The sequence below is a fragment of the Bidens hawaiensis genome, unplaced genomic scaffold (assembly GCF_021521415.1).
Source record: "Bidens hawaiensis isolate Kalapana, Puna unplaced genomic scaffold, B.hawaiensis_p1.1 tig00002477_1, whole genome shotgun sequence".
Classification (NCBI taxonomy): domain Eukaryota; kingdom Viridiplantae; phylum Streptophyta; class Magnoliopsida; order Asterales; family Asteraceae; genus Bidens; species Bidens hawaiensis.
In genome coordinates, this window is record NW_027491136.1 from 161,370 (window position 1) to 233,458 (window position 72,089).

Sequence of the window (72,089 nt, forward strand, 5' to 3'; positions counted from 1 at the left end):
TGACAAAGCTGATGCGGGATGACGGATTCTGGTCTGTTTTCCCGACGTCATAACCTTTTTTCGACAGGTCCAAATTGGTTGGTTTCACTTCTGGAAGTTAGTATTTTGAGTTAGGAACCAAACCCAATTGGAATCGTTTAATTTGGTTCGGAAATGAATTTTATAAAAATAAAACCATTTTGTTGCGCACTGAAACAGCTGCACGTACCTTGCTGTGTTGGAGGAATTTTTATAATTTTTGTGTCCAATAGAAAAATATAATAAAAATATTTTTATAAACCTAAGACATTTATTAAAGTCTGGTAAAAATTTCATAATTTATTTCAAAGGTTATCCTATGTAATTAAATGCATCTTCGCATGCTAAAATCTACACGTTTTACTCGTTATTGATCGATAAGTTCGTTTTAGGCTTAACCGGGGGATGTTCAATTGTGTTCTTGTCGGGGCTGTTTGAAGTGACTTTTTGCACCACAATCTTCCTAGGTATGTCCCGTATATCATACTCAAAGATCATGTTCTTAGGTGTTCGTTAAGTTGATCAACTAGTTGTAGTTTGATTGTTATGTTCGGTTGTCTAGAATTGTTGAGTTTGATGCGTTAATCGGTTGGATGACCAACCGAATCAGTTTGCATGGCCCTAGGGGAGTCCAAGGGCTATGGAAAAATTATTTTTTGGTGCTCGGGGCTGTCGGGGTTAGTGCTTCGTCAATCGAGTCGGCGGTGCGCGAATTTTCGTTTAAATGTTAAAGTAAGTGTTGTAAAAGGGAACCGTCAACCCTATCAACTCGGGTGACATAATTATGATGAATGAAAAGGTTTAAGACGGAATTTGGTCCATTCGGGGCTGATTCAGTTAACAAATGGTTTTAAGGATTATTTCACGCGCATTCGACCCGATTTGACTATCTTTGGGCCTTGGGCCAAGTTGTTGGGCCTTGGACCAAGTGTTGGGCCTTGGGCCAAGTTGTATTGGGCCTTGGGCCAAGTTGTTGGGCTTGTACGGCCCATTAGGCTAGAGTGTTCCTACAGTCTAGTTTAGTAACGCGTTATGTATAATTTACAGGCCCTTGCTTGTGATTTTGCCCTTAGGAACTTCCTAGCTCGTTGCAAGTATTCGATCGATCTCAGGTGAGTTCATGATGCCCTTTTTACTCATTTTACTTTTGGGCTAGCATGCGCACCTAACTGTTTTCTTACTTGATGAAATGTTTTTAAAAAGATTTTATATAGGCTTGCTAGTATATGGTAAGCCTTGGGATGTTAAATATATATACGTGTATATACATTATTTCTTGGCCTCTATTTGGCGATGTTGTAGTCGTTTCGACTACTGATGTTGTGTATGCCTGCTTTGTGTTTGCATACACTGATGTTACGTGTTTGGGTTGTACGTTTGCTCGACCCTGATGTTATACGTGGATGATATATATATACTGTTATAGGGATGTTATTGAATGGATGTTTACATATACATTTTGTATATATATGGATGAGGATGTTTAAGTTCGGTAATGATGATTAGATGGATATACCCTTTTACTTTTAGAAAACCTTTGGTATGACTATCATGATTTTACTACTGATATCTTTTACTTAAAACTTGAACTCACTCAGCTCAAGCTGACTTTGTGTGCATGTTAGTGTAAGTTTCAGGATTTGGAAGAGGATGCCTTATCGCTTGGACGTGCACGGAGCTACTTGGATGGTGATGGGCATACTGGAAGGAAAAATTGTTTATGAATATTTTATTTCAAGGAAACTTATAAAAGTTATACTGATTTTGGTTCTTGGGCAAAATTCCCGGGTTTCGGGAACTTATTACATTTTTCATGTTTTCCGCAAAATTTATACTCTGATACGTTTGTTTTAATGGAAGAAATGGTTTTTAAGTTTATTAAATTTTACGAGTGTTTGGATGATTACCAACTGTGGGGTTCCCGGGGTTCGGGGCCTTACATGCCACTACACTAATAGCCTCCGTCAGCTCGCTTAACCTTTAATCGGTTTGAATACGTTGATTATTTTTAGTTAAATGTTCACAGGGGGCATTTCGGTAATTTCAGTTTTGTGTGACACCAACCCGTTAACAAAATCTAATTACGTGATGGATGTTGACTCATAAAATAAAAACGAACGTTTTGACCCGTTAACTAATATCGACGAATTTATTTTATATTTATTTACCTATTAGTCGGTATGAATACGTTAAATATTTGAAAATTTAATTGTTGCCAGGGGCTTTTTGGGTAATCTCATTTGTTTTTGAAATCGACGTGTTAAAAAAAACCACTTACATAATAGATGTTGCCCCGTAAACTAAAACAAACGTTTTGGCCCGTTAACTATCGTCAGCCATCTGTTTTCATGTTCATTTACCTATTAATATGTTTGGATTAATTATTTGTAAATCTAGTTGTTACCAAGGGGCGTTTCAGTAATTTGTGTGAAATCAACCCGTTAACTCAAATCTACTTACATGATGGACGTTGACTCATAAACTGAAAGCGAACGTTTCGACCCGTTAACTAATATCGACCCATTTATTTTGTATTGATTTACCTATTAGTCGGTTTGAATACGTTAATTATTTGAAAATTTAATTGTTACCAGGGACTTTTTTGGGTAATCTCATTTGTTTTTGAAATCAACTTGTTAAAGAAAATCCACTTACATAATAGATGTTGCCCCGTAAACTAAAACAGACGTTTTGGCCTGTTAATTATCATCAACCATCTGTTTTCATGTTAATTTACCTATTAATAGGTTTGGATTAATTATTTGCAAATCTAACTGTTACCGGGGGCGTTTCGGTAATTTCATTTTTGTTTGAAATCTACCCGTTAAATAGCATCCACTTACATAATTGAATTTTACCCCTAAACTAAAAACAACCATTTTGGCCGGTTAACTAATACCGACCCATTTATATTTTTAGGTTACTTATGTAGAAGATTTTTTTTTGTTTAATGCATTTAGTCATGTTAACGATTGTGTAATGTTGTTTTGTTAGGAAACTTTTTAACCACGACAATGATTTTTAGGCGCTTTGTTAAGAAAGGTTGTATAAGTATGTTTTCTTTGATATTGTTGTGAACCAATGTTTACGTCGTGATCCTCATTATCGGGGTGTTACACCTTGATAGATAATCATTAACCCTAAAACAACAGTTAATGACCCTTATGGATCCAAAAAAACAAAAGGTAACTCTAGTTGCCCATTGATACCAGGAGTGTGTAATAAACTGAAAAAACCGATTCGAAACCTAAAAAACCGAACCGAAACAAAAACTGAAAGTTTGGTTTTATGTTTTTGTAAAAACCGAACTGTTGATTTGGTTTTGGTTTTGGTTTTGGTTTTGCATGTAATAGAAACCGAACCGAATTTCTATATTTTAATTTTTACTTTTTCATTTTAAATAAGTTACAAGAATTTAATAAATATGTAACTCAAATATTTTTGACAAAATGTATAATAGTCACTTTAGTTAAAATCAACAAAATTATTTATACTTAAATTTATTGTTTTCGGTCTAGCTTTTTTTTTCGGCCAAAAATTTTCAAGTTGAAATTGCAAAAACTGTAACCGAACTGAAACGAAAACCGGAAAACCGAAACCGAAATAACCGAATTCGAACGGTTTCAAATTTTCAAAAACCGAAGTTTTGGTTTTTGGTTTTAGCCCAATACTGCACCGAATTGCACCATGCACATCCCTAGATATCATATTAACCCTAAACGATCATCAATCACCCTAATGTCTGTCATGGTGAAAGTTAGCGTACAAATTACATTGATTCTAAGTGACCAACTTAAGTCTAGTGGTCCATTGATGCCCATATTAACCTTAAGCAACCGTTAATCAGCATAATTGCCCACATTAACCCTAAACGACCATCAATCCACCTAACTGAATGTTAGTCATTAACCTAGAATGTCTGACATTAATCCTAAAACAACAGTTAATGACCGTTATTGATTGTAAGTGACCAAAGTTGAGACTAGTTGTCCATAAATGCCCATATTAACCTTAAACGACCATTAATCACCCGAATTGCCCATATTACGCTAAACTATCATCAATCACCCTAATGGACTGTCAGAACCTTAAATGTCTGTTATTAACCATCAATCACTTTGATTATGTTTTTAGTATATATTTTTCTTTATAAAGCATAGTTCTAAAAAAAGTTTTTAACACATAACTAAACTGAATATATTATAAGGGTCAAGTTATTATACAAAAGGGGAAAAATAAGAAGGATGAGATGGATTTGTGACAAAAAAAAAAAACCCTCTAAAATTTTTTTAAAAATCATAACTTAAAATATAAATCAAAAACAAAAAAAAATAAAAAAACTAAAATTGTTTCCCCCGTATTTCTCTTTTAAAAAAAAGACACAATGTTATGGCTAAAAGATCATTGTGTCCTTTATTTCTCATTTTTTTTATTATTTTCGTCATTGATTGTGTTTTTTTTTCTTTGGCATTGTGTTTGCTTTCCTTGATATTGTGTTATATTACTCAACATTTTGTTATATTTTTCTCAGCATTATGTTATATTTTGCGATCTATTGTGTCTTTTTTTATTTACCATTGTGGTTTTTTGTTTATTTTTTGTCATTGTGTCTTTTTTTCCTCGACATTGTGTCTTTTGTGTGTGTGTGTGTGCGCATGCTTTTGAACGAGAAACACGGGTGAAATATTTTACTTTTTTTATTTTTTAATTATATTTTTAGTTATAATTTTTTTATTATATTTCATGAATTTTTTGAGGTTTTTGTTTGCCACAAATCTCTCACACTTCTCATTTTTGTCTCCCTTTGTATTTTAACTAGGGTTATTCTCAAATCAAGCCTGAGTCGAGCCAAAGTAGGTTTGAGCTCGAGCTCAGCTAGGCTCGAGTTCGATTTTGAAGTTAGACGAGCCTAAGTTCAAGCCAATGAGCCAAGCCATGACCCCGACCCGAGCTTGGTTCTAGTTTGGCTCGGTTACAAAAATAAGCCAACTCAGCTCAGGTTGTTTGAAATAAAGTTATTTTAGCTATTTTTATTCGAGTTTTTATCAAGTCAGTCACGAGCCCAAATTTTAAGCCGTAGGCTTTTTGAACCGCCTTAATTTTAACTTCTTCCTCTGTTATAATATACACTTTGATTTATTATTTATTTCTTGATTTTATAATATATACCAATCCATGAGCTGTTTTTAGGTAAAATAATTCTCTCGTAATTTCATAGAAATCCAGCTCCTCCAAAAAGGTAGTTTAGTATATTCCCGCTTCCCCAAGATCATGATGTCAAAAACGAAAAAGTTACATCCCTCTCAATTTTAGAAATTTGAAACTGAAGTTCAATTCTACGCCTCTTTGAACACACACGAGAGCAAAATTGTCTAACTTGAAATTGATTCATGTTAGAGCTAAATTAATTCTTAAAGGTATACATGCTATGCGTTTAATTTGATGTTTCTGAGCATTGTATGCTTGAAATTGTTAATTCTTGTATGACGAATTGGGTTTTATGAAATTTCCATTAATTATATTCCAAATGTGTTTATGGTTTTTCTGGATCGAATTCTGCATTTGTTTATGGACTTACACTAATTTGAAATGGGTTATGTTTAAGTTATCGAATTGTGAAATGGATGTGTTGTTTCACCAAGTTTTATGAAATCATGAGTTACTTTTGTGTGTAATATGATATTTATTGTTCTTTGCTGCTAATACTTATGCTATGTCATAATCATCATCATTCTTAGACACACATACGTAGGGATGAGCTTGGTACCGTACCGGTACTGAAAATACTGGTCTCGAAAATCATGAATTCTTGGTACCGGTACCGAAATATTCGGTTCGGTACTGAAGGTAAAAATTCGGGAAATACCGGTACCGATCCGAAACTCAAAACTTTGATACCGATTCGGTACCGACGGTACCCAATCGGTACCTATTTCGGTACCGGTACCGCTACCGAATTTGCTCATCCCTACACATACGTCTTGTCACTTTGCGCCAAGGTGAAGATAAATGTGATAAACGCATTTTGACCTAATCGCCCTTGGGTGTGACCATTTTAGGCACTGCAGATGCATGCTGAACCTTTTTATATATGATGATGGGCGTTAGGATATTAACATTTTAGGTTTCTTAATAAACTTTAGTTCATCATTAAGAGTTTGTAATAACAAATAAGATTTAATAGAAAGACATGATCCTCTAGGTTTCAAATCAGGTATAAAAAATACACCAAACCAACTAAAAATCCATTCTCAATTAATATCTCTAATCTATCAAAAGTAACACAAGTGCTAAAGCATTGACATAGCAACCACATTCTCAACCAAAGACAAAAGGAAAACTAAAATTAAAAGGTAACTTCAAAACATTAATTACAGATGTTAATTGATTTGTAATAAATCGAACAATAGAGCAAAAATCCATAATTCATTCACCAAATATTGTTTCTTATAGTTTTGTCTTTTCACAAAGGAATAGCAAACGCACAACATAAAGTTCATCAATTGTTTAGTGTACGCTGAATATTCGCAAATAATTAAACACATGAAATTACACAGTTGACGAGGAGAAAGTCAAAGCGTCTCAGATGCCACAATGGAAGAGACAGACGACACACAAGGGAACCAATAACGCCTTTTGCTATCTCTGTGGCCAACATCAATCATTGCAAGACCCTCCTGTACATATAAACAAACCATTAGTTAGACCCGGAAATAAATAAAATAAATGAACATATCTCATAAACCATTAGTTAGACCACGATAGACGTCTTTCTACTTCTTCAGCTGTTACAAAACCTTGAGCCTAAAAAACAAGATGTTGCATACTTTGTCAGAAAAGATTATTCTTACTAAAACATATGATAATTGTCAAAGACTAAAATAAAACTAAAAATAATGATGGAACATTGATCAATGAATAAAGTTAACCTGGGCAAGCTCTAAAATCTCATTGTGATCTTTCTTCAATTCAGCCTACACAGAACTCACAATTGCTGTTAATTTTTCTTTCCATTGTGAACAATCAGTTACTTGTATTTAGGCCTGCAAACGAACCGAACAAACATGAACAGGGGCATGTTCGTGATCGTTCATTTAACTTTAACCGAACATGAACATGAACTTATAATCAAGAAATTTCTTTTGTTCATGTCGTTCATTAAGAAAACTGGTTTGTTATTGTTCACTCATGTTCATTCTTTATAACCTAAGCGAATAGTTCATTAACATAAACATACATACAAACAAACAAACAAACTTAATGAAACATAAACGAACATAATTGACCGAAATGAACAAACAAATTTTTAATTTGATGGATCATATTCCTTGACGAATACAAACTCTAGTGGATGATCATGATGATTTGTTTTCAACAAACATAACTACTTATGTATTAATTAAAACTTAAACAAACATAATGAACGAACACAAACGACCCGTCATTTTTGCGCGTTTCTAGCTTTTTAAAACCAAGTTATTATTAAATAAAACGAGCATAAACAACCTTCTCAAACGTTCGTTTCGTTTAACCAAGCAAAATTAAACTAAACTGTAACCTAACTAAGGTCAATGTTCCACAGCTGAATCATTAAAAAAACATATTATAGCTCATCATGTTGATGAAATCAATAGAATTAATAATAATAATAATAATACCTTGTGTTTGCGGGCAAAGTCTTCTAGTTGAGACCGAAAGGTGGAGAGTTGTTCTTTCATAAGATCGGTTCATAAAGGATTTCATTCAGGCCCTTTTCAAACACCCCCTTAGACATCAATACATATAGTTTTTTTTAACACATCAGCAACATCTTTTAAACAACAATGAAAAAATCAAATTCAAGATTTACAGGTCTAATGGTGAAAAATAGCAAGCAAAATCATTCTATACAAAGACCAGTCAATGATTATGAGAGAAGTAGGCTATTAAGGGTTGAAGAAAACCAAAAGATAATGCAAGATTTGGGATTGAAAAGAATGGCAAATTCGATGACAAGTTTGGTAGATTCCCAAAATGTGAAGAAAAAAAAAGTCAGACCAACACACAAAAATGTGAAAGACGTAGACTATACTCCCTATAATGGTGATAATAGTGAAGAAGATGACCAAGTAATTGATACAACGGTTAAAGTATCCAAAAAGGTAATTCAATATTAAATATATATTTTTTTTAATTTTGTAAATACCTGTTTTCTAATGAACATGATATTTGTTGTAGCAATGACGTTCCCAATATATTCTGCCACTATCCATGAATAGGGTTGCTAGTTTAGCGAAGAACAATAGAGTGACTGCTCCAAAGGCCTCTCAAAAGTTTTCATTGGATTCAAATGCAGCGAAAGAGAATCAATGTAGATCAGCAATTACCATGGGTGAACTAATCTCAAAAAATCAAAGGAAGGTGTTGAATAAAAAAGCGACGAAGCCTAATTGTATTAAAGGGGGGGTCAAAAGAACAATTTCTTCTTGTTGATGAGAATTATGATGAGGATGATGGGCTATTTCAAGGTATTATTTTGTTGATGCTAAATTGTTAAAACTATTTTTTATATTAATTTTCTCATCATGCTTTACATATTGACGGATTAGATGCTGAACTAGATGATTTGGAAAATGATGAGAATGAATGGGATATAATGAGATCTCAAGGTACGTATTGTTAGTGATTTAAGCATATCATTACTTAATGTTTCAATATATTTGTTGTTATTTATTAACGGTATTTTATTTCAAATAACAAGACGAGGCTGATAAGGATGAAGAGTATGAAGACATGGAAGATATGACAATTGCAAATAACGACAATGATATACATATGGATGATCACAGTGAGGAATTAGAAAACGAGGATGATGTGCATCGCCTCGAATTTTACCTACAATGCCCCGAATTAGAAAAAGCAAAAGGTTTGAGTTAACTAGTAATGCCACTTTTGGCGTGTTATTGATTAACGATATATATGTACTAATCTATATCGGAGTACAGGAGTTGCTAAAACCAAAAAAAGAGGACCAATGATGTTGCATAATGTGCACACACGAAAAGTTGACGAGCGTGAGGCTATTATATGTAATGAATTTGGACAACCCGTTGGACCAACATCAGAGGAGAAGGATGTAGTAGGAAAATTCACTCGATTTTTGGGTACTATAGGTCGTAATTATAGTTATGCACCGTTGATCTATCGTTCATGGCACAAGGTGCCACATAAAGAAAAAATGTGGGAGTATGTCCTGGTAAAGTTTATGGTTGTTTTTTTCCCTTTATTTATTTGTTAGATTTTCATTTTAAACTAAATACTAACTTTTTAAAGGAAAAATACGATGTGCCTGAGGCTGCTAAGAAATGGGTTTTAAAGAGTATTGGACATGCATATAAGATACACAAATCTCGGTTTAAGAATAAACACTTCTCACAATTTAAGGATAACAAAACAAGGTGGAAGAATCGACCTAACATTATTCCAGAAGATGATTTCTTACAACTGTTGCGTTTATGGAATGATAAAGATGAAGCGGTATTTTTCTTTACAATTTTTCCATTAATAGTATTTAGTTTTTATAGTTATCTATTAGCTGAGTTATATATTATATATTAATGTGTGTATAGAAACGTTGTGTACGAGCCAAGGAATCACGCATGTCTCAAAAAAATATGCACACAGCCGGCCCAAAAAGTTTTGCTAAGATTCGTGAGGAGATGGTACAATTACTTTTTTTTCTCTCGTTATTTGTATCATTTTGTTGTTCAATATGCTAATGTTTTTTATTGATGTTTATTTATTATGATTATAGAAAAATAATGATCCAAACCAAGAATTACCTACTTTAGCCCAGATGTTTGAATGTACACGTCAAAGGACAGAAGGACGTGTATATGCTGACTCATATGATGACAAGGCAAGCAAAATTGTAAGTTCTTTCTACTTTAACCTTATGTAAATATCCATGTTTCATGTGTGCTAGTATGCATAGGATTAATAAAGTTTTGATGAAAGCCCCGAATCCCCCACTAACCTATAGTCTATAATTGTGTTTTTTTTCTAAGCACTTCTATATACTACTAGTTCAATGAAATGTACAGGAAAACTAATGAAGTTCCATTAGTTTTCGGCGCTTATTCGTGTACACATCTAGTTGTAGTATGTTAAGTGTCTCGAATTTGGACCGAAAACAGAGACAATGAAACTTACTTGATTCCAAAACTGCCTCTAAAAACAAATCTGACCCAAAAAGACCAATTAACAGAAATTTAATTGGAACAGTAATAAAGTTGGCCGAAAACGATCACTTTTGATCCAATGCTCACATGTAACAGGAACCAAGATTTTGAACTTGAAACCCGTAATAAACTATGCACACTTTTGACCGGTAACAACGATGTTAACCAATTTGCAAACTTGAACCAAAACTTACTTGATTCCTAAACTACCTCTAAATACAAACCTGACCCGTTCACAACTTAAGTCTCTCGTTGAGTTTAACAAACCTGACCCGAAAGGACCTGTTATCAGAAATTTGATCTGAATCTGTAGCAAAATTTACCCAAAATAAAAACGCAGCCCTTTTGACCCGTAAACTGACCGGTAACAGCAAACAAACTGAAATTTGTGATATCTTCAGTTTAGTTTGTGTATTCCAGATTTTTTTTGGAAACTTTAGCAACTTTCAAAACTGTGTAATTATCTAATGATGTGGCCAAAATACCCTTGACGATTTTCATGTAATGTCTCGAAACTAATTGTTGATACTATGACCCGTTTCAAGTGTTAACCCCCTGCACCCCAGATATGTTAATTTGACTCCAATCAATTTTTGCATCAGCTCATCTAATAAGAAATATGCGGTTTGACTATTAGAAGTCAACTCTTCACACAAATGTAATCAAAACTTCCCTAGTTCCTAAAATGACCTTGACCCGTAACTAGTTGAAAACATACAGTCTAGTTCTTAAACCATTAACTAAATAATAGCAAAATATTAGTACAAAAGTATTATACCAAATCTGCACCAATTCACTTTTACCCGATAACGAATCAAAGTGAGAAAAAAAAAATCCTTTAGTATCCTAAATCGCCACTTTGGCAAATCTTTGAATCTCATGAAACACTTTCACCCGTAACCCAACATGTAACCTCAATTTCCAAAACTGAACTGTATTTAAGTTGGCTGATGCATACTTTAACTTTCACAACAAAAAGTTATCTGTATCCTTAAATTTGAACTGAATTACCTAGTAGTGAACTTTGTAGTGATAAGTTTTAACCCGTTTTAAATCAAATTTTCGTATAACCCCTATTAATACAACCCGTTTTGCTATTTGAACCTTGAATGTACACTACTACACCTTAATCTGAATTCTTTGATTAGAAATATGTTGACATTGATACTTAGATTATTGTAGAATCTATCTTTATATATGTTGACAATTCACATGCTTGGATTCTTGATTAGATTCCTAGTTTTGAAATCTACTTCTTGTATAATTTCAATTTTAGCCGACGATTCTTTTTTTGTGAATTTTGTCTGTAATTTGTGATATTTAAGACTTTTTAGATTTGTGATTCCTAGACATTTGATACTACGATTAGATTTCTTTTTGTGAATATGTTTGCAGTTTGTTATTCTATAATGTTTAACAGGAAATATGAATTTGGTAATTCAAAAACCGTTTTGACAATTTTTTTTTTTTTTGGAAAAAATTGTAGGAACAAATGAAGAAATACAAGCCTACAAATGATGGAAGCTCTGCAGTAGATCCTTTTTTGGCTGTAATGAACAAGGAGAACCATAGATATCGTCGACTTTATGGTAGAGGAGTTACAAATACATTACTTAAAAAGGTCGATGGTGCTTGCATGTCATACCTGCTTCCAGAGGGGCTAATGGAATCATTCAAAGAAAACGTTGAAGTTGAAAGCCACAAGTTGTGGAAATGCGCAATGAGATTGAAGAGGATCATGAAAGAAAAAAATCCGAGCTCGAAGCTATGCGTAAAGATATTGACATCCAACGAAAAAACTTAGAAGCTATGATGCAGAAGGTGATGAAACAACTAACATATGGAGATCAAGATGAGTAGACCATTTTAATTTCTCTTTATTATTGTAATTGACACTTTGTGTTGACTATGTTATATTTGAGTTTGGAGATGCATGTTAAAGTACATTATTTGAATATCAATGAAATTTGTGTTTTTTATTACTCTCTTGGTCGTATGAATGAATGCATATATTAAATAATAGCAATTACATTTATATTACAAAGTTGCATTTGAATGGAAAAAAGGTTGCATTTTTTTCTATTAAAATTTAACAATGGTTGCATTATGTCTTAAACAAAGTTGCAATTTTGTAACTAAATTATAATAAATGTTGCATTTAAGTATAGAAAGGTTGCATTTGAGTATAGAAACCGTTGCATTTTTGCAACTAAAATATAGTAAATGTTGCATTTGACTTCTAAAAAAGTTGCATTTGATGGTAAAAAAAAGTTGCATTAGAATTTAAAAAGGTTGCATATTAAAAAAGTTGCATTTTAAGGTTAAATGTAACACTTTCAAAAAAGGTTGCATTAGGCCTTAAAAATGTGCAACGCCAAATGCAACATTTTTAAGGCCTAATGTAACATTTTACTGGGGTTGCGTTAGGTTCATTTTTTTGTAATTAACAAATTATGTGATTAGATAAGGAAATGATAATGTATGTATATATATACAGAGCTAACAAATTATATAAATTAAGAGTAAATAATAATATACATACATGCACAACAAAAAGAAATTATAACGTACATATATGTACAAATAAAAATAATTGATTATCACAAGGGTTCTTCATTCCTAAATGGTTATCACGCGATTCCAATCATATATATATATATATATAAAAGAAAGAATACAATAATCCTTATCATACGATAACGTACGCGACCAAAAATCACCGTTGATTTCAAAAAAACATGCGGTGGCAAAATTGAAATTTCTTTTGATTCGGTTTTCGATCTAATTAAACGACTTGATAATCTAGAGATTTGAAGATGGATTAATTGACAAAATCAACCTGTAACGAACTGCCAATTGATCGATGTTCCAATCAATTTCTGAATTGTTTTTAATCCAAATTGCTCACCAATTTAATAACAAGGAAATTTCGTTATCGACAATCAAGAAGCTTCCAATTGATCAATTTTCAAAACAAAATCTCTTTTACACTTCAATTTTCAACGAACAAGACTAAATTTGAAAGTTATGAATTAACGCTCAAATGGTTTATTAATTACAAACAAACTCAAAATATGTAACTGAATCAACGGTCAGAGATTATTCGATCATCTCACCAGATGCCGGTCTTCGATTAATACCAAATTGCATTTCAATTTGTGTTCCATCACCATGGATGCTAAGTGTAATTCTCAATTAGATCTGTAACTTAATTTAAGCAATTGAAACTTGTTTTTTGCAATTTCACATGCATTATTAGGATTAAATCACATCGACGGTCTCTCTTTTCAATATGAAGTTTGAACGATATCCTTTTTTTAAAGCATCAGTGCCCAACTACGACCGGGGTATGTAATTTTGTGTTATGCTCGATCAATTCAATTAATTGATTAGAACGCGAAATTAGATTTTAGTTTATTTACAAATATGCCAGCATGTGTTTTGTTTTTGGCTTGAGCATAATTTGACGTATTTTATACACTAAGGAATATTGTACAACTATATATGTATTATTTGAATTCAAATTTCAAATCGAATCCAAATGAAAATCATACATTTATTTCGATTATTGAAATCAAATCGAATTTGAATTTTTAAAACTGAATTTGATAAACTAATAGAATAGACTTTCGAGTTTTTTGATCCCGATTCAGATACTAAACACCCCTAATTACATTATACTTTTATTCTAATATAACATTTGTTACAGTAAATTAGTAAATTGATATTGGGTGCAGATCATCTAATATAACGATGCGATACGTATGTAGGGTTGTTCATGAGCCGAGCTGAACCAAGTGAAGGCTTGCTCGTTGCTTGGCTCATTTACAACCGAACCGAACCAAAGGGCTGAAATTCGAACCAAGCTAAAAAAGAAACGAGCCAAAATCGAATCGAGCATTTTTTGATTGAACATCGAGCGATTTCGAGCATTATTTATTTCTTTTCCAGCCACTTTAAAATTTTCAATAAGAAACAAGTTTAAAAGCTGCAAATAATATATTTTGTAAACGAATTAGTACTTTATAGACAAACGTATAATAGGTTGTAAACTTTTAGAAGATAGAAGTTTAAAGAGAGATATAATGAACGTGTAAATAAACCTTTAGTATTCTGAAAACCTAAATCAAACTAATAAAATAATAAAATTGACGGAATAAGAAAAATTTAAAAGGGTTTAAAAACTTGTATAAGTATATGAGCCGAACCGAATCGAGCAGACATTTGCTCGTCGCTTGGCTCGTTTACAAATCAAACCGAGCAGAGCGGTTCATTTACAATCAAGCAAAAAAACGAGCAAGTATTTTTCAAGCGAGCGACAAATGAATTCAAGGAACGAGCGGTTTGAACGGCCCAATATGTATGGTATAAATCATTCAGATGATGTGTTGTCATATTTGAAATAATTCCACTCACATATAATAGTAGGCACTGAGTATCCTCATTATTTACAAACTTGTTGCTATATATAACAAATAGCATCGTGATTGTTTATACCCAATTGGTAAGAATGGCCTATTGCTTTTTTATGATTAGAACGTGTAGTATGCCATTATACTCGTAACTTGATCAAAGACAAACTTCCAACAATTATTTGCGTCATCAATTAAAATTCATCTGACAACATGCCATTTGTTTTCTTCATATAACCGAGACGTTGGATTGTTAATACGATATATAACTTATATATCCAAAGAGTACAAGCTAGGACCTACTCCAACGAGTATTACATCCTTGACCGCGAAATATCGATTGCTTGTTGAACCAAATGAATTATATGAAAATAGTATACTCCAAATTTGAGAGTCAAAAGTTTTAGAAAACGTTCATCAAATGGAAACAAGACAAAATATACCCGAAATTTAGTTAATATGATGTTTCTTTTTCCCAAAATAAATATACTCTTTAGTGCATGTCAATATCTTGACAGTTTTAGATCACCTGATCACCTTTGGTATACAAAGATTAGCTACAAGTAAAATCATTAACTTAAAATGGTTTAACATGTTACACCTATTAAAAAAGTATGTATTCCACATTTCTCTATTTAATATTTAAATTTCCATGCAAACCCTATGTACTTTCCTCATGACCAGAATAATATGGCTATCTGCTTCTTCCTCCCAGTCCTCATCCTAATCTTCCTCAAACTCATTATCCGGCCACGCCCTGTCAAAATCCCGATCAAATCACGCCACGTATTCATCACAGGCGGATCCAGCGGCATCGGCTTGGCGTTAGCTCGCCAAGCCGCTGCCGAAGGTGCCCGTGTGACTATTTTAGCTCGTAACCTCAAGAGGCTCGAGGAAGCCAAAACTTATATCCGGCTTTCCACCGGAATAGATGTTAATATTGTGAGCGCGGATGTGTGTGACTTTGAAGCAATTAAAGAAGCAGTTGAACGTGCTGGTCCGATTGATGTTTTGATTTGTAATCATGGTTATTCGGCACCTCACGAGCTCGAGAGTCAGGATATGAAGGAGATTGAAAGTGTCATTGATGTGAATTTAGTCGGGACTTTTAATCTGGTTAAGGTGGCCTTGCCAGGGATGAAGAATAGGAGTGATCGAAAGCCGGTTTCAATCGCACTCATGTCATCTCAGGCCGGCCAGGTATTGTATGTTTGACTAATTTTCAAACCAAGCTAACTCGGCTCAGCTCATTTATCCTAACAAGCTAAATTGTTGAGTTCGAGCTATGCTTGTTTAATTTTAGTTTTGTATTTTTACACATGTTGATGTATATAAAACCAAATATAACATTTATATGCATTAAAACTGAGCTTTAATTTAATGAGCCAACATGCGAGCTTACCCTGGCTCGGGCTTAACTCGTTTACAAACCGAGTTGTGAGCGTTTAAAGCGAGCAATCTCAAAAGTAAAGAGTCTGCTTCAAGTGAGATACAAAATTATGAAAGTAAATTGACATGAATACATGATGCATACTAGTAGTGTAAAATAGAAAGTGACTTGTTGCAATTACAAACATATTTTAGGCGTTTTGTAGGCTTTTTGAGCATTTCTTTGTTCAAGGGCCCATACCTTTAGTTATTTTGTATGCTGAAGGATGCACTTGTTCAATAATAGGTTGGAGTTTATGGTTATACCGCTTATTCTGCTAGTAAGTTTGGCCTAAGGGGTTTGGCAGAAGCTGTGCAACAAGAAGCAATCGTCCATGATATTCATGTTTCACTCATATTCCCCCCGGAAACCGATACACCTGGTCTTAATGAAGGTCAAGATTTGTTTGTATAGAAAGCAACCATGAAATTTTAGACTATTTCTTTCCATAAGTGCTAAACACACCTACAAATGTGCTTTCATCTATCACATTGAGTGATCCACTATTTTTTAAAAAACACCTATATTTCTCCATTTTATAACATTTGTTCTAAAGTCTTTACATTTTCACATTATCATTGCTTTTTTGCATTTCCTTTACTCAAAATATTTTCTATACAATTTTATGAAATTATTTCTCAAAATTTTAATCAACCTATTGTAATAAACAATTATTTGTTAGTAAAATAAGATATAAATTAATGTTTTCAAAATAAAAACATTACATATATCGGCTAACATATGTTTATGAGTGTTGCAGCAAAAACTAGAATGCCTCAATTAACAAGCATCATATCGGCTTCCTCTGGTTCAATGCAAGTTGATGAGGTGGCAAAGAAGACACTAAATGGGATTAAATCTGGATCTTTCATTGTTTTCTGCAACTTTGAAGGATTCTTGTTGTGGATTGCAACTATAGGCGCCTCCCCACAGAGATCATATCCGATGGCGTTTGTTGAGGTCATTTTGGCTAGTGTAATGCGCATTGTGACTTTGTGTTATTTACGTTCGTGGTATGGTAGCATATTGAAGTGGCATGCAAAGAAAAATAGTTAATAATGTTTTCTAAAGAATTGAAATTTGTTAAAGAAATTGGAATACCAAGTTATTATTCAGTATATGATTTTGTGTGCCTTTAAATTCAATGTGGTAGCTTTTGGTATGCAGAAATGACAGTGGGAATGAAATGATTCATTACATGGAAATGAAAAAAGTGGTGTTTGGTTGTTCAATGGAATGGAATCATTCATTACATATGGAATCTCATTCCATCAAAACCATTCCTTCCCACCTCCTTTCTTTTTTTTTCATTTCATTCCTCCTTCGCCATACTTTCTCAACAACACTACCACCTAACAACGATCACCACCACTAACATTGCTGCCACCACCACCTGACCGCCACCATCGTCATTGCCACCACCTCCGTCACCACCGCCGCCCTACCATCGCCACCGTTGCCGCCGCCCTACCATCGCCATCACTACCAATGCTACCACCGTTTGACCCCACCACCACCACAACCATCGCCCGCCACCACTTGACCACCGCCACCGTCGCCGCCGCCCTACCATCGCCATTAGTACCAATGCTACCACCATTTGACCCCGCCACCCCACCCCCACCTCCACCACCACCACAACCATCGCCTGCCACCACTTGACCACCGCCACCGTCGCCACCCCGCCCTACCATCGCCATCACTACCAATGCTACCACCGTTTGACCCCGCCACCCCACCCCCACCCCCACCACCACCACAACCGTCGCCCGCCACCACCGTCGCCACCGACACCACCATATTCGTCGCCGGAGCTACCACCATCGTCGTTGCGGTTTTCTTTGTTTTTTTGTAAAAAAAATATTTTTTAGATATGAGTGTTTTTATTATTTCTAATTTATTCTTACAATTTTTTTTATACCAAACAACAAAAGGTAATAATTCATTTCATTCCCATAGGTTAACCAAACAAGACAAAGGAATGGTAATGATCCATTTTATTCCCTTGTCCATTCCATTCCTTCTCTTATTCCATTCCTCCTTCATTCCATTACCTCCAACCAAACATACCCTGAATGAAATACGATAGCCAGCCAACGATCACATATTATTAAAGCTGATTCAGGTATTTTCGTGTAAAACTAAATACCAGTTATTCAACCAGCTGCTAACCGATCCATATAACTATAGTTTGGTTCGGGTTTACAGTTATAGTAACAGGTTCTTCCGGTCTCGTCTAATTTGGGTTCGGGTAACTTTAGTTTCGGGTTAAAAATGACAGCCCTAGCTATTACTGAGTGGTTGATAAGGAAGAAGAAGCGAACCATGCCGACATGGACCGACAACAAACTTTGAAATTACATAATAATGAAGCTCACCATGCGCTTTGAGCCGATTTGATTTGGTTAATGTAATTTTAAATTTGAAGTTTGGGTCATTTTAAATTTAAGGTTATGTAATTTTAATTCTTAATTTTAAAGCTTATGCATTTAATGTTCTGGGGTCATGTAACGTGACGAAGCCCATACTTCCAACTCTATTATTGTAACACTCCTTCACACTTGATCCAACTTGATCTATCTCTTTGTCACATTTATCCATGGCAGACTCAAATCTCTCATCTCTTGCTCTATGCATTCTCCCACTCTTCATGATCCTCATCTTCCTTAAATTCATAGTCCGCCCGCACCCCGTCAAGATCCCAGTCAAATCACGCCACGTGTTCATCACCGGAGGATCTAGCGGCATTGGTCTAGCTCTAGCTCACCAAGCAGCCACTGAAGGTGCTCGTGTCACAATCTTAGCCCTTGATAACTTGGAGGAAGCCAAGGACTATATTAGACTCTCCACTGGCATAGATGTTACTATATTAAAGGCTGATGTGTGTGATTTTGAAGCTGTTAAGGAAGCTGTGGAGAGTGTTGGTCCTATTGATGTTTTGGTTTGTAACCAAGGTGTGATTGTAGCTCAAGAGGTTGAGAATTTGGATGTAAAGGAGATTGGTCGAATAATTGATGTGAATTTGGTTGGGATGTTTAACTTGGTTAAGGCGGCTTTGCCGGGAATGAAGAACAGAAGTGACCGAAAGCCAGTGTCGATAGCATTTATGTCTTCTCAGGGCGGTCAGGTATCGTATATCGTTGTTATGTTTGTAGCTTTGTATTCATTGTTTATATTGCACTTATTTTTAGAATAATGAAAACCCTTGTGAGTTGTTATGTATTATTAATGTAATAAACTATATATAAGAATACCATACGATAATTACATGAAACATAATCAAATAGTATAGCATCTTCTAATTATGGTAACAATAAGATACTTAAACTCTAAAATTATATTCTCTCATAATTTTATGGTAATTAAAACAAGTTGGTTTGGTCGGCTTTAGATCCAAATAGCTTGTTTGGCTTTTACTATTTATAGCTTATTCCATTTTTAGAAAATATATCGTTATATATTTCATTAAGTACTTTTTATTATAAACTATTACTGTTTATAACTTATTACATTTTTACAAAGTATATTATTTATTTCATTATTAATATAAAAAATTAACTTTGGGAAAAGAAAATTAGTTAGATGCCACACTGTTGATCGAAAACTATTAAACTGGTAAAGCAAGTTGGTCCGGCCGACTCATTCAATCCTGATGGTTTGATGTGTCGTTCCTGAAACCATAGTTAGTAGTTCAGCCTGAAAGTTTTATTAAAATTGAGTGAACTCAGCCTAGAAGTTTTATAGAAATCGAGTTAACCAGACCATGAACACTGTAACGCAAAGATATACAATATTGATTATAATGATACTTAATGGCACACTTTTTAATGATCATTATAGGTGGGCATTTATGGCTATACAGCATATTCAGCTAGTAAATTTGGTCTGAGAGGTTTGGCAGAAGCACTGCAACAAGAAGTTATTGCTGCCGACATTCATGTTTCACTTATATTTCCTCCAGAAACATATACACCTGCTTTGGCTAAAGGTACAACACCTCTCTCTTTATATATCTTTGTGCGTGTAAACGAATCGAACATATTGTAGAACAAATTTTGTTGTTTTGCTTGCTAGTTATGAAAGTGAAGTTGTCCGTTTGTTTATATTCATTCGTACGTTAGTACTAACGTTAATATTTCAAATGCCACCAATTATAATACTAAAACTAAAATCTAATACCATCAGCAACGTTCTTTGAATAATTATCATAAACAAACGTAAATTAAGGAACGGGACATATGTTCATGTTTTTTTTTTACAAGTGCATGTTTTTTTGTGTGACACAGCGAAGAAATCGATGCCAAGATTGACAAGCACCATAACAGCATTCTCGGGTGCCATGCAAGCTAATGAAGTGGCAAAGAAAGCATGGAAGGGCATCAAATCTGGAAGGTTTTCTATCACCTGCAACCTTGAAGGATTTTTTTTGTCGATAGTAACTGCGGGTGTATCTCCACAAAGATCATATCTCATGGCGTTTATTGAGGTTATTTTTGCTGGCGTAGTACGTTTGGGGGTACTTTGTGTTCAATGGTCGTGGTATAGAACCATTGAGAAGTTTGATGAAGTTAAATAAATTATGTGACGAAACGAATCTATTGAAAATTTTATGGTTGCATCAGTTTAGTATGTTTTATGTTTTTATTGTTATTCGGTCAAGACTTATTTATTTATGTTGTATATGTATTATGGCCAGACATGTTTATTAGCCCAAGTGTGTCAAGTTATGTAAACAGACATGTCCTAGGTTTTATGTTTGTGTGTGCCGTTATATCAAACGACGCGTCTGTTGATGAGACGATTATCAAACAGTTACAACGTTTCATCCTCTATTTGTATGTGTCGATGTAATCAGATTCAATAACAGATCACCTATGATCAATTCCTTAATATTTACTTAAGTTTGTTTATTTAATTCTTATTCCATTCACACTCAATTCTATTGCATTGTATTATTTTTGTGTTGTTCATCGTTCATCATGAAACCTTACTGCAAGAATCGCAACAAATTTGACTCAAATGCCTTGTAATTTGATGATAATGTCCTACGTTATTACAAATATGCTCTTGGATATATATTGCGTTTCTTCGTAATGATATCCATCCTGATCTTGTAAACTTGGCGTGCAAGCGATTTCTTAGTGACATATTCGAGATTGGCTTGTTAAAAGCTTGAGTTGAACTGAAGTTAAACAAGTTCAAGCCGATCTTGAATTTCTTACAAGCTTATATTTAGGCCCTGGCTCAAGTTTGTTTAATCTCAGCTCTTATCGAGCTTTTAGCGAGAGGATTTCAAGTAGCTCACGAGCGCCTTGACTCGATTAACCCCCTAGATGACGTATGTCAAGATGGGGCTCAATATGAGCAGCTTGACTCAATTACTTGAAAAGTGTTTATTTCATAATATTTAGCTTTTAATATCATTTTAATAAGAAACTTTAGCTCAGTGCCTCAAATCATTTGTAACAACAACTAATCAAGCAAACAAATCATGATTGCAACAAAAACCATAAAACCAAGTTTACCTAAGATCTTGTAACTTCCTCAATCATCGTCGTCTTCCGAAACCGCCACTTGCTATAGACTCCAAACTCTTACTCGCCTCCCACAACTTGTTTAATGTCTCAATTACATGTGACTCCTTTTGCTTTCCTTCCTTCTTACTTCAAAAATAAGGTAATCCCAATCCTAACCCTTTAGGCAAATAATATTACTCAGCTTTCTTAAATCAAAACGCTTTACAAAATAAAAACGCTTTACAAAATAGGGGTGTTAATTTCTAACACGATACAATATGTATAGTTAAAAAAAATAAAAGTAAACCTGTCAAACAAGCCACATCAAACAAACAATTGAGGCATTAACTTAACTAAATATACACTTGAAACAAATAGTATAAACCTAAACTAACAATACACCATACTAAAAAAAAAACTAATAATTAATAAGTTAACTAAAAACTGAATTAAACAATAAACTAAATGCGCATACCATCTATTAAGTTATTATCTTCCACTTGTGGTCTAGTGGTAGGAGGCTTAGGTTATCCAATGGAAACCTAAGTTTGAATCCCACTTGTGTCACTTTTGGGTGGATATTGACAATATGTGTCAATTTTGGGTGGATATTGGCAATAATGAAGGATTTGAGTTACGCCTTGTCTAAAGGTTGTCAGTTCGAACCTAGAGCCCACCCGGGTTTTCGTCCCACCATGTGTTACGTCAGAGAGTTCTCCTCATGTGTGTTACGTCAGAGAGTTCTCCTCATGTGGTCGCACAACGGCTGTCAAGTGGCAGCCGGCGGTATGATTTCTCGGGGGAACGGCTAAGCCAAACTCTGAAGCCAGCCTGGACGCAGTTAAGACAAAATAGTACTCTGGCCAGAGTGAGGAATCGGACTCTCCAAATTAAAAAAATACGATAGCCTAAAAACAAGGAAGTTGGGGTACTAAAAAAAATCTATTAAAGTCATTCTACACCCATTAAAAGAACTTCTCTAATTAATATTCTCAACTAACTTTTAGTTTACTCACTGGAAAACATGTCGGTCGTGTATCTTTCACTTGCCACTGTCTGTGTCTTCTTCCTTATCTTCCTCAAACTCATCGTCCGGCCACACCCCGTAAAAATCCCGATCAAATCACGCCACGTATTCATCACGGGCGGCTCCAGCGGCATCGGCTTGGCGTTAGCTCGTCAAGCTGCTGCCGAAGGTGCTCGGGTTACTATCTTAGCACGTAACCTCAAGAAACTGATGGAAGCCAAGAACTACATCCGGGTAGAAACCGGAATAAATGTTAATATCGTCAGCGCGGATGTAAGTGACTTTGAAGCAGTTAAAGAAGCAGTTGAAAGTGTTGGTCCTTTTGATGTCTTGATTTGTAATCATGGCATTTTTGCAAGTCAAGAGGTTGAGAATCATGACGTGAAGGATATTAAAGGTATCATTGATGTGAATTTGATCGGGACTTTTAATCTAGTTAAGGCGGCGTTGCCGGGGATGAAGAATCGGAGTGATTAGAAGCCGGTTTCCATCACATTCATGTCATCTCAGGCCGGTCAGGTATGCTTGATATTTTAGTGTAATTGAATTGACATGTTAAATCATAATATACATTAAACAAGTTAGTAGGTGCGGAGCAAGGCCATCTAGACCCCGGCCTGACGATAGGCCGATTTTTTTTAAACTATACATTTTTTTTGAAAAAAAAATGAATTCTTGATGTTTAAACCCATAACTATTTAACTAATTTAAGGCCCAATTTTCTTCATCTTGGCCCAAAGAATTTCATGATTCTTGGAGACGGCCTGATACAGAGTGCTCGCTTGTTTGAGTTAATTATGATGTTAGGGGCGAACGAGGGTTCAGGGGAAGCACCACTGGTAGCAGGATCCAAGGGGCGGCAGCCTTTGGCATGGCGCCCCTGGCTGGGGTCGATCTGCCAGCTTTTTTATTTTGACTATTATTGTTGTATTACAATATCATTAATAAAGGAATTTTTGGATACTGTCACATTTATATCTGAAGTAAAAAATGGCGGATTATAATGAATTTTTAAAATTCGAAATGGTTCAATGTAAAAGAGCATATGACTCTAAGATAATTCAAGTAATCAATTCCAAAATTCCCAACAAGTATTGTATGTTCGTGTTTGTTTTTTGAGCGGGTTATATGAGGCTAAATCTTACCTTTAAAGGAGACGAGTAGTCGTATCGCTTTGACTCAACCGAACCAGCTTTGGTCATTATTTAACAAGCCGAAATGTTGACTTCGGGATTGCTCGTCAAAAGCTAAAGCCAGCTCTTTTGATCAATTTTGGTCTTTTTCTGCATCCTTTTATTCAAAGTTATATACCTGTCTTTTTAATGCTTTATAGGATTATTATGTTTCTTGATGTGCTTTTTTAATAATAGGTGGGCGTTTATGGTTACACGGCTTATTCGGCTAGTAAGTTTGGCCGAAGCACTTCAACAAGAAGTTATCGCCCATGGCATTCATGTTTCACTTATATTTCCCCCCGACACCGATACGCCTGGTCTTGCAAAAGGTACCCCCCCCCCCCCCCGTTTTCTAAATTCAAGATGTTTTTATTAGGGGTATGCATTGGTCTATATTTGGTTCAAATCTATAAACTCAGTCTTTGAAAACCGTTTTTTTTTTTGGGTTACACCATGAGTTCAGTTTGGTTTAACTGTTTTAAGTAGTGTAATTTGAGGTTGAAAATTTTGGGCTGAAAAAAGTAACCCAAAATATTGAATTTTGGCCCCACACTTTTGGCTAAGTATGTTAATTTTATAATTAATTGATTACTACACATTTGGTCCAAAAAAATTAGGCCTACAAAATATAATCCATAAAATCTTTTTTTTGTTTCTCAGTTTTCGGTACATGCGAAACCGAATCAAACCAAAAGTTAAGTTTTTGAAAAACAAAAACATAAAATTAAACTGACAGATTTGTTTTCGGCTCAGTTATGTTAGTTATTTTTGTTACGGGTCGGTTTTTTCGGTTTCTTGCATATCCGTAGTTGTGATAATTGTTTGTGATTATTGAATAGTTAAAGAGAAGGATACCATTGACAAGCATCATAGCAGCATCCTCTGGTGCCATGCAAGCAAATGAGGTGGCGAAGAAAGCATTAAACGGGATTAAATGTGGATCTTTCTTTGTTTTCTGCAACTTTGAAGGATTAATGTTGTGGATTGCTACTGCGGGTGTCTCTCCACAGAGATCGTATCTAAAAGCATTTGTTGAGGTTATTTGTGCTGGTGTAATACGTGTTGCGGCTTTGTGTTATCTACGATCGTGGTATGATAGCATTGAAAAGTGGCATTCAAAGAAAAAAAGTATGTAATGTTTTTGAAAGAATTGAAATTCATTAAAGAAATTGGAATACAAAGTTATTTAGTATTAGAATTCTTTACCTTTTTATATGCTTACAAACAAAAGAATTAACAAAGAGAAGAGAACCTATTTGGGACATAACTTAGAAGACTAAAAAGTTCGAGTTTAATCTGATTCTAACCGGGTTTTACCATGGTAAGTCTTCGGACAACGGGTTTTTCCTGGAACAGGAGATGGGGGGATTGGGCTACCTAGTGTTGTCTACAATCATGAGCGTATAGGGGTCGTCTTTCATTATTGAGTTATTCCAGATAGCCAGACTTTTATTTCTTGATTGCTCAAAATAAAGTCAAATAACTACATTTATACACCAAGGACTAAAAAGTTTCGGTAAATACAAACCCAATTTTAAGGAAAATCACCAAAAAAAATTATAACAATAGCCCTTACGTTAAATTACCAATATAGGCTTGACTTTTTGCTCATGCGCCAATGCTTCATCTCCTGTACCAACCCCTATATCTCTCGCATCATTATTTTCCTTCTCCTACATCACATGACGCAACACATCATCTCATGCGGCAACCTTAAACTCCTACGCCACCATTTCTCACATGCAATTTTTCATCTTCGTGCGCCAAAAAAAGGCATAGCAATTTAAAACTTCCATGACTATTTGATAAATTTTATAGTCAACACTCTACATGGCTATTATGGTAATTATCCCTAATTTTAGCTCGATTAATTGACTGGCATCGCAGGGTAGTGAAAATTTGAGCCAGAGGCTACAAGCCTGAAAAGCCTCAAGTTCAAATCAAGTGCCAACCAGGTTTTATCGCATAGAGTCTTCGGGCGGCATGTTTTCGCCTAAACAGGATGTGGTGGGCTTGCGCTACCTAGCTATGTTTGTGATTACAAGAGCTCAAGTTTAAATTAGATGACAACCGAGTTTTACCGCGATCGGGTTGTGCCGTGAGTTTTTTTATTTACAGGAGTCGGTACCCTTGGATAAAATGGGTCTGCCGCTGCTCTCTTGACTCTCGGTCTTATCAGTCCGCACTAAACCGATCATCCTCCGGCGAGTCTACACCACCACCACCACTGCAGCTCCGGTAATGCTTCTATCCTATTTTTCCGGCTAACTTATTCTTCTTTACCATTCGCAAACGGTTCTTAATTCCTCCACATCATTTGACAACCCTAAAATCGCTAATTCCTCCAACATTTTTAGATCAATTTGTTATTCCTAACATATAAATCAGATCCTTGATGATATTATTCATTACTTTTTACCTGTTACGTTTAATTTGAACTCGAGTGCAAAAAACCCTAATTTTGAATCTGGAAACCCTAGATTGATTTTTTTGTCGGTAACTTAAATTGGATAAAATGTTATGCTTCATTGTTTAAGTAATAAGATAGATAGTTTTAATTTATGTATGTGATTATTGCAGTCGGATCCATGCCGAAGGTAAAGACAAACCGGGTCAAATACCCGGAGGGCTGGGAACTGGTGGAGCCGACTCTTAATGAGTTGCAGGCAAAGATGAGAGAAGGTTTGACTTATTCTAAAAAAATTAATGTGTTTAACTCATTTAACTTTAACCGAACAAATGATCAAACACGAATGGTTAAGCGAATTGGGTTTTCTTGTTGGCGTTTGCTCGTTAAGAAAATGAGCGTGTTAATACTTGTTTATGTTAGTTCGTTAATAGTATAAATGAAGGGTTCATGAATATAAGCTAACTAATGTAACTGAACATAGGTGAACGAACACCAGTTAAAAGTAAGCGGGAATATTAATCTGTCGTTCCGTTGGGCCAAAAAATGTAATAAAACAAGACTAAATTGTAATAGATATATTTTGAGTTGATAAAACTAGCTAAATTCTAATGGGCCTAACAGTTTAAATGAATGCATAAAATAAACGTAATATAACGAGCATTGAGTGTAAGATAACAAACATAGACGGAAGTTCACAGACATAAATGAACAAACTAGACATGTGTTTAGGGCTGTAAACGAACCAAACGTTCAGCGAACAGTTCGTGAACCGTTCGGCGGGAAGTTCATTTATGTTCGTTCGTTTAATAGATGAATGAACATGAACAAGAAATTCCATTCGATTAGTTAAACAAACGAACATGAACAAAGCCCTTGTTTGTTCAATTGTGTTCGTGAACGTTCGTTGATGTGTTCATGTTCATGTCCGTTCTTTTAACTAAATGAACAAAAAGTGCTGTTCATGCTCATTTGTTTGTTATTAAAAGAGCATAACGAGCTTCCTACCGAATGGCTCGCTGAACGCACGGTTTGCTTTTAGGCCTAGTGTCAACTCAATTCGTGTCATAAGTTGAACTTATATTATGAAACAATGTTTAAAATCAAATGATATGGTTTATTTAATATGATAAATTGAATAATTATGTTTTATTGTTTTCTAAATGTACAGCTGAGAATGATCCACATGACGGAAAGAGAAAATGTGAAGCTTTATGGCCAATCTTCAAAATTTCACACCAAAAGAGTCGTTACATCTTTGATCTTTATCATCGTCGGAAAGAAATTTCTGCTGAGCTATACGAGTTTTGTTTGGATCAAGGGTATGCTGATCGCAACATTATTGCAAAATGGAAAAAGGCAAGTCATTGTTTCTTTATATCCATATATTTGCACTAAATCAAACATACATTTTATTTTACAATGTATAATTTTGTTTTGGTGCTTTAATTTCAGCCCGGGTATGAAAGACTTTGCTGTTTAAGGTGCATTCAACCGCGCGATCACAATTTCAACACCACGTGTGTTTGCAGAGTGCCGAAACATTTAAGGGAAGAGAAGATGATTGAGTGTGTGCATTGTGGTTGCAAGGGATGTGCAAGTGGAGATTGATTATTGTTTCAAGTTCTAGTTGTCGTGTTTTTGTTATTTGCCAAACTTTGTGTGTTAAACATATGTTTGTAGCCTATGTTTATGTACTCTTGATGTTTTCTGGTAGTTGGAACTTAAAAGACAAGTCAATTCATGAGACGTGATGTCCATGTTTTCATATGTTTATATTTCAATGTTTTTATTTAGTTGGAACTTAAAACACAAGTCAGTTCTTTTTTCTTGAATTGGAACTTATAAGAATATTATTTGGAGTTGATATTTTAAAGTAATTGGAATTTGAAGCGGCATTTGTAATATGATTTGATTTGTTATTTTGTTAAAAAGAAGTTTGTGTATGTACATGGTATATGATGCCATGATGGTAATGGTGGCTTGGCGGGGCGGTGAGGTTGTGACAACGTTAGAGGGTAGCAGCTTTTGGGACGGTAATGGTGGTGAGCAAATGGTAGTGTTGGCTCGTTGCGGTGGTTGCATGGCTAATGGCAGCAACAGGGTGGTTATTGAGCTATTGATAATTGTGATAGCAACAATGACTAAAAATCTGAAAGAGTTTATTTCAATTCTTTGAATTGAAAGAATCTTAATATGCATTTATTCTACAACAAAATATGATATTCTTTGAATTCATATCCTAACAAATTAGTCAAAATAGTCAGACAAAACATAAAACTCAATTTTAATTATATCGAATTTCAACGAACTAAACATTTAAGATACTACTGACTACTGAGAGAATATAGAACTAGAATACTGAATTACATCGATGTGAAAAAATTTAAAAACTATAAAGAGAAGTATTCAAAATGCTCATAGCCTTTTAACTTATTTTATCTGATATTTTTTTATAAAAATAGACAAAATAAATAAATTTTTATGAAACGACCAAACCACATTCAGTTAGCCCAAAGTAGCTGGGCCAAGTCCAATAATACAAAGATAAAGACTTAAAGCAATAGATAAACACATAAACATTAATAAACTAAATTCCCGTTGCAACTTTCGAAATAGAAAAAAAAAAATGTTTTCCTTGTGGGTGAAGACATGGATCGAGGTTCTTGTTTTAATCCTATGATAATGAAAATATTTGGTGATAACTTTAGAAGAAAGAAGACAACTCAGACTATATCACCGGCATTTTGGTGGTTCATGTGTTCCCATCACTATATTTATATTCTATATATATGATTTTATAACGATTTTCAACTATAATTAAAATATATATACTTTTTTAATTAATATGTCTATAAACATGATAATTATATTTATTCTTGAACTATCTTGGCATGTCTAGAACTAACTAAAAGTGCTTTCAAATTGAAGAATCAGCGCATGCCTAGTGCTGCATCCTTCTTCTTTTGACGAGTCTTAATGGTTCCAACCTAAGTATACAAGTATCAAGTATGTATGCATTTTAAAGCCAAACGACTAAAAGAATTCATGTGCATGTGTATGCAAATATCACATGTAGTGTTGACGTGTATCTAACAATGAATAAAAATCCATTTTAAATCTTAGTGTTCTGAGCTAATCGGATTCTTCAAAGTCATCTCCGGATATCTAGGGCAAGGACTTAGCTTTGGGGTGCAATGGTCAACTGGCATCGGAGAAAACTTTTATATGTTTACTCTTAATATGCCATTCGAAGAGTCTTGATATATTTGAAAAGTGACACTAATAAAAAGTTAAAAAATAAAAAAAATACGAATTCCCAAATTTTTATGTGCAAGTCAATTTGTAGGTTTATTTGGGTGAACACATTTGTTAAGTCTGACTATTATTAATTTCGAAACTAAGAAAAATAAAGCAAAGATAATAAAGTTTTGTAAAATATTATATGAATAAGAAAAAGAATTACTATACAATATATCACAAGATAAATCATAAACTTATATAACGAGTACCGCATTATGAATTGTCATTGTCGCGACATCGCGCATGTTTCCTACTATTATGATTGAATGAAGATTTCATTTGTTCATATGATTAAACATTGTGCTTCTAGTTAGCCTACGAGCAACGACATGATATCTAAACCATTATATGTGATAAATATGATAGTCGCATTTCATTTGTGCATATGATTAAATATTTTGCTTCTAACTAGCCTACGAGTATAGATACAATATCTAAACCATTATATGTGATAAACATTGTGTTTTAATGAGCCACGATATCATATCTAACTAGTTTTGACATGTATCGAAAACCCACTTATCACAAGCACATGACTTTAAACGAGAGATTTGATCATGGCTTTCACAATGAATACAAAGAATCTAATGTGACCAAAGCTACATGTTTTGACTTCTATATATGATTTTATTAATTCTCTTTCTAGTACAATTCAGTCAAAATCTCTAAACAAGTTATTACAATATAGAGAACTCGTCTACCGAGTACCGGAAGCATATTGTGATACCATCCCACACGTTACACCTAACTCGTGTCAACTCATTGAAAGCGTTTGTTAATGTGGATTGGACTTGATGTCTAATATGATAAAGGTCCACGCGTGTGTCCAACTTAAATAGTTTATCTTTTTTTTCCCTTCTTTTTTTAACAGCGTTTTGAACTATTTCAATACTGAGTGAACTTTCTTAAGACAGGATGTCAATAGTTCATAATGATTTTGACGCTCCATGAAAGACTCGCCAGGAACACTATCAAGGAGGAAATTCACCAATATGGAAAAACCCTCATTATTCCAGTTTTAAACCAAAGACTTTAAGGATCTTAAGCCTTAATCATCACACCCAAGCTGTTAGACCTGAAGACAAACTATACATGACTTATATCTATTATTATTTTCTAATTTTAATTATATTTGATTTGAATATGTTGTTGTGCAATCATCAAATTATTGTTTTGTCTAATCTATTGGGTTTATTAATCAAGTTACTTAAATAACAATAATATATAGGGCAGAAAAACCAACTTATTTAGCAGTAAACAATAAAATAGTTTTGTATATTATTTATCTATTTTATATTGTTTTGAAAGGCCAAGATTCTGTGATTGTTAGTTAGCCAACATAAGATCCCAGTGATATTATGACGTTGAGTTTTTTTTATTAAACATTTATTTCAATATGGTCACAAGTCACTCACAACCACAGCACCGCGAGACTAATAATGCCAAAAAGAATTAAATACAAAATCTTTCTTTTTCATTTAGAGGTTGATAATGTTATTAAGCTAATAATATCAATAAACATAGAGTAAATCATTACATACTTATTTTAGGTATAACTATTAAACTATACAAGTGTTAACTAATGTCCAATGAAAAAAATTTCCTCCTATGCTATTTAGAACAAAACAATTATATGTAAAAGTGGATTTTTCAATCACTCAGTTCAAGAAACTTTAACTTTACTACGACTAGAACATCTCAAAATAAGAAATTGAATTAATGGAATTAAGAAAAGGTTCTTTAATATCACCATGACGTCCAAAATTCTCTTCATTTCGAGCTCTTCAAACAAACCACCATGCTATGAAAACAATGGCTTCAATAATGATCTTCTTTGTTTAAAAAAAATTAGATGTGTTTAAGTCGTGTAGGATGAGAATTTTAACATGTGTTGGACGAAATAAGTAGAGATATGGAAAGTGAATAGTTGTCATTTTGTTATGTGAATTCTGACAAGTAACTTTATTTTTTAAACGGTCGGTGAATAAAGTTCTGTATCCCTGGTAATCAGTGGCAAAAGGCGGCTCTATACGCCTGCGATCGCAGGCAGCACAAGCCCACCATCTTCTGTTCCGTAAAACTCACTGTCTGAAAGTGTACTATGGTAAAACCCGGTTGACATCGAATTCGAACTTCAGACTTTTATGCTAAAACTCATTTAAAAGTAGTTAGGGGTACTAACTACTTACATAAATATAAGAATAAATCAAATCCTAAAAAGTAGCAGTTTCTTGATTTTATGTGTATTTAATCGTAAGCATGACACACAAATGATTGAGTTTTGAAAGTAAAAAAACAGAATGAAGGCGTCCTTTGCTTTCTGCTCTTCATTTTATAAAAGTTGCCGTCTGACGGTGATGCTTTCTTTATTTTATAATTACCTTTTCATTCTATATTATATACTTATTTCTTCTTTTAATTAATTGTTAACATTAAACTCATCTATTTGTTATTAACCTGTAAAAAGTACTTCTTACTCTTAACAATGTTTTGTTTATAACAAATAACTTTTTTTATTTTTAAGCACAACCTTAAGTTTCATAAAAATACTTTGCATTCATTTAGTTTATTAAACAATAAATATAGTTTTGTGTAACCAATTGTACAGTAGCATAGCTTCTTGATAATTTATTAAAAGACTGTATCTCAGTCTGTCAAAATTAAAGTATATTTGATTCACTTAAAAGACATTTCATTACATTACATGAGTATCTCACAATTTTATAACATGTTTATACATGCCCCATACCGACATCCCGTCTCCGTGCAATCCTTATGCGCATGAGGTATTATTCTCATTTTGTGTCCCTTTATATTATTCTTAAAAGTGTAAACTATAAATCCATTCTTAGGATCAAAACCAAAGTATACCCATCTCACTTTGTAATTTAACCTTAAATCTATCAACCAAACTTGTTATAAACAAATCCTTAGCGTAAACCAATATCCTTCATCATCGCATGATATCTATCTATACATAAGTACATAACTTTTTTCCAGGTGTAATCTATGATCCATTATTGAGAGGAAGTTGAGATTGAAGGAGCTTTACAGAAAGAATCATAACAACTAAAGTAAACAAACACCTTTACAAACTCATACCAACATTCAACCAACCAAAGTAAACAGGTGTAACATATTGCATATGTATACACATATATATACAACTAACTTGTATCTACATATGTACAAGCTGTTTATGTGTATGCTGCAAACAACATAGTAGATTCTTTATTAGAACGTGCAAGGTGGCATCTTTTGTCAAAGAGGGTTAGCTTAGCTGCTGCTTATCTTTATACCCATACTTCTTTTATTTAATTGAAGTATGATTAGTTTATTATGTACACTCAATCATCTATAAAATAATTATATTCACCTTTTTTTAGTATTTGCGAGTTAGCGTGTTCGCCTTTTAAAACAACATCGTCTTGGGATGTCTTTTTCTAAATCTGTTGTAGATGGTTGCACGTAATGAATGATTCTGTCTATAAACGTTTTGATTAATTTGGTTATTGAAAAGGATGGTTTATTTAATTCGATTAGCTATCAACTATCAGTTAGTTGTCGCTTTGTCGGCTTTCAAACTCTTTTATTGAACAACGTTTAGAACTATCTCTAGTACCCTAGTTAGCAGTGGCGGATTCAGAAAATTTTGCCAGTGGGTGCAAAAAAGGATCAACCTGGAACGGGTCAAGTCAAACTAAAACGAACCAAACCAAAATGGGTCGGGTCAAATGAAATTACAATAAATAAACCACGTATAGAAATGCAAGCAATAAATTTCCCAAAACGCAATAAACAAAATGCATATTACAATTAATAAAAACCTTTGCATAATTGTTACGGCACAAAGCTCTTATGTACAAATAAAAAAATAAAGTTTAATAGTGTAGAATTATAAAAAAGAAATGATACTCTAAATAGTGAATACTATCATATTTTGGTCTAATTTTTTTAATGGCCCGATTAAACTGACAAAATATATCACAATATTAATAACTAATTGATGAAGTGGCTAGACAATTGAACAATCAAAGCTTAATTGTTATTTTGTGAAAGAAAAATTAAACTTGTGTTCGAAAAGTTGGCTCGAAAAGTTGGGTTTGGGGCACCAAAAGAAACACAGATGGGGCATTTGGGGTTTTTGAACCTCATATATTAGAAGTTTAGAGAAGAAAATACGAATTTGAGGGGATGCCTACGCTCCCTCTGGCTTAATGCTGAATCTGCCCCTGCTAGTTAGACTTCCCGAGACAGGATATTAATTACCGTCCCTACTTATTTTAACGCTCTAAGCCTGACTCATCTAAGAACAATGAGAAAATCCATCATCGTGAAAATACCCTTTTAAGTCAACTTTCGAAACTGAGACCATAAGATCTTAAGTCTTAATCGTTATTCTCATGTCACTGTACCAGAAAGTCTATTGCATGTCGTCTTATGCTACTTTCAATTAATACATATTGAGTGAAACAAAGCATTAACAATCCTATAGATATACAAACAAGATTATCTAACAAATTATTAGTTAAAAAAGTATAAAGATTGGTTTGATTTTGGTATGATTAATTCAATTATTTCTACACATATATCCATAAACTATTATAAGCTATCAAAAAATTATAACCTGAGCGTAGTATTGCCATTAAATTTGTTATTTTATATTTTATTAAGGAAATCCAATAACAAAAGGGTCCTGCTATATGCACCATAATGGGTCAACTTTGAAAAGTTTAATGGAGAGAGAAAGAGAAATAAGATTGTCAGCTTTCCTCTTTTTCATAATTTTGTGTCAGTCTTAACTTTTATTTTATTTTTTTGGTCAAACAAGATATGATCAGCTTTTTTATCTTTGAAAACTTCAATTTAACTTTCCAAATCACTTTCTCTCTTGATCAGATACAAACCTTAGAAAACACCATTTGTATTGAAAAGAAAAATACAGTTAGAAAGTTAACATTAATTCTATATCACTAAAACTTGATCATCTACGTATTATAAATAAGAATACTTCAATCAAAAACTTAATCAAAACTTGATATTCCAAATCAGTAAACAAATACAAGTTAATAAGTTAATAAGGTAATAATATTTAATTCAAAGCCACCATCCACCACCACACACAGATGGGGTTTTTGAGGGTTTTTGAACCTCATATATTAGAAGTTTAGAGAAGAAAATACGAATTTGAGGGGATGCCTACGCTCCCTCTGGCTTAATGCTGAATCTGCCCCTGCTAGTTAGACTTCCCGAGACAGGATATTAATTACCGTCCCTACTTATTTTAACGCTCTAAGCCTGACTCATCTAAGAACAATGAGAAAATCCATCATCGTGAAAATACCCTTTTAAGTCAACTTTCGAAACTGAGACCATAAGATCTTAAGTCTTAATCGTTATTCTCATGTCACTATACCAGAAAGTCTATTGCATGTCGTCTTATGCTACTTTCAATTAATACATATTGAGTGAAACAAAGCATTAACAATCCTATAGATATACAAACAAGATTATCTAACAAATTATTAGTTAAAAAAGTATAAAGATTGGTTTGATTTTGGTATGATTAATTCAATTATTTCTACACATATATCCATAAACTATTATAAGCTATCAAAAAATTATAACCTGAGCGTAGTATTGCCATTAAATTTGTTATTTTATATTTTATTAAGGAAATCCAATAACAAAAGGGTCCTGCTATATGCACCATAATGGGTCAACTTTGAAAAGTTTAATGGAGAGAGAAAGAGAAATAAGATTGTCAGCTTTCCTCTTTTTCATAATTTTGTGTCAGTCTTAACTTTTATTTTATTTTTTTGGTCAAACAAGATATGATCAGCTTTTTTATCTTTGAAAACTTCAATTTAACTTTCCAAATCACTTTCTCTCTTGATCAGATACAAACCTTAGAAAACACCATTTGTATTGAAAAGAAAAATACAGTTAGAAAGTTAACATTAATTCTATATCACTAAAACTTGATCATCTACGTATTATAAATAAGAATACTTCAATCAAAAACTTAATCAAAACTTGATATTCCAAATCAGTAAACAAATACAAGTTAATAAGTTAATAAGGTAATAATATTTAATTCAAAGCCACCATCCACCACCACACACCACCATCCCCTGCCAGTGCCATCCACCACCATCCCCTACCGTCCGTCGCCATCCACCACCATCCACCACCGCCATCCACCACCATCCACCACAGATCTAAAAATACAAGTAAAAAAAGTTATTCATTTCTTTTATAAACATCACACATTTATTTCTTTTATATTTGAGTTTCTAATAATTATGTTTTTTTTATTTGAATAGATGTCGACTTTTTATGAAAATGATTCAATGGGATATGATGAAATTATTATGACTACACCACAATTTGCTACTAATCAGGTACAATATCCATTAAAAAACATAGTTTATGACACCATCTATTGTTGTTATATTATTAACTTTTATTTTTATTGTTGTTATATTATTAACTTTTATCTTTTATTACTAGTATTATTATTATTTTAATATTTTAATACTAGTATTATTATTATTATTATTAATTTGTAGGTGTTCCGGTCTCGTGAAGATTTGGTGGAATGGGTACAAAAGTTGGGATACTCACTTGGTGTTGTCGTCGTCACAAAAAGGTCGAATAAAAGACCTTGTGGTTTCGTCTTCAAGGTTGTACTCATATGTGATCGTGGCGGAAAATACAGAGTTCAGGAATCAAGCAAGGCGTCCGGCACAAAAAAGATTAATTGCCCATTCGAATTAGAAGGAAGATATTCGGATGAGTATGATGCGTGGACCTTAACGGTGATTTGCGATGGACATAACCATCAACGTTCACAGTATATGGAGGGTCATGCATATGCAAGGAGACTTACCGATGATGAACGTAGTTGGGTTGCATATTTGACAAAGATGAATGTTGCGCCACATGACATTTTATCATTACTTAAGGAGCGGAATTTAAGTAATGTATCCACAATCAAGACTATTTACAACGAAAGAAATAAGATTCGCTTGATCGAGCAAGAAGGCAAATCTCCAATGCAGGTTCTCCTATCCTTTTTGCATGATAATAATTACGTCTATGAATTTACTACAACCGGTTTGAATGAGTTGGAAAATATATTCTTCGTTCATCCAACATCATTCAACATTTGGCGTGCATTTCCACATATATTGATTATCGATGCAACTTACAAAACGAACAAGTATAACATGCCTTTTGTTCAGATTGTTGGTGTAACTTCAACCAACAACACGTTTTCCATAGCTTTTGCCTTCATGCATAATGAAAAGACAGTTAACTATACATGGGTCTTAAATTGTCTAAAGTTGACTCTAGACAAGTGTATGCTCCCACGTGTTATAGTTACAGATAGGGAATTGGCTCTGGTAAATGCATGCAAAGAAGTTTTTCCAGATGCTGCTCAATTGCTTTGTAGATGGCACATTGAGCAGAATATATTCAGAAGATGTAGGAACTTTGTTAGGTCAAGAGGTGATTGGGATAAATTTAGTTCGTTGTGGAAGTCACTGGTAGATTCTGCAACGTTGGAATCTTACACGGAAAATTACCAGATACTTGAGTCATTTCTGATAAAATTTCCACGTATGTTTTCTATATTTCCACATTTAATATATATATATATATATATATATGTATATGTATATGTATGTTGCGATGTTATTTTATATTTCTCATACAAGTTTATTTCATTTCAGGTGTTTCAGATTATGTAAATAAAAATTGGTTGAAGGAATACAAGAAAATGTTTGTGTCTCTCTGGATTGATCAACATCTAAACTTTGGAGAAAACACAACCAATCGAGTCGAAAGTGCGCATGCGAAGCTAAAGAAATTCTTGGAAACTTCAAATTCTGGCTTCGATAAATTTGTAACTTGTGTTGACCAAATTGTGAAGTCACAACATACAATAATCAAAGCAAGCTTAGGAACTAGCAGAATTCAGAAGATTCACCAGCATGACCTACAATGTTTCAAGCTATTGCATGGCTTTGTTTCAATTGAAGCTCTCGAATTACTTAAAAAAGAGTGTAAACGGTTGAACGAGGATCGGGTAGATTGTGATTGTCGACTTCGCACCTGTAAAGGGTTGCCATGTGCTTGTGAACTTTCAATGTTTATAAGTTCAGGTAAGTATCTTCATCTACATCGGATTGATTTTTTAAAAGTTGTTCATTTTAAAATTAATACTTATTTACTTTAAATGCAGGTCAATATATTCCTTTAGATAGGATTGATGTTTTTTGGAGGAAGCTAGATGTTTCACCTTTAACTTCTATGCAAGATGATGATGTTGATTGTGATGATGAACTACAAAGTTTTAAGGAAAGTTTCAACAGGTTGTCCAAAGATGGAAAGAGAAGTTGGATAAGAAAGCTCAAGGATATATTCACTCCAGGTACAAAATTATTATATATTTTATTACTTGAAATTTAACACGTATATTATAAAATAATCATTATACAAAATTCGTTTTAGGTAAAATCGACATTCGGGAACCTCGTGTCCAAAGGAATACTCGTGGACGACCGAGTTTGAAGAAAACGCAACAAAAAAGGCATGACGATCCCGTTCGTCAACAGTCTTGCAGATTTACAACTGATAAACCTCTGGATGATTATGCCAGAGACGGGGTATTTGATTGCAAACAGGTTTAACGTCATTTTTCATTTCATTAGTAAAGATAATAATAGTAGCTCGACAATATTTCCGCTTTGGAGAGGACCTGACCAGTTCCCAGAAAAAAGAATCATTACAATGGCACTGGTGCATTCAAATCATTATGTAGCGGTGAAAATGCAAGGCGAGTTTCCAATGGGTGTCACACAAAAGTTATGGACACTAAACAGACAAACTGCCGCATCTGAGTGGGAACAAATATATCAATCACGTCAACAACTATATAAAGATTGGATATGGAAACCTCCTGTATATAAAGTTATAGATTAATTGTATATCTTATTTATTTGTCTTTTATTTATTTAATTATATATCTTGTTTATATATAAGTAATAATAGTATAATAAAATATAAAATAAAAATAAAATTGTAATTAGTTTAATAAAGAAATAGTAATTAGTAATTAGTAATAATATAAAGAAAAAAAAAGAAAAAGAAAAAATTAAACAAAGAAAAATAAAACGTAATCATTACAATGGGTGTCACACAAAATCATTACATAATCATTAAAAAGAAAAAGAAAAAATTAAACACAATCATTATTTAATAATTAGCGGTGTAAAATGAAATTTAAATGATGTATTTAGCTCATCCTGCTATATGCATCATAATGGGTCAACTTTGAAAAGTTTAATGGAGAGAGAAAGAGAAGTGAAAGCTCGAGTATCAAAGTGGGGTCGACTCATCACGAGGAACAGCTCGAGTATCAAAGTGGGGTCGACTCATCACGAGGAACAGCTTCTAGATTTTTGTCTATGTTTTGTAGTTTTCCTTTAAATAAATATAATGCTAGGAAAGTTTTTTTATTATACCATACATTAAATGAGAAACACTGCTTTCCTTTAATATATAATATAATTTTACACCTTAGTTCTTAAATTTTTGATTGTTTTGATTTAGTCCTTTCAAGTTTTAAATTTTTTTATTTTGATTCATTGTATTTTTTTTGCTAAATTTTGTTTACTTTTCATTTTAGCATCTCAAAGTTTTCATGATTTTAGTATGTACCTTAACATTTGTTTTCCTTCCCATATAGTTTTTTGTTATTACTTATACATTTAAGTTATTGATTCTTTGGTAATCTTTAGCAAACAACATTTGAAAAACTTTAGTATGCCGTTACGACATGCTCATATTTTTATATGTCATGCCGTTAAAACGAAGTTATATACGCAACAAGTTATGTAAGTTTCGATGAAAACGGAGTTTTTTTCGCAATAGAATATTTTTTTTGTATTGTAACCACATACCGACTGTCAGTACCACATCAATGCCGTAATAAGCCGAACCAATACCAACAAATCCTTTTGATAGTTAGATAAACTTTTATTTTGTTGTGCCGAAGTGATATTCGTTACGATGTGTTTGCGTATTCACGTTTTAATATGCGGGTCCGTTGTCGAGTTCAAACGCACAAAGCGCGTCGGGAACACTCTAGTTTTCTTTTATAGAAACAACATGTTAGACACCTCACGCATTGTGGTTTAAACTTGGTTTGCAAAGGAACCCTAACGCATTGTTGGAAACTCGAAAGGATCCAAACTCTCTCTCTCTCTCTGTAACTGCTTTAAATTAGCGAGTTGCGGCAAGAGATCGGTCAGTAACAGCTCCAGTTTGTCACACTACCTTCAAAAAATATATTGTAACAAAAGCTGAAAGTTTGATAGCTAAAATATAATAGACAACAAATTTGAAGCTGGCTTTAATTTTAAGCTTGGTAGTAAAAGTATAAAAGAAAAAAAAAATTTATCAATCCATGTATCGTTCATGTGTGTTTGATATAGTACTAACAAACATAATAGTATCGGTACCACCAGAAATGGCCAACTTATATGTGATATTTGTTTGGTAATCCATTTCAAGTATGAAACCAAAATAGAGATAGCTCAACCACTCATTTTATGAAATAAACCAATTTATCAAGTGTTATGCTTCTCATTTTCGACTCTTTTCTCTCTATTTTTGGTCACTTAGAAACGAACTCATATGTTCATCTTACACCCACACAATGAAAATTGATATGGAAATTATAGGTTTTATTATAGTTTGGAATAATTTGGGTCTCTCTTTGATATATATGTACATGTATTATTTTTAGATAGATATTTTGGAATCTCAATTAGATAATTCAAAGAGAAACAGGAACGAGCTCACATGAATGTTATGTTATGAAACGTGACCAGAAAATGACTAAAGACTTGCATTTTATAGTTGGTAACTATCATAATGTCCTGCTAAACTGACACAACTCTTAGTCAAACGTATGTTAGTTGGTGGTTAAAGTGATTGACGGTTATTTGGATACCATCAACACTAGCTTCTCGAAACAGCAAGAACTCTTTTGATAGTAACTCGGTTTCGGCTGATCATTCAAGATGCTGCTAATGCCTAGTTATTTGTTAATAACAGATGTTAACGTTTGCAGTTGTTGGAGATCAAAGTTGTTACTAAAGAATGTAGTTATCGTCGTTCACAATTAGCACATATAATATGCTTTTCCTAACAACGAAATTCAATGTAGCTTTTCATCAATCATGCATATCCAAAGCAATTATGAAATGGTTTTCAATAAGGTAATCAAATTAGAACAACAAACTCTTATTTATTTTGTTTCGAAAATCAAACCACATGGTAAATCAACTATTCACAGTTAATCTAGTTCTATTAGTCAGCTTGATCATAAAAAACCATCGGTTGTTTTCCATCTGACTAGTATTGCTCAAATATAGGTATAATCAATTGAACTATTTGTTTCCGATCTATTCACTCATAAGCAAACCGTCGACGACACCAAGATTTCCAATTTACCTAGTTGGATTGACTTATTCGGTTAAACTTATAAAATTACTGGTAATACACCATATAAAGATTATGCTCTTGTCAATCAACTTACCAACACAAATACTCTCCTAGTATATATTATTTTAATTTAATATATGTGTAGGTGGGAATGGTATACCGTTTCGTATACTCTACCTAATCATATGGCTTTTTCCATAACGCCCTCTTTCAAAGTCATTTCATTAAAAAAATATGTTTGCCCTTAGAAAAAGAATACAAATATAAAGTAATCAACACTTTATTATGTTTTAACGAGTTGTCATCGTGCAACATTAGTTAATAAGGTACAAAAGTAGATCACACGTAATTTATATATTTTTATGGATGTAAAGTATAGACAGAAATTCTTGTCTTGGTAAGTTTTATATTTCTATTTTTCAGCCGGCTTAATTGAATCAACTGGTCTTTCTTACTTTCTATAAATATGAAAGTTACAAGTGTTTGATAAATCCAGACTTAGAAAGTAGAAACCATTAACTAATATGAATTCAAACCAGAAAACGGCTTGAAGGGCAACCGTTTACAAAAGTATATTAAAAATTTTAAATACAATAACCTTGTATTGATCAGAATTCATGTTACAATTGCAGTAATGACATAAACAAATACAACAACTTTTATAATTCGGAACACAAATACAATACAATGAACAAATAAACATTAAACAAATGGATTACAAGATGAGAAACAATCAAAACTTAATAAAACAAATCAGGTGTGGTGGCTAAAGATTTCTGTTAAACAGGGATCATTTAAAAAAAAGATTTTGGGTCACCCAAATGGTACCGGGTATCGATATTGTACTGGATATTTTCGATACCAATTGATCAACCACCTTTTGCGTTTACCGTACCGAACTAGTACCGTATCTTACCAAACACTTTCGGTACCAGGATTAGCCAAGCACGCGAAGCTAGCTATACTTGAAGCGATGGCGTGCAAGAACGAGAATGCTGGAAACTCTTAAGAGTCGAATGCTTCGCACCCTTAACCGCCAGTAGGTGTGTCTTGTTATACAAGAACAGGGGCGGACCTAGCCTATGGGATGGGAGCAATGGCCCATCTTAAGTTTTATTTTAGTGTAATTTGTATATGAAAATCCCCATCGCCCTCCTTAAAATTAATATTAATCCCCCATGTCGCACCCTATGAAAATAATTTTTGGGTTCACCGGTGTACAAAAATACAATATTGTAAAAGCTCCCACTTATGAAGCCATTCTAGGTTAAGTGTTTCACAAATATGGGACAAGCCCATTTTCGATAGTTTTAGAGTTTCAAACACACAACTTAGCATTGATAACTCATTTCTCTTAGCTTCGTTTTAGACACAGTTGACTCATTATGATCCCATCACATATTAGAACACGAATGTACTAAATTTTATATTAGTAACAAATACAACTAATTATTTGTCACAAAAACAAGTGAATGAAATCTGTACATGTATGTAGTGGGTGTGTATCAAATCAATGTTTTCATTTTTATAGAATTTTCATAGAAAATTCTTTTACAAATTTAGTTACCAAAGAGCACGTTTGGGAGTAGTTATAGCCGTTTATGATGGTAAATAAAAGAAACAAGAAGTCAAGACGAAAGGGTCAAAAAGGTAATTTGAAAGGGTCAAATGTAGGTAACCAAAGTCAACGGTGTTACCAAGTCCTCCCACAACACTAGACGTTAAATAAGATTCTCTAAAAATAAAATAAAGAAACATCAAATACGCGTTTAATTCCACAAGTAGTCATCGAAAGTAGCATCCATATGTCACGATATTGATGTTGCCACTCTACTAAACACAACAATGAAAGTTGATTTATATAGTTCATTCATATAATATGATTATAAGATATTTTAAAAATATCATCCAAACGATTTGGTATTTTTAAATAAGCATTTGTATTGTACTAAGAATATAGCGACTGTGTGAACTAAGCAACGGATCACCAACACGTAATATTGACGCTATTTAGTCTAATTTAATTTTTAGTTTGCATACTTTGTCATTTTAGCGAAACTAGAGGAATGATTATTTCTTTTACTGATTACTAAGCAAGAAGTGTTCTGGCGTTAAAAGAATGCATGTTAAGATTTATATGAATGATTGTCATACTTTCGTACTTAATTAAAAACAAAACAAAAATTGCAGGTCATGACCTCGTTCTTGGAATTTTGGCCTATTCAGATTTATGGACGAGGCGGCACTCATGCAACGACCCAACTTAAAAATTGAGGTTCACTCTTTCTTTGTCACTCTATTTATCTATTTCATTCCCTGTCATCTCTTGATATTACAGTTTGTTACTTCTTTGTTTATACTTCCATTTTTGTCCTTTTAACGAGTTTTTTGCAAATCAGCAAATTCAAAAGCGACTCAAATCACGATTATAAAAATCATCGGCAAACTCAAAAACAACTCAATCACGAATTACAAAAATCTACATATAAGCTAATCATCAGGTTCACAACATGCTTTATGGTTGTTGGACTTTTCACTCTTAAAATATTCGATTTGGACTTAAGTACCTTTTGTTTTTCTGATTGAATTGCAAATATACTAGTGACTCAAGTTTTAGAGAATAACATGAAAACTACACTTTGTTTTAGAGAAGAAGACGACTTATTTTATGATCTTTAAACCATCTCTAAGCTCACATCAAGGAGCTCACTGGATGAATTTGAGGCTCATGGGAGGGGTACGACCGGAGAAAGTCATTCGTGTAGGAACACCTGTTTGCAAAGCCAAGGTATGACATGGGTGGTGGTCGACTAGTTGATCATCTATATCATGTGACTAGTTGATCATCTATATCATGTGCATCAATGATTTGTACATCATATTTATTATTAATTTTAAACATATTAATTGGGTAGACTAATAAAATTACGTATTGTTTGGATTATCTTATGAATTATTTTAGTAGCAAAGTTATTTTTAGTTATAATAAGCTAATTAACTTTTTGTAAATACTTTGATTATTATAGAACATTTGATTATTAAAAAAAATCTAAAGGGTCGTGATTACATTGATATGTTAATATATGTAAGAATGTTTCTAGGATTTGAGATTAAATTGGTATGTTCGAATGATGATCAAAAAAGCTGATTAATAGCTGTTGGGACCAAGATCTTTGATCCTTGAAGATCAATTATCCTTAACGCTCACAAACGTCTGCTGCCAGGACTAAGGATCCTATATGGTTCAAGGATCCTCAACAGTTACCTTTGAAAATATTTTTTATCTCTTTTGAAGGTATTGAAACGTGTCTACCAGCCAGCCTATTTTTACGGAAGATATGTATATATATATATATTACTAAGTCACCTCAGCTGGTCTTCCTTCACGTAACGGTCATGAAGAACGGTAGACAAACGTGACCTAGTTTATAGGGAATTAGTTTATATCCGTTAGAGACTTTTTGTATATATTCATGTAGAACTTTGGCTGAACACACAACACTTTTAGCATACTTGGAATTCTCAGCAAGATCACTTACACTTTGTACTCACATTCAGCCTTAATTCCAATTATTGTAATCGTTTTTCAAGTATAATATAATTGGTAGTGATAGTTTTCACTACATGAGATTTTTGTGCCGGATGTATACTAGTTGCCAAGGGCTTTTCCTCGTATAAATCTCGTTGTTCATCATTTACAATCATTATTTTATTCATTTCATTCATTCAGGCATCAAACCTCACAAACGAATTTGGTTATTTGATCCTTAAACCGATTTTTGACCAAAACAATAGCAATGTTAATATATGTAAGGATGCCTCTAGGATTTGAGATTAAATTGGTATTTTCAAATGACGATCAAAAAAGCTGATTTGATAGCTGATGGGGCGTTTATGAGTATCTTTAGCCCTTTGGATTGGATATGATCTCCGAAGCTACTTCCACACGCTAAAATTTAAATAATGCGACTCAACTTCCTGATGGCTCATGCTGGTTTGACTTAGTTTGAACGGAAAAACGATTTGTGGGAAGTGGCGTTCAAGGCACATAAGGTATTTTTTTTAGGGATAAAAATGCTTAGGTTCATTTATTGTGAATGGTGGAGGAGTGTGACCTTTATTGACAACCAGACTATCTGACAGGATTTTTTCGACTATTTCAACCATAAAGGGGAAGACGAAGGGGTCTTACGATGAGGCCGATCTAATGTTAGGAGGAAGAAGAGGGCTAGGAATTGTTTTTTTTTTTAAATAAATATACTAGGCTTTATCCCCCATATTACCGGGATTATTTTACATTATTTGTTTATAATATTTATATGTTTTTATATTTTAATTTTATTTATTGTAAGGAAGTTAATAATACTTCAGGTTTGATAATGAAAGAGTTTCACAAATAAATAAGATGTCATGACCCTCTTATTTTTTTACTATAAAATTGTTTCTTAAATAATATCTCCTTTAAAAACAATCAAATATTATTTTTTTACTATATCCCTAATTTATAGGATTTTCATGAGAGAGTCTTCATTTATAAATAAAACAATCTGGTGGCTTGAGAGGATGTGAGAAGCAACCAGAGAGCTTTTAAAGCTTTCGTTTATATATATTTAAGATTGGAATATAATATTAAATGTTATTCATAAATTAAAATAATACAAAAATAAAAGAGTATTAATTATATAAAATAGACCCATAAATCTTGTTTGTATATTTTTCATAACTATAAAAACATAAAGAATTTATGAGGTATAAATGTTACAATGTATACATTTTCATCATTATTCATATGCTAGTGCTAATGTGCTATACATGCTCTTCTCCGTAGGAACGTGTTCAAAAGGTTGGAGATAAGACATTGCACTTTGGTTTCGGTGCAACCTTTTGCAACAAGATCACTTTTATTTACGTTATTTACACATTTTATAATTAAAAAAAGAAAAACATTTTCTTTCAAATTATCCTTAAAACATGTACTTTTTGTAAAGTTTTCCCACCTGCTTTCTTAATCAAATTGATACTTTGCTTCATAAGCTTAAAGCCTAAGCTATTCTAAGAGACCATTTATTTATATAAAAGGAGAAATTTGATAAATCTAAAAGCTCTAATAGATCGATATTGTCAATTGATATTTAGGCACTTATAGTTTTTGTGCCCAACTTAACCATTTGAGGGTCAATATAAATATTAAATGAGCTCAGTACCGTACCGATTCCGAAGATCCTTAAAATGGGTGCCGCTACTGAAAGTATAAGCACGGTATTTAAAGTAAATTAATCCCAAATACCGGTACCATACCAAAAATATCAATATCAAAAAAACGCCAATAAGTACTAAATTTGTAACGAAAATATCTGATATGAATACAATACCTACATGGTAACGAAGTAGAAAACTTAGGTGTTGTTTGTTTTTGAAGACAAAAACTATCTGCAATCTGATTTCATCTGATTTTATGTCTGCAACTGAAGATGTGGTCTGAATGTCTGCAATCTGAAAATATAATACTGTTTGTTTTATAAACTGGGTACCGTTTGCATAAGCTGAAAATTAGTTACCTATCGTACATATCACAGTAGATAGAAGTCATTTAACGTCTGTAGACTAGTAAAATAGTTGGTGGTGGGCAGTGGACGGTGGTGGTGGCGGACGGTGTGTCACACCCCGACCAATGAAGGCGGAAACGTCGAGGCGCGACATGATTGCTCTTTGCACAATGACAGTATAAAGTTAGAATATTTAAACAACTCATTTAAATCCATATCATCATAAATAACATAACAATTGTTCATACAAAATGCCAAATAGATAGATAAACAAATAACTTGTTCTTTTATTTTCTAATATCCTAAAGCCAAGATAATAAGTTTCTTCAAGTAATCCAATCAAGCTAACATCAAACCTGTAACATTGCATAAAATAGAGTTTGTCAACACGAAGGTTGGTGAACAATTTTCATAGTTTTGGACAATAAGTATATAGTATGAAATCCACAACTAGTATATGAAAACAATAAATAATAGCAACAATTTAGATAAATGAAACCGTCAATAAGAATACATTGACGAACCGTCAATAAGAATACATTGACGACAATAATGAAATCGTCAGTAAGAATACATTGACGACACCTTTCTATATGGGGATACCATATATACTCGGAATTAACGTATGATCATACTTTGATGAGGCTACCCGCCTTAGCATTCAAGAGGCTACCCGCCTTAGCATTCAAGAATTTGCACATTATCATGTAAAGCATATAACACCAAATCGAGCATTTATTTAAGTAAACATATACAATACGTGTTGTGGTTTAAGACTCAAGTATAAATCATTTGAATTTGAATAAGTATGCAATGCCACCCCCAAAACGAAAGATGGAAAATGGGGGATGAAAAAGTACTCACATTAACAAGTAACTTGAAAGATAGTGTCGTGAATAATCGGAGAGATCGGTTTAACGAGCAAGACCTATATTAAACGGGTCTTGTGTTAGTAGGTAGTCTTGGAAGGGTTTAAAATAAAATACATGACAAATAAAGTAAATAAATAAAGTTTAGGATTTAAAATGTAAATATTTGAGAAATTAAAAAAAAACGAGTTTTGTAAAATAAGTTTACTCGAAACCGGGTCTCGGTATTCTATTCATTAGTTTTTTTCTTTTTTTTTTTACTCAACCTATGTTAAGTAATAATGTGGGTTAAAATGCGATATTGCAAAACCTTTGGTTATAAGAATACCAAAACGAGGTTTAAACGAGTGTTCGGGTTTGTCGGTTCGAGACTTGATAATTGACCAAGCTCACAGTTAACTTCCCAAAATAATAAATGTTATGAGATAACTCAATAAAATCAAAATAGACTTAACCAAGTATGTAGTTCTATTGTGAAGAACCTTAACGTTCGTTAAGCGAGTATACGACCTTATCGGTTCGAACTTGTTATAAGATCAAGTTGGTTACCGACATGCCAAGTATGTTTAGAAACTAACTAAAATTGATTTAAAATATAATCTTGAAGAAAAATATGAGTTTTGGTGGCTAAAAACACACTTGTGTGTCTTAAGCGAGTGAACTCGGTTTAGTTCGGTTTTTGGTTCGGTCCTTGACTCGGAATAAGACCGAGGATGGTTACCACATACCCAATTACCATGGAACTTGTAAAATAACTTATAAATAATAATACTCAAGTTTTACATTCAAAAAGTTAACAATAAAGCTTTTAAACAAAAGTTCGGTTTTTTGGTTCGGTCCTTGACTCGGAATAAGACCGAGGATGGTTACCACATACCCAATTACCATGGAACTTGTAAAATAACTTATAAATAATCATACTCAAGTTTTACATTCAAAAAGTTAACAATAATGTTTTTAAACAAAAGTTCGGTTTTTGGTTCGGTTCTCAACTCGGGATGAAACCGAGGCTAGTCACCACATACCCAATACCATGGAACTTGACAAATATGAAAAATAAACTAAAATATGTAGAATTTAAGCAAGTATAACAAGTTATATGGTTATATTTGTTAAATATATAAACAAGGACTACAAAGTCCTCCATGTAGCCTTGCCTTACTAGTCCGACATTTCAACCGGCCGAGACCGGAGAAATGAAAGACCGAAGGTAAACAAGGAGTGTATATTATATATATGTTGTAACATCAAGCTTTAAGTATTGAGAAGTTAGTTAAAATGAAAGATTAGCTTATGAAGAACAACCTTAGAATTCAAGAATTTGAGAGAGAAATGAAGAAACGAGCAAGCACAAATGAAGAAGATGGGTGTGTATATATAGGGTAAGTTGAATGGGTCTTTCATAAAGGGTGTTTCATGAAAATGGGTTGGTTATAGACCCAAGAAAGCACAAACTACAAATGGGTCCTTCAAGTCTCCATTTTGGTAGTTTTAGTCCCTGGAGTTCGTTTTGAGCGTTTTCGGGGAATTTTAAGAACCGAAAAGGGTGGTTTTTTTTATCCAACAACTATAAAACAAATATTTAACATACAATTCATCATTTTGATAATATCGAAAGGTTCGGGATACAAAACGGGTCGGGTTTACATTAAGAATACAAGTATAAAATAAACCGAAATTGACAAATGTCACACGGTGGGTGGTGGTGGTGATGGACGGTGATGGTGGTGGGTGGTAGACGGTGTTGGTGGCGGATGGTAGGTGGTGGTGGCGGACGGTGGTTGGTGGTAGTGGACCACGGTTGTGGCCGACGGGTGGGTGGTGGTGGTGATGGATGGTGGTGGTGGTGGTGATGATGGACGGTGGTGGTGGGTGGTGGATGGTGTTGGTGGCGGATGGTAGGTGGTGGTGATGGGTGGTGGTGGCGGACGGTGGGTGGTGGTAGTGGACGATGGCTGTGGCCGACGAGTGGGTGATGGTGGTGGTGGTGAGTGGTCGGTGGTGGTAGTGGACGGTGGGTGGTGGCGGTGATAGACGGTGGTGGTGGTGGCGGCGAACGGTGGGTGATGGTGAACGGTGGTGGTGGTGGTGGGCATGATGGGTGGTGGTGTTGGACATTGGGTGTTGGTAGGATGTTAAGAAGTGTGAAGATGCATGAAGAAGTTAAACAATAGTTTTTTTTTAAGACCATAAAAGCAATTTGCAGATCTTATTTAAAAAAAAAAAAACAAACAGTCTTTAGAAGCTTATGTCTGCACGCCCGCCCGCAAACATAAACCTCCTGCATATGTTTTAAGTAAAAACAAACACCACCTTATGTGATATAGGCTTATGGCCCCGGATATCACATAAGATTTTCTTATACCGTTAGAAATCAAGTTAACACTACCCTACTAGTTCAAAGCTCCACTGATCATTAACTCTGGATTTTAACCTTTTTACATATAATGGGCTAGAATAGATATCTACATTATCAATGCATGCACTTTAGTTTTTAAAAGTACAATTAGGATTATACCTGTTTTGTCTCTTTCAACTCTAAATCGTATCTTTTAAGGAACATAATACATGGGCTATTGATTGTCGCATCATTTGCTCTAATCTAATCCATATCATACCATACCATACCAATATCTAACATAATACCCCCTTTTTTTCTCTTTCTTTTTTTAACAACAAATGTTTTATCTACTCTTATTTTACACAAACTAGTAGTAAACCTGCATGATGTTACGGCAATGACAGTATGTTTAACAGATTTTTACTACGTTTAAACATATGGTACGATATAGTATTTTCAGAAAAAAAAAATGAATGTTGTTTTTTTCATAATAGCCTAAACCTGTTTGGCTTACATCCCGCTATAACTCAAACGCTTTTTGACTTGTCAAAGTTTTTGATTGTTGACCCGAAAAATTAAAAATATTAAAAAATATATATGATCGAAACTCATTTTGCTAGGCATTTTAACATAAACCAAAATTGATACTTTATTTTAAATGACACGAAATCATTTTTTTATAGCATGCACATCGATATTCAGTAAATCTTACATCGAAACGTTGACAAAAATAAATTTCTCTATTGTATGCTTGAAATTTATTAAAACTTATAATATTCAAAGGGATAAAAGAAAAACAAAGAAAAAAGAAAATAGATGAATATATAGGTAAACTTAAGAGGATATACCTTATTAATTAAAATTTAAAAATGTTGAGCATATTTGAAGGGTGAATTTGTAATTATATTTTAGGTTTATAATTGCATATTTTAGTTGTACTTTTATACTTAATTGACTTGTACATTATAATAAACACCTTAAAATAAAATAAAATTTACATTGAGACGTCGACAAAAATAAGCACGTTGTAATGGTAAGTTCGGTTTTCTTTTAAAATATAATATATTAAAAGATATAGAAGAAATAAAAATTTTAAATGAATTTGTTAAATAAATGGGTAAAGATAAGGGGTTTATGTGTAACTACTTTAAAAATTAACAGAATTTTGTTGAAGTTGAAGTATCATATTTGTAACTATTTTCTAAACTAAATATTCTTAACCATAATAATGTCTAAAATACTATACTACCATGTATTAATGCTTATAATTTTAGTGACTATACCTCTTAAAATTTAAGAGGTTCTTCACTCATGTATTATATATAATATAATATAATATAGATATAATACTAAACTAAATGTCTAAACCTTTACCCAGGTTTGAACCTTGAACCTTCAATCTAAAAGACAAATGTCTTTATCAAGTGAGCTAGTCCTTTATTGACATCTAACAATATGTAGATGTAAGTCACTCTCAACCAATGTGGGACTTATATCTCCACAACTTTCTTGCTAGCACACCGACCTGATCCTGGCTCTGATACAATTCGTAACAAACCCAAGCAATTGTGTCATTACATTGTTCGGTTTGCCTATCAAGAAACTCATAGTTTTGTTTCACCCGACGAATGGGCCCAACCAAACAAAACTCGTCTCTTTTTTACTTATGCATATATTTTATAGAGCCAATGGCCTTACTTGGTATGCTGCTTGTAGTAGCTAAAAAAAAACATTTTTAAGCTTACATTTCAAAGATGTGATTAGTGTCAAACCATATGAAGGACTCGTGTAATTTAGGAATGAGTAAAAATGGGTATGGTACCGATTGGTACCGGTACCGAACCGGTACCGAAATTGGTACCGTCGGTACCAAGGTTTTGAGTTTTCGGGATAGGTATGGTACCGGTATTTTTCGAATTTTACCTTAAATACCGGTACTGACCCGGTACCGAACCAAACATTTCGGTACCCGTACCAAAAATTTATGATTTTTGGTACCGGTAACGATCGGTATCAGTATGGTACCAAGCTCATCCCTAGCATAATCAAACTCTATAATTCATTGCAAAACCAAGAACAAAGTGACATGGTGAAAAATAAAATTAAAAAATTGCGTATAGTAAAAGACTTTCTTTCTTTCTTTCTATCTGGCCGTTGGAGGAAGTAGTCATGGGCAGCCTGGTCATTTCACTTTATCAGCTGTCAACCTATACATACACACCCTATATACATACATACACACACAATCTCTTTCACACAGAAACACATCATATGTGGGCCACTCTTTCTCCTTCATAATCACCTCTCCCTTCAAAACAGTATCCACACGGCACAAAAGAAATAAAGCAAAACACACCCACACACTCAAAACACACACACACACACACACATAATAACATTATTCATAAAGCAAAAACCCACCATTGAAGAGAAGATAACAACATTCCAACCAAAACCAACTAGGGTTTTCACCTTCTTCTTCTTCTGGTTCAACAAATTGAGACAACAAATGACGACTACGCAAACCCAGGTACGTCAATCAAGCGAGCAGCTGCAAACCCTGATGCAGGCCGGTCAAATCTCCGGCAGTCTGAGCTTTAACGGGCTGATTACCAAGGAAGATGAAGAGATGTCTAGGTCTGCTTTGTCGACTTTCAAGGCGAAAGAGGAAGAGATTGAGAAGAAGAAATTGGAGGTTAGGGAACGGGTTCAGGCTCAATTGGGTCGGATGAAGAGGAAACAAGGCGATTGGCTACGATTCGTGAGGTTTGATTGCTGGGTTTTACGTTAATTTGTTTAATTTTGGTGGGTTTTTGATTTTAGGGTTTTTGTGGGTGGAATTTGGGGGTTTTTTGTGTGGGTGTGGGTTTTTGAAATTGGATTGTTGGGTATCTTTCTTTTGTGTTGGGTTTTGTGAAATAGTGATTATTTGGTTTGATTTTTATGGTTTCAACGTGAATTTGGTCGGTTGTTGAGGTGGGAAATTAGGGTTTCTTGTGTACTGTTTTTTGAAGAAATAAAAGAAATTAAATTGGGGGTTTTGGGTTTTTTTTATTAAAAAATTGGAATTAAAAACACCCTTGAAGGATTCAGTGGTTACAGTCTTCAATTTTGACTTCTTGAAATTTGAATCTTTTTGGGGAAAATGTAAATCTGGGTTTTTTAAGTTTTGGGTTTTTCTATTTTGGGATTTTTTTCATCAATTATTGGTTTTAAGCTCTAGATCTGATTCTTGATGGATCTGGAAATTGGTTTTTGTTTTCATTTTTATGGAAATCTGGGTCAATCATAATTCTACTTATGTTCTTGATTCTGTAACTTTAAGTTACATATTTATGTATAAAATTAGATAATAATATAATAATTTCAACCAATTTTCAAAATTAAGTGTCTGCAACTTTGTACTATCTTTTTTTATCATAGAACATCATTTAATTCTGTAATTTTGGCATTTTTTTTACTCAATGGTTAATGACTGACTCATGGGAGTCTTGAATTGTGGTACTATATAAGTTTCATTAATCTTTGGTGGGACTAGAAGTGGCTGTAAACTTAAGATTTCCTGATGAAGTCTTTATGAAGTTATCTTGTGAAAGATTGAATCTTTATTGACTTATGTGGTTGGAACCTTCTCGAGGGGTCCCTTTTGTATCGATCCCGGATACTATCGAGTCAAGGGGGTCAAGAAACCGAAGAATAATAGAAATAAAATTACGTTATTGCATTTATTAGCCTTCTTTAAAAGGCGGTTGCCTTAGTTCTAAGGGGTCAATCTTTTTGGTACCATAAGCATTTACTACCCACTAATGGTCTTTCTCTATCAAATTCTTAATTTGTGTATGTTTCCATGTGGCTTGCCTTCAATATGAAAACAAGTTGGTTTACGTGTCAAATGGTGTTTTGGTAATTTTGTGTTTCGTTGAATGTATTATCAGGAACTCGAAGCATTAACCGATCCAATGAAGAAGGAGGTTTCACTTGTTCGTAAGAAGATTGATTCGGTCAACAAAGAGTTGAAGCCACTAGGTCAAACATGTCAGAAGAAGGTAAAAACCGAAAACCGCCTTTTCACGACATTAAATTCTTCAAATTAGGTCATTAAAATTGGTGTTCTTTGCAGGAACGAGAGTACAAGGAAGCTCTAGATGCCTCTAATGAAAAGAACAAAGAGAAAGTACAGCTTATTACTAGATTGATGGAGGTTGGTCTCAAGTTAAATGTCCATATTTTCTTATTGAAACATGAGCAAAATCTTATCTTTGATAGAATTTGATCTAAAGATATGAAAATTTTCATATAAAACATGATCAAATTCTAATCTTTGATGGAGTTTGATCTCAAGAAAAAATAATTTTATGACATATATAAACATGATAGACAATTTTCATATAAAACATGAACAAAATGTAATCTTTGAATGGAATTTAATATTAGAGGTTGGACAATTTTCTTATAAAACTCGATCAAAATCTAATCTTAGATGGAGTTTGATCTCAAGATGAGACAGTTTTCATATAAAGCGTGATTGAAATGTAAATCATTTTAACATCTTAACTAACATAACTTTTTTATGTGGGTGTACTAAATTATTAAGCAGCTGGTGAGCGAAAGTGAGAAGATGAGGATGAAGAAGTTCGAAGAACTGAGCAAGAGTGTTGAAACAATACAATAAGTCTGATGATAATCTGACGATGGTGACGTTGGTGATGATGGGGTTAAGCTAATTAAGTTTTAGTGTGATGTATTAAAAAGAAGATATTTTCCCTTCTTTTGCTATGTTTTTATATATGGGTCGTCTCTGTTTGGCTGAGATTTCTATGTCGTTTTCCGTTTGTTTCAGTTTGATAAGTAGTTAATGGCTTGTATTTTGCTGATCCTAGGTTTGGAAATACCTTTGTAAAAACACTGTCTGTAACTAAAATCTTGTCAAAAAACCCGTTTATTTCTGTTTCTTTTACTTTGCAGTATCGAATCACGAGCAGACTGTGTTTACCAGTATTGATAGCACAGTCTGCTAGTGATTTGTTGTAAGATTTTGTGGTTTGTTGTTTAGATAAGATGGTGGTTTACATTGATTGGTGACATTGAATCAATCTTTTGCTAAGGTTTCTTTTTCTACTTTTACAAGTGATTTTGGGGATTCTATGTTTAGATAAGATGTTGGATCCCATGGATGGTTGCTAGTGAAGCAAACCCTTGTGATGGGTAAGTTTCTAGTGGTCCAAATGATTACTGCAGGGTGTGTACTGCATCAAATTATTGCATTTGCTGGCACCTGTCATAGGCCCATATTTTTGTGCATAATGACAATTGTTGTCTATCCATGGAAGGAGACCACCTAATTCCATGTTGCTGTTAATGGTTTGTAAACTCATGGTGCTTAAGATGCCTTAGTTTGAGGTTGGGTTGGAGATAAGGTAGTTGAGAGTCGAGACAAGGTAGTTGAGAGGCAGATAACGTAGAAGGATGGTGCACGCTAGTGTCTGAATTTGATGCGACATGTTGAGGTCATAACTCATAACGTCTAGTCAATTTCAAAAGCATGATTAAAGTTATTGTAATACGTAACTTATAAACGAACCTCGAGTTAGTTGGCTGTTCTTTTGATACCATTTGTAGCCGAAACCAATTTCACCTAATAATGTGCAAATCAACTTTTACTTGGCGTTAGTTGGCTACCCTTTTGATACCATCTGTAGTCAAAACCAACTTTAACTAATAATGTGCAAACCAACTTAAAATTATGGTGAAAGTCATATACAACTCAAAGTTAAGGTTTATAAGAAGTTATGATTATTCATATCGAATGACTTGCTACAAAGGCTTATGGTAAGAACGTAGCGAAGCAAGACATGTATACTCCACTTGTTTATCATCAATCCTATTGTTAGTTCCTCATCCCAAGTTTCGAACAAATGGCATTACCGAGTCTCAGGTGGTGATGACTGATGACGGCTTATAGTCAGGATCGATCGAATCTTTATCACAATCAACGTTACTAGGTTAACGATTCTCACTTTTATCACCATTACAAAATTAATTGTTTAAACCCACTTTAAAAAACCCTTTTACTTAAGTCTCAAATTTCCTCATTGTCAAAAAAATTTAAACGATTTTTGGAGACAGCACATTTGTATATCATAAATAGATGCATGGTGTAGGAATCATCTTATTTTTTTAATACCAGAATACTGAAATATAGTTATGACAGTTGGGAATCACTACAACCACCAGATCGTAGCCTCCTTTATAAATTTAAACTTTACAATAAGTGTTTACAGCCATCTCCACTTTGGTGGGATGGTAAAGGCTTAGGCCTTTGGGTGAGAGGTCCAGGGTTCGATCCCTGGCAATAGCTATTTATTGTAAATAGTAGGAGGCAAGCTTAAACATTCAAAAAAAACAAAAAAAGTGTTTACTGACATGTGAAGGGTGGGCATAAGACAAGCCGGAGGACAACAATCCTACGTTATTCTAACATCTTATTGCAAAAAGGCCCCTTAACTTTTGTAGTTGGGGTACTTCTCAGTCCCTCTAAGCAAATACAAGAAAGTTGATTTACAGATGTGCTTATTCTTACTTTTAACACTTTATTAATTACTAATCCAAGAAAGGGTAGGTATTAGCACATGCATGGGTTGCAGTATAATATTAAATTGAGAAAAAGATAATGTATTTAGACATTTAGTGTTTATTAGTTCATGACTTATGACGAGAGTCGTTAATAAACTTATCATAAGATACATCTGGTGGTACAAATGAGTTGTTTATTTTTTCAAGTGTTACTATCTGTTATCCGGTACGACAGCGCATAGGTGACAACTCCATCCGTCAACGTTTGGACGAGAATAATCTTATCTAGTGGTGTCTAAGTACATAATCGGTATTCATTTGATGGTCAATTTTTGCTAGGAATTAGTGGTTTGGGTCCTGTAAGTGTTGCTATGAATAGAAACAAAATGTCAATACTTATCAACGTAACATCTTTATTTTTGAAGCCCTAATATGATAGATGTAACCTATAATACAAAAGTTAAATTTTTTTTTAACAAAAAGGTAATCTCTTGATTGATTCGGTTTACTATCATTAACAAATATGGTGCAACAATCCTTCTAAATTAATGATTTGTATCAAATACTAGACATCGAGGCGCTCTAACTTTCACTCTATCTAATTGTCTAACCAAGTGTCATTCATTGATTAGAGCCAACTCGCTACTTTAAGCTTGAGCCATTCTGATCTTACCTTGTAAATTGCGATGATTGAAGTATCGATTGTAGTTAATCACATGTCGTTCGGAATGATTAGATTGTGCGATTCTATAGCGAGTTTAAACTCATTGAGAAGCGTGAATTATTATTTATTTTTTTGTTTTAATCATGAATCAACATGTTATTAGGGTTTTAAAACTTCAAGAATTTCATTAGAATAAATATATTCTGTAAAAAATTCCAAACCAGGTGGTTAATAAAATTTAAACAAATATGAAATTAAAATTTAAGAACAAAAAAGGATTCATAATCCTAAAAAAAATCATCAAAATATTGTTTGCATTCTTCGAAGCCTCGAAGTGGGCCGTGGCAGCCCGTTCTTCTCATCCAATGTCTTTAATTCATTTTGAAATGCGCCTTTTGTGTGGGCTTATGCTTCACAAGCTCGAGTTTCCAACCCACGTTATAATTAATAAATGTTTTTAAGCCCAATTAATATAATTTTGTGTGATTCTTGTCCAGATTTTGGTCTTATATTACGCCTTATTTGCGGTGCGCGCATATATAATGTATATATGTGTGGATCATTGGGTGGGCAAAAGTGAAATTGCATTAATTTTGACGTTATTTTAATAATTTCGTGAAAATAGCGTTAAAAGTGGCGGAAGGTTAATCAGGCATCATGTAGTGGCGTTGATAGCCGAAAGACAAGGGTTCATGCACCAATCAGCTGGAGTCCTGATGGTTGAGTGCTATGTGCCTTGATGCAAAACCATTATCGAGCCAGGGATCTCACTAGAAGCAGCCTCTCTATTCATATGGAGTAAAGGTAAGACTGTCTACATTTTACCTCTCCTCAGACCCTACCATAGTTTTGCTATTGGTGGGATATACTGAGTTTGATGATGATGATTTTGGTCTTATAGTATCATAATATGCCTTCTTTAATTCCTTCAGCTCTTTCCAACGACCTGTCCCTTGCAATTGCTCCGCACCTAAAAAACAATAAAAATAATTTCGTTTCACCGAAAAAAGAGATGCATATACTATGAATGCATGATATTTTATAAAAATGGATGCTTGAATCATGATAACCCGTGCTTAAAAATACAATTGGGCTTGACTCATTTTGACTGTTTTTGGAGTAAGATTACTCCTAAAAGAGTTTAAAACCTATCACAAATGTTGAAAGCGGATTTTAATAGAACATTGATTAGTTCAATGTTTTAACAAAATGACGATATATTTAATAATAGCTTTTAGACTCCTGTAGTACACGAGATTTGTCAGAGATAAAGACATAAAAGTAAAGACAAAAAAAATGAAATATGTAGTACTAACAATAAGAATGCTAAAATCTCAAATTTACATTCATATGGAAAACATAGAGACGGATTAAATATTGATTATGTGATAGGTGTTTATGAAGTAAAAAAAAAAAGAAGGAATTGACGGTTTCCAAAAAAGTGAACAACTCGGATTTATAATTTTTCAGCAAAAACATGGATTGTCTGACTCCAAATTTTATAGGTATAATTAATCATGGTTTTAATATTTAAAAGTTGTTTTAGAATGATTATATTTAGAATATTAAATTTAAGATTCAAAATTAAATAATTACATAATTGGAAATTTAAATTAAATAGCATAATTAAAACTTTATACATACATGAAGCTTTGCATAATTCAAACTGAATTTTATCGAGCCCTTAGGGTATGTTTGGTTGGAGGTAATAGAATGAAGGAGGAATGGAATGGGAGAAGGAATGAAATGGATCATTACATTCCTTTGTCTTGTTTGGTTAAGATATGAGAATAAAATGAATTATTACTTTATGTTGCTGGTATCCAAAAAAAAATTATATGAATGAAATAGAAAATATTAAAGACACTTCTATCTCAAAATACTTTTTACAAAAAAAAAAAAAAAAAAAAAAAAAACCATACAATGGCGATGGTGGTAGCTCTAGCAATGAAAATGGTGGTGGTGGTGGTCAGGCGGCAGGCGTGGCGGTGGTAGAATTGGTAGTGATGGCAATGATAGTATGGTATGGCGGTGATGGTCAGGCAGCGGAGGTGACAATGGTTTCGATGGTTACGACGACGTTGTTGGCAGTGGCGGTGATGGTCAGGCAGCGGAGGTGACAATGGTTTCGATGGTTACGACGACGTTGTTGGCAGTGGCGGTGATGGTGGTAACGCTGGTGGTGGTGGCGGTGGCGGTGGTGGCGATGGAGGTAGTGGTGGTGCCGATGGTAGTTGTGGTGGTTGTTGTTATGTGGTGGTGTTGTTGAGAAAGTAGGGTGAAAGGAGGAATGAAATGAAAAAAAAGAAGGGGGATGGGAATGAATGATTTTGATGGAATGAGATTCCATGTGTAATGGATGATTCCATTCCCTTGAGCAACCAAACACCACTTTTTTCATTCCCACGCAATGAATCATTCCATTCCCTCTGTCATTCCTCCATAACAAACGCTATCTTATTGTTAAAAAAATGTTGACTTCTTTAATAAAAACAAATGCATACACTGAGAATAATTATATTTTAAATATTAAATTATTATAAATGGCCGCTAATGTGTACATAATATCTTCAAATATATTGAAAATGTGGTAACTAATGTGTTAAACTATTTTCACCCATGACCTATGGATAACGTAGATTAAAGAGAAAAAAGATTAGAAGATTTATGTTATAATTAAATATGGTTAGGATAATTAAGCATTATTATTTTTGTTTATTAGTATAGTAAGATAAAGTAAGATAATAAGATTTTATGATCATATTAGTGTTGTTCATACAGTATTTGAGCCCTAATCATCTTCTCATAAGTGAGAAGACAAAGGCATATGCCACATTGCCACCCAGCCAATATATGGTTGGAATAGCTTGCATTTACCTTTTAAAAAAGTATATACCAAAGTTAATTTTATACCATTAATGCAAATAAATGTAATTAATTGCAACTAAATGGCCAATATGGTTGGTGGTTTATTGACCAAAGTAATATCTTTGAAACACGAAAAGGGTTAGGAGATCTCTGGTTCATGTCTTCTAAATGACGGAAATTTGCCGATCAAAAAGAAAGTTTCAACTAAACGCATTGATTACATGTTTTTGTTTACCGCTTGAATTAATCTTAGTATTAGTATGTTCTTGATCATCTGTTTGTCACACGTCTAAGATCTGAGTCCATCGTGGTCCTTCCGATTTAGAGCTTACATGCTTGACTTTTTATGGTCGGACTCAGATTATGTAACATACGAAAAATTCGAATCAAAATAATAATAAACGTGATATTTTTGGTCGATTACTAAAAGTGTAATATCTCGATCAAACGTTAATCACGAATAATCAAACATATTTATTTTTTAGATATGAATATTACATTTACTAACTTATCATAATAATTATATAACTTGAATTTTTAAGATAAATAATATTAATAAGTGTTGTGGTTATGGATTTATTAGAAGTAATATTTGAATCAGAAGATCTCTTTTGAAATACATATTGATAAGGAAAATATTAAATAAGATATATCTCCTTTAACAAAATCACCTGTAACTACGAACGGAATTTCGCCTTCGCTCTAATGTTTAGTACACTATTTAAACCCTTGCAAGCCCTTATTTTGGTTAAAAAAAAAAAAAAGCTCATCTATCAGCTCTCAAATTAAATCCTTGATTCCGACCTAGACTTTCTGTTCCATAGAGAAGGCCGCTGCATACCACCTCGCTATTATTTTTGATCAACGATCCAGCCTTGCCAACCATCACGAACCGATAGCATTCAACCGCCGACCTCCTAGCAATCTGAGTTGCTTCTGTTCCGCGACTACGGTTTACGCCACCACCGTCACGTATTGTGTATCACCAGTCAGACGCCACCGGCATCTTTTGTTAGTTTGCATCTAGTTCCGGTGACATAAGTCGTCCACCGCCACTCGTTTCAGTTTCCCGCAAGCACCGGCCGTTCGAGGTCCGCCTTCGATCTGTTCTGTTGAGAGGAACCGATTAAGTTGCTGTCACGTTTACCTACATCACCGACCTGTTCGACAACTAAGGTAACCGTCCGCTCCTTTTCTTCTGGTTCGTGCGCCAAATTAAGTTGTTCGGATGTGGCGCCTATGATCGTTGATTTGTTCCGGCGATGGAAAACGTTGCTTAGACTATAAACTGTATTTGAAACTTGGTATTGGTAACACATGCATGTTATTAAGGAAAAAGGGACAAGAGTTCCTGTGTGTTATATTTTCTTTTGTTGATTTCTAAATGACTAGTTCTAGATTTAAAATTAGATAGGTTGTACTCTTCATGTGCATGTTGATGTACATTGGCTAAAATTGACTGAAGCATCATAACAAAAAAAATACGAATGGCTTTACAGCCACTACATATAACTTTAAATCAAATATGGGATCTTAGATATTTAATACTAAATTAAATTTAAAGGTTTTTCTTTTATAAATAAATAATATTTCAAGTTACTTTTTTTTCTCTTATTTCAGATTTCCTTTATAATGAAGTAGAGATTTAAAATTCAACATTTACATATTAATACTTATTTTTGGTAGCTCTAACAATATTTAAATAACCACTGGAACGAGCCTATGGTTAACCAAGTTTTCTTATGAATTCTTAAAAGTGTCCTTCCAAAAAAAATCAACGAATCATCCATCGTAATTATGTTCATATATCTAAATTAAAATGCAAACAAATCGTAGGTTCTTAAATATTTTTGAAGACTAGCCAATTTGTTACAATTGCTTGATAACTAAGGTACGGTTTCTGTTTTCGTTTACTCGTAGTATTAATTAAATTCCATTTTATATTCGGTGTCCGTCACTTTGTAGTGCGGACTTTTCGTTAGCTTCTATTACAGTTGAGTTCGGCTTATTTATTAAGTTTTATATTTATTTCTGTAACATGCAATAGGTTATATATTTTGTACTCATTATTGCATGTCCCGTTAGTAGCATTTTTGTTGTATATTTTTATATGAAATTAGCTTTTGTACTCTGTCACCCGAGCATGTCTGAAATGTCGTATGGGCGTCAACGGCATGCACTTATCGTGACAGTGCGTAATTAAAGTTCACGGCGTCTCTAGCTTGGCCCCTAGAGGCGTATGGATCGATCTTAGCTCTGAGTTTGCGTTTGTTGTGTGGAGATGGAATAATGGGTGTACGCCACGCTCACCGTCTCATAGGTGCATGGACTAGCTAGCTATGTACCAGTCTATTCTGTTTAGGCTCCCTGGTGCTTCTGTTTCACGTGACTTGAGTTCTTGATATGTGTAGTCACGTGGTTTGATGTGTGTATATATTCTGATATGTTTCTGCATGTGTTTGATTATGTTACGATCAAGTGTCGGATTATGCGTCAGTTTATGTTTAGTATTTTGTCAGTAAAAAATTGGGTTCGAGTTTAAATCAAAGTTCTTAGACTTACTTTTCCTTCGTCTGTCCTTACCTATACTATTGTTCTTTCCGTTAGTTGGCAATTTTTGGCCCAGCCATATTTTCTTTGTTGTGTTTTTCCTATTTGTTTACAGGTAATCCGGGACTCGAAGGAGTTAGTGATAAGAAAGACTAATGAAGTTCAAGATTTTAAAAAATTAATTCATTTTGATTTAATAATACGATTTAGGCTGCTTTGATTTATTGTAATTTGGATTGTGGCTTTGATTTGATATCTGTAATGGTGACACGTCAGCCTATTCCGGGTTGGGGTGTTACAGATTAACTGGTGTTGTTTTTAGGCAATTTTTTTGTAATTTTTCGACTGTTTTGCCTAGTGAAGAAACGTGGATCTACTCACTGGTAGCAGATCTACTTTCCTCGGGTATGATTAAACTGTTTCACCGATGGTTCCTTTGAATCCGTGTTCTTCCACCTACAAAATGAACAGCACCGTTACTTACCCCTCAGAAAGGGACAGAGGGGTCCTCTTTGGGGTAACCCTCCGGCGTGAGAATCAGTATCTTTGTGGAGAAGATAATAAAGTGTGAGTCAGTGAAATCTCAAGAGTATTGCTGAATCGCTGAATACTCTTGATTGTGTGACTGTGTGTTTTTCTGTAACTGACTGTGAGTGAATATAATTCAATATGATTGAATGTGATATCACTGCTTGTAACTGTCAATGATTGAGTGTGAATGAATGTGTCATCAAAGTGGAGTTGATGCTGTATTTATAGTGCTAGGGTTTCCACTGGCTGGGCTCAGCCTCGTTGGCCTCCTCCAATCGCACTGCGCCACGTGTCCTCTGGGACACCTGGCGCTTTCTCGTTGGTTGAAATCATGTGGTAGCACATGTGTCATGCTGAGTTGTCGACCTTTCATTTGGCAGCTGTCAACATCAGCATATTCTTACTCCTTAAAAAGATGCCTTCTAGAAGAGTGTCTGACGTGCACAATCAAGGTTGCCCTGATCCTGATTTGGATAAGGACGAGGTTGATTATGTGCACGTGTGATATGCGCCCATCCTGAGGATGCGCGAAGTCTTCTTTTTATTCTCACGCGCAGATATTTCATGCGCAGGTGTGATATGCACGAGCGTGTGATATGCGCCGCGCGCTGGTGCGCCACGCGCATATGTGACACGCGAGCATATGTGATGTGCAAGAGCATGCGATATGCGCCGCGCGCATATGTTATGCGCGAGCATATGATGCCTGAGCATGTTTTGTATGCGCGATGCGCCTGGGTTTTGGCTTTGTGCCTTCATAATGTCTTTATCTTGTGGGTTGACCCGCCTTGCTTGGTGTTGAGGCGGGTACATACCTCTTCAAGCCCCCCCAGTCTAATGTGTGTCTTATCTTGCGCGAGCGTGGTAAGATAGATATTAGACTCACTGAATTGTCCTTTTATAGGGGGTTTTGTCGTTTTCTTTGTTGTTTCCATCGTCGCGCGAAGTTCTATCCATTTGGTTGAAAACGAAAGGTCCAAACACGTGGTTGGTTGGTGATGACGTGCGCCGTAAACGTGTCAGACGTTTCGTGTGCTCGAGGTGCTACAGTTGCCTTTCACGTCCCCTCACACAGCTGTCTTGAACACGTGTCGCACTCGCATTGGTTAGTACCTGCGAGTGGGGGCGCGTCTCTGTTCCGTGGCAGGTCGGTTACATCTTTTTGTCCCCTCACACAGCTGTTAGGGACACGTGTCGCGCCGTCGTTGGGTTGCCCCTGCGAGTGGGGGCGCGTGAAACCCGATCAGCTGCCACATTTCTCTCTCCTGGGCCTATAAAAGCAGGCCCTTAGGAAATTTTTATCTTCATCTTCATTGTTGCTAAAATTCAAATTTCTGCTTTCACATTCTGATTTGAGTGTTTACATCGATTCGAATCCTCGATTATCGGCTATTATAGTTGTATGTCTGATAGTTCATACTCGTCTAGCCCTTCAATCACCTCCGTTGCCTCTCGAAGACGCCGTGTGAAATCTGTGGTGATGTCGACATTGAAGCAAAAGGGGAAGGGGAAGAAAGTTGTTGAGACCACATCGGAGGAAGTAGGGAGGACCAAGGCCACCAAAAGGTGGAATGAAATCCCCTGCAAATTGAAGCAGGCAGATCTCGACAACCTGATCACCTCTCAGGGCTTTCCCACCCTGTTTGGCTGCATGTTGCCTAGGTCCGGGCAAACGGCGGCGGACCCGCCTGCCGGCTATATATCCCTATATAGCCACTTTTTCTCCCACTGCAACCTTCGTCTCCCGATGACAAGGTTTGTGGGTGCACTGTTGAAGTTCTATGGGATTCACATATCCCAAGTCCATCCGTTTGGACTCGTGCGCGTGACTCACTTTGAGTTCATGTGCAAATCCCAGCGCGAGGAACCCACTCCTCGGCGCTTTCAATATTTTTATAAGGCCAAGATCCAAGACAATTGGATCTCTTTTATTCCTCGCAGTCAGAAAGTGAAGTGCTCCACTGTTTCATTCAAGAGCCTTCATGACTGGTCTGAGAGGTTTTTTTACATTAAGGCCGGTGTGATCCCCATCCGTATGACCATGCGCTCTATTACTTCTGCGCCTGCGGATGAGGGTGTCCTCAAGAACCCAACTGGCGCATGGGTTAAGAAACTGACCGCCGAACCATCCCCCGCGAAGAAAATTTGCGAGGAGGCGCTGGTTGGGGTTGGCATGAGCAGGCTCTGGGCCGACAGCGCGCTTGAGCCCGTTATCCAAGTCGACGGGTTGTGTAAGTTTATTTCATTGCTTTATTTATTTTTTCTGCGCGAACATAATTCTTTTGCTGATATCATTTAACTTGGCTTTGCGCAGTCACCAAGGATTACATCCTTGCCGCTTATGATGAACATGTGGAGGGCGGCTCCGTCGAACTTGGCGTTGGGGAGGTTGGTTTCCCGGATCGCTTCGATGACCTGTTCATCCCAGTAGATCTGGATTTTGACTTTGACGGTGACGCGCCTGGTAAGTCTTCGCACTGCTGCTCATTCCTTTAGAATACCCAAGTTTATTAACATTTCTGTCGCTTGCTTTTGTAGATGCGCTTGAAAACTACGAGCTAGAGCTCGCGGAAGAGGAGGAGGAGGAAGAGGAGGCGCCTTTACTAAAGCGCAAAGCTAAGGGGAAATCTGGCGCAGGGGCCAGTAAGAAACAGAAGAAAGAGGACACCCCTGTCGCTCATCCCCATGCTCAAACGAATGGACCTAAGGAAACCCAGGTGTTTACCACAAAGGTTTCTTTAGCTTCTCTGCCTGTGAGAGTGGGCAGACCTCCTGTCCACTTGAGGTATGGTGGCGTCGCCTCCTCCTTTCGCGCGGCTGAAGAGAGAAGCAGTGCCGCGCCTGCAACAGGTATACTTTATTTATCTTCATCTGCCTGAATTGTTATTAAACCTTTGCTCCTTTAAATGTTTGCAGAGGCAGCGACGGTAACAGATCAGCCGCAGGCGCCACAAGGTGCCACGGCTGCGCCGGGGACTCCATCGAAGTCCCCTGTTCTACCCTCTGAAAAGGGTAGAATGGATTTTATGGCGATGTTCGATGCGCGAACAGAATTGCGCCAAGGTAAGTTTTGCACATATGTCTTTTAAATTTTTCCCTTTGGAGTCAGTCATAAACAATTTTTCCTTGTTTATTTGTTGATAGGAGTTGTAGCTGGCGCAACAGTTGCTGGTGATACTCCCGGCGGCACTTCCGGCGCCGCTGGTTCTGGTCCTGCTCCTGCTAGTGCTGAATCTCCCCTTATTGGGATTACCAAGGAGCAGGAAACCGTATTGCGCGCCGAACTGGCGGCGTCGAGACCTCCCTCGCCTCCTCCTGCACGCAGCCCTCCCCGCGAGGCTGGTTTGGAGCCTTCCAGGTCGCAGGAGAAGAGGCCTGTTGAAGAAGACGAGGAGGACGAGGGGGTTCAAGTTGAAGACTCCTTGGGAGACCGCGCCAGCCCTGCGATGCCGCAAGTGTTCGCAGCGCAGACCTCTGGTGGGGCTGGCGCTGACTTTCCTGCTTCTTCCCCGCAGGTATGTATTGATTTGTTGGTCCGCTGCGCGTACCTCCATATAAGTATGTTTTATGACTTAGAACTTTTCTTGTGTTTTGCAGGAAGGTGTCCCCGTTTACCGCCCGAGATGGAATATTAATGAAGAGAGTTCCTTTCAATCCATGGGCGTATGCGAGGACTTCTGGGCTCATGCCGTGCCTCCTACTGAAAGGAGGTATCAGGAGGAGCGCACCCGCGCGGACTTGCTGAACGACCATGTTTTCGCTGGGTCGGCTTTCTTCGCTGCTTCCCAAGAGCTTCGTCGTGATTATGTTAAAGTACGCGACGCTCTTGTGGAAGCCCAGCGAGAGGCTAAGGTGGCCGCCTGGAACCTGTCTGATGCTCGCAGCGCGAGCTGAGAAACTCCAGGCGGAGCTCAGTGAAAACAGAGCAAGTGCCAACACCGCATACATCAAGCGCGGGCATGAGCTCCAAGCTGCGCGGGAGAAGCAGCAGTTGGCGGAGGCCGAAGTTGCCAAGTACGCGCGCAGAGTGCGTGTCTTGGAACAGCAGGCCGAGGCGCGTGACCAAGCTATCGTCCAGAGTATCACTGAGAAATCATCACTGGAGAGCGAGGTTGCGCGCCTGAAAAGGGATTTGGCGGCCGCGCAGGCCGATAGAGATGAGGCCTTAGCGACGGCGGCGTCTAGCCAGGAAGCACTTGGTGCTGCGCAGGCGGAGAAAGAAAAAATTTTGGCGGCAGCAGCGTCTGATAAGGAGGAACTAAAAAAGACTAAGGAAACTGTTGAGTTATTAAACTCTCAGGTTCCTGCCCTCGAGACGTCTGTTGCTGGCCTCGCGCAGGATCGCCAATGGCTGGTGTCACAGGGCATGGCTCGCTGCGCTTTGGCGATGAAATATTCCGCCGAGTTTCAAGCCCTCGTGATGGACTGCAATGCCGCCGCGCGTTTGGTTGGCCGAGCTGAAGGGTTTACGGATGGGTATGAATATGGCATGTTGAGGAAGAACCCATCCGAGTACCCTTACAAGAGCGATGCGGCCTGCGCGGACATGGCCGCGGTGGGGGAAAAGTATATGAATACTCCCATCCCCATCCTTATGCAGGTACCTTGATCATAATGAGTTTTTCTTGACTAACTTTTCTAAGTGTTTTGTACTCATTACTTTTCTAATGATTTACAGATAGTTGCGCTTGCTGACCAGCCCGACCTCGGCGCGCTAAAGAAGTTGCTTGATGATTGCGAGAGGGCTGGTGGCGATGATGGTGGCGCGGGGGATGTTGCCCCTGCCAGCGGCTCTGGTGGGGCGAAAGAATCTGCTCGTGACACCGTTGTGATCGAAGACTCCAATGAGGAGGAAGAACTTGACTATGGTCAGTTCGGGGATGAGGAGCAGACCGCGCCAGATGCTGCGGGAGATGATGAAGCGGCTGACGTCGACGTGGAGACTTGAGAAGCCCTTCATCAAATTTTGTATATTTATTTTTTATACTTGTAATTTGTAACTCATCATACTTGTAAATTTCGATCCAATGGAATGAAACTTGTTCTCTCGTTTTCATATCTTGCGCATTTCCATTCATCTCTTCATGTTTGGTTTTATAGATATAAGATATGCTTGCACGTTAAAATAAGAACAAGGTTGTATGGAAATTATTCACTTAACCTCTGTTCTATTTTGTTTGTGGTTCTCGCAGTATCTTGTTCATGCTGACATGCGCGCTAACTTGTCGTTATTTTCCTTTTCGCGCGTCGTTGTCGCGCGGGCTGGAAGTATGAGTTTAGCCATTACATGTCAGCTTGTGTTACTCAGGTATCCACTATGATTCCGCGCGCGGCCTCGACCTGAGACCTTAACATGATATGGCATGTACTTTGCCTTAGTTATGTTTAAGGATTCTTATGATCAAGCTGCGCGGGATGTAAGATGGATGTTTGTGAGTGTTTTGAGCTAAGGCTCTTTGTTTTGGGCTAAGGCCCTGACGTTTTTAGAGTTAAGACTCATTAACGTGTTTGAGCTAAGGCTCGTAATTTTGGGCTAAGGCCCTGACGTTTTAGAGTTAAGACTCGTTAACGCGTTTGAGCTAAGGCTCGCGCATGTATGTTTTACTTCACTTTATTTTGTTTTGAAGTCAATATAGTGTTGTCATATTGTTCCAATTTAATAAAGGAAGTGTGAAACATGTATGCAAAGGTAATAGAACAAATATTGAAAGATAGCGCGAATCATCATTCATGATGGCTTAAAAGCCTTCATTACAAATTTGAACTTTTACATGAAGCATTTTCTAAGTTGTGCCGCGTTCCACGAGCGCGGTATCTTTTTTCCATTCAAATCTTTTAAAGCGTACGCGCCTTTCCCCAAATCTTCTGAAATTTGATAAGGTCCCTCCCAATTGGGGGACATTTTTCCTGGGGGTATTGCGCGACTAGCTTCATTGTTTCGAAGGACAAAATCATTTTTCTTGAAGTGGCATTCTTTAACGCGCTGATTATAATATTTTTCCAGCTTTTTCTTGTATCTGGCTTCATTAATGATAGCCGCTTCTCTGCGCCCTTCAAGCAAGTTAAGGTCCAATCTTCTTTCGCGCTCGTTATCAGTTTTGCTCATCATGAGTACCCTATGGGATGGGCATCCAATTTCTGCTGGGATCATAGCCTCTGTCCCATAGGTTAGGCTGAACGGGGATTCGCCATTGCTAGTTTTGCTTAATGTCCTGTGCGCCCACAGGACATTAGGTAACTCTTCGACCCAAGAATGGGATTCTCCCTCCAACCTTTTCTTCAGCCCATTTAGCAAACTTTGATTCGCGCGCTCCACTTGACCATTCCCCTGAGGGTGGTAGACGGATGTGAAGATTTGGTTGATGTGCAATTCTCTGAGCCAGCTTGATATCTTCCTGTCAGTGAATTGTTTGCCATTGTCGCTCACAATTTCCATGGGAAGGCCAAAACGGCAAATGATGTGGCTCCAGATAAATTGCTTCATCGCCTCAGCTGTGATTTTTGCTAGTGGCTTGGCCTCAACCCATTTTGTGAAATAGTCTATCGCCACTACCAAAAATTTCACTCGCCCTTGCGCTTGCGGCAGGGGCCCTACAATATCAATGGCCCATTTGTGGAAAGGCCATGCGGAGGTGACTGGAATCAAGTTGTTCTTTGGACGCATGGTGTTTGGCGCGTAGCTCTGACATGCCTTGCATTTTTGGATTTCTTTTAGCGCATCCAAGTACATGCCTGGCCAATAGTAGCCTGAGCTCATCGCCTTGGCAACCACCATGCGCGGGCCAGCGTGAATTCCACAGATTCCTTCATGAATCTCCCTAATCACATAGGTTGCTTCTTCAGCATCCAGGCACTTCATGAGTGGTCCAAGATAAGAGCGCCGATATAATGTACCATCAAGTAATTCATAGTTCTGTGCCTTGTGTCTTATCTTTCTCGCCTGTGCGCGATCGTCCGGTAACTTCCCCTTCATCAGGAATTCTGTTATTGGAGTTATCCAGGATGAAGGGGTTGTATGAATTACAAGGACCGATTGCGTTTGCACTGACGGGCTGCTCATTACTTCCACCCTGACATCCTTGCCAAAGTGATCAAAATTAGTTGATGCCATTTTACTCAACGCGTCAGCGGACTTGTTTTCGCTGCGCGAGATGTGTATTATTCTGAAGAAGTCAAACTGCTCAACGAGCTTTTTTGCCTGCTCTAGATACAGAGGCATTGTGTTCTCCTTGGCGTCATATAGGCCGTTGACCTGAGCAGCTACCAAGTAAGAATCAACATGCGCCTCTAGTCTTTTAACCCCAAACTTGCGCGCGATGCGCAGACCAGCCAGCAGGGCTTCATACTCAGCCTCATTGTTGGTACTCTTGAAGTCCAACCTGATAGCATAAGTATATTCACGATTATCAGGGTCCATCAGTTTGAGGCCTGCGCCGGACCCTTCGCTGTTGGAGGCTCCATCAGTGAATAGCCTCCAAACATCTTCTTCATCATTTGCTCGCGGAGGATCTACCTCGCGCTGAGCTTCTTCAATCTTTCCGTCTGGGATTTCCGTGATGAAATCCGCCAAAACTTGACCCTTTATCGCTGGACGGGGCTTATAAGTGATCGTGTGTTCACCTAATTCCAGCGCCCACTTTGTCAGCCTTCCGGATAGCGCGGGGCGTCGCAAAACTTGCTGGATGTTGTAACCAGTCAGAACTTCAATAGGATGACCATTGAAGTATCTATGGAGCTTGCGCGACGCGTGTGTTAGTGACAAAACTAACTTTTCCATTATTGAATAGCGCGTCTCAGGGTCTGTGAGCACCCGACTCACATAGTATATCGGCGTTTGTATCCCCTTGCGATCCACCAATAATACTGCGCCAATCGCGCGGTCTCCAGCTGACAGGTACAATGTAAGGGTCTCGCCAGGAAGTGGAGCTGTGAGCGCTGGCAATTTAATGAGACATTCTTTTATCTCAGTGAAAGCTTGCTCAGCCTCAGGCGTCCACTTGAATTGGCTCTTCTTCAAACAGTTCCTCAAGGTGTTAACGAATGGAGTAGATTTGCTGGCGTGGTTCGCTAGGAACCTGTTGATTGACACCAATCTACCATTCAGCTTCTGAACCTCTTTCATGGTGGATGGTGAAGGCATGTCAAGGATGGCTTCCACCTTTTCAGGGTTCACCTTGAAACCATCCTTAGTGACCATTACACCAAGAAATTTCCCCTCTTCTGCGCCGAAAGTACATTTGCTCGGGTTGAGCTTCATGTTAACCTCCGTTAGGCGCTGAAGGGTTTCCTCGATGTCTTTGAGCATTTGTCTCTCCTCCCTGCTCTTGATCACCAAATCATCGACGTAGACTTCTAGATTTCTTCCGATTTGTTCACTGAAAACCGAATCCATAAGTCTCTGTTAGGTTGCGCCCGCATTTTTTAAACCAAAGGGCATTTTTGTGTAACAAAAAACACCCTTGTCGGTTCTGAAGGCCGTCTTGTCTTCATCCTGTGGTGCCATTTGAATCTGGTGATAGCCTTTATAGGCATCCAGGAAACATTTGAGCTTGAATGGCGCCACGGAGTCCACCTTTGCGTCGATGTTTGGGAGGGGATAACAATCTTTCGGACATGCTTTGTTGAGGTCCTTGAAGTCAATACACATTCTCCATGACCCGTTGCTTTTCTTTACCATCACAGGATTGGCTACCCATGTCTAGTATCGAATTGGGCGGATGATGTTTGCGCGCAACAGGTCCTCCACTTGCTCATTCATGGCCTTCGCCTTTTCATCCCCCATGATTCTCTTTTTCTGTGCAATTGGCTCCACCGACTTGAACGTGTTAAGAGAATGTTGCGCCAAGTCTCGCGGGACCCCCGTCATATCGGAGTGTTGCCACGCGAAAACCGACGTGTATTTTGTAAGCAACTTTTTCATTCTCAATCTCGTTTCGTCTGAAATGGTAGCGCCAATTGTGACCGTTTGCTCTGGGAATTTTGGGTTTAAAATCCACTTCTCTGGCGCATTGTCAGCCATTGTAAGTTTCATTCTCCCTTCCCGCGGCGTGCTTGTCACTGCGCACAAATGATCGCGGTAAACAAATGCTACGCCTGTTGGTGTAGGGATCCCCAATGCGC

At 35.6% G+C, this 72,089-nt stretch overlaps 2 protein-coding genes and 3 pseudogenes across 4 annotated transcripts; all 5 read left to right on the forward strand.

Annotated features, from left to right (window-relative positions):
- Positions 1–15,340: 15,340 nt before the first annotated feature.
- Positions 15,341–17,135, forward strand: LOC143619493 (3-dehydrosphinganine reductase TSC10A pseudogene; annotated as a pseudogene). The gene is made up of 3 exons (XR_013151194.1): positions 15,341–15,850; positions 16,326–16,473; positions 16,840–17,135. The product of XR_013151194.1 is annotated as a 3-dehydrosphinganine reductase TSC10A pseudogene (transcript).
- Positions 17,136–18,660: 1,525 nt separating this feature from the next.
- LOC143619556 (3-dehydrosphinganine reductase TSC10A-like) lies at positions 18,661–20,669 on the forward strand. Its single transcript, XM_077091452.1, has 3 exons — positions 18,661–19,206; positions 19,920–20,067; positions 20,366–20,669. Exons 1-3 carry the CDS (start codon positions 18,679–18,681, stop codon positions 20,653–20,655), a joined length of 966 nt encoding a protein of 321 aa, XP_076947567.1. The 5' UTR covers positions 18,661–18,678; the 3' UTR covers positions 20,656–20,669.
- Positions 20,670–22,619: 1,950 nt separating this feature from the next.
- LOC143619494 (3-dehydrosphinganine reductase TSC10A pseudogene) lies at positions 22,620–24,983 on the forward strand (annotated as a pseudogene).
- A 1,399-nt stretch (positions 24,984–26,382) lies between these two features.
- On the forward strand, positions 26,383–27,978 carry LOC143619558 (protein BUD31 homolog 2-like). Its single transcript, XM_077091453.1, has 3 exons — positions 26,383–26,479; positions 27,376–27,563; positions 27,660–27,978. Exons 1-3 carry the CDS (start codon positions 26,386–26,388, stop codon positions 27,813–27,815), a joined length of 438 nt encoding a protein of 145 aa, XP_076947568.1. The 5' UTR covers positions 26,383–26,385; the 3' UTR covers positions 27,816–27,978.
- A 24,196-nt stretch (positions 27,979–52,174) lies between these two features.
- On the forward strand, positions 52,175–54,738 carry LOC143619649 (uncharacterized; annotated as a pseudogene). The gene is made up of 4 exons (XR_013151214.1): positions 52,175–52,549; positions 53,719–53,829; positions 53,904–53,984; positions 54,381–54,738. The product of XR_013151214.1 is annotated as an uncharacterized LOC143619649 (transcript).
- Positions 54,739–72,089: the final 17,351 nt, after the last annotated feature.

Coding starts and splice junctions, on each gene's coding strand:
- LOC143619556 (XM_077091452.1), top strand. CDS start 18,679: ATGGCAGACTCAAATCTCTCATCTCTTGCTCTATGCATTCTCCCACTC. Junction 19,207..19,919: donor TGTCTTCTCAGGGCGGTCAG/GTATCGTATATC, acceptor TGATCATTATAG/GTGGGCATTTATGGCTATAC. Junction 20,068..20,365: donor TACACCTGCTTTGGCTAAAG/GTACAACACCTC, acceptor TGTGTGACACAG/CGAAGAAATCGATGCCAAGA.
- LOC143619558 (XM_077091453.1), top strand. CDS start 26,386: ATGCCGAAGGTAAAGACAAACCGGGTCAAATACCCGGAGGGCTGGGAA. Junction 26,480..27,375: donor GCAGGCAAAGATGAGAGAAG/GTTTGACTTATT, acceptor CTAAATGTACAG/CTGAGAATGATCCACATGAC. Junction 27,564..27,659: donor TTATTGCAAAATGGAAAAAG/GCAAGTCATTGT, acceptor CTTTAATTTCAG/CCCGGGTATGAAAGACTTTG.